Source organism: Pecten maximus, chromosome 2, assembly GCF_902652985.1.
Source record: "Pecten maximus chromosome 2, xPecMax1.1, whole genome shotgun sequence".
NCBI classification, from domain to species: Eukaryota; Metazoa; Mollusca; class Bivalvia; order Pectinida; family Pectinidae; genus Pecten; species Pecten maximus.
In genome coordinates, this window is record NC_047016.1 from 33,726,482 (window position 1) to 33,798,570 (window position 72,089).

The 72,089-nt window shown below is 37.5% G+C and overlaps 2 protein-coding genes across 3 annotated transcripts; both read left to right on the forward strand.

Moving 5' to 3' along the window:
• Window positions 1-4,130: 4,130 nt before the first annotated feature.
• Window positions 4,131-6,408, forward strand: LOC117321864. Its single transcript, XM_033876462.1, has 2 exons — window positions 4,131-4,560; window positions 4,895-6,408. Exons 1-2 carry the CDS (start codon window positions 4,132-4,134, stop codon window positions 6,095-6,097), a joined length of 1,632 nt encoding a protein of 543 aa, XP_033732353.1. The 5' UTR covers window position 4,131; the 3' UTR covers window positions 6,098-6,408.
• A 23,204-nt stretch (window positions 6,409-29,612) lies between these two features.
• LOC117341389 (proton-coupled amino acid transporter-like protein pathetic) lies at window positions 29,613-37,194 on the forward strand. 2 transcript variants are annotated; one of them, XM_033903243.1, is made up of 8 exons: window positions 29,613-29,699; window positions 30,488-30,576; window positions 31,292-31,384; window positions 31,828-31,912; window positions 32,182-32,457; window positions 33,100-33,278; window positions 35,920-36,092; window positions 36,744-37,194. In XM_033903243.1, the coding sequence occupies exons 1-8, from the start codon at window positions 29,625-29,627 to the stop codon at window positions 37,007-37,009; spliced, it is 1,236 nt and encodes a 411-aa protein (XP_033759134.1). In that variant the 5' UTR covers window positions 29,613-29,624; the 3' UTR covers window positions 37,010-37,194. The 2 variants fall into 2 exon arrangements, with proteins under 2 accessions (XP_033759134.1, XP_033759140.1); XM_033903249.1 differs by having other exon boundaries at window positions 35,920-36,053.
• The last annotated feature ends 34,895 nt before the right edge of the window (window positions 37,195-72,089 follow it).

The window sequence follows — 72,089 nt, forward strand, 5'->3', positions numbered from 1 at the left end:
TATAGGTCATGAAGGAATTTTCATCATCAGACGCTTACCTCGATCTTTACTTACACCGTACCAAGCAGGGACAGTTTTCAACTAAGCTTTATAATAAGCGTGATAATTTCAATTTTCCTATTGTTTATTTTCAAAGTGGTAACACCCCTGCATCCCTACCTATGGTTTTATATGTTCAGCTGGCTGTCTTCGACAGTATGCTTCAGTGAGTTAGCACTTTAAATCGGCAAAAGTTCCGGCCTATCACAAGGAGATTTAACACGAACATACCGCAGCCTCCCAAAACACACATACGCACTCACCACACACATACATGTCGCACGCACGGGAGGCCGTCCTTAAATGACCGTAGCTGTTAATAGGACGGTAAACAAGATAAACCAAACCAAACTAAGTTCCAGTCGATTCCATATTCAATAACTGTTGCCAAATGAAATACTATTTCCTAGTTTAAAAAAGAACATCCCGATCTCATTTGAAAACGTTCTATATCCTTGTGCGATGTAGAATCAAGTGTGTTCTGCGCTTCTGTGGCTTGTGGTTCCTTTGCCACCATCCTACTTCACATTTGAAATTGTGCCTCTCTCGGATTTGACTAGATTTGTAGGGTAAGTGTCGTCCATTAAGCAGACACTTACTATCCCGGAACACCTGACCTTATTATTCTGTATTATTTCAAGGGTCGCCATGCAAATCTTTTTGGTTTTGCTCAGATTTTATTATCATTTTATTTGATTTCAAATTACGGTTTCGTTATCATATATGTAAATGTTCTCTTGCTTCAGTACATATTGAATCATCCCTCAAAATATTATGCATGTTTATGTAAGCCAAACATCATTTTGATGTTTTTATTACACCGGAAACCTTTCAACTACTGCATATAGGTTATGTTGTATATACATGATGATCTGAATTTGCTTTCCAAGTTTCGAAATAGACTTGCTTCCTTTCTATTTTTAGAGATTTTCAAGGATTCATGCTCCTTATACCATCAAACATTGGCGTTGGCTTCCTCGGGCTTCCGTACATTGTTAAAATTCTGGGTCTGTTGGTAAATACGCAGATTTCGGTCTCTACATTCCTGGAATATGTTATGCCAAAGTCAAAGGCACAGACAAAACAAGGAGGACTAATGATTCTTTGATGTACATCAAACGAATCTCGGGTAACCATACCGTTAAATTTACTTTGGTTGTCGCTCCTCTGTAATCCTCAAACGAAATGCAAACGCTGCTTAGCGATTAGTCTGGCACCTTTCCCCTTTAGTAGAATAGGAGTTTAAACTCCATGTAGATTTTCAAGATGAATCTGTGACGAACATCTTAAATTTAAGCGTATACTTACAAATGTAGCTAAAATACACTTTAAGGATGAAAATAAATAAATTCGATGAATATACCAATTAAACGGTTTAAATGTATCTTTTTTAACTTCCGTTTTTCGATTTTGTTTTTATAAAATAAAACACTTTGTTGTCATAATTTCAGGGTGGGAGTGCTGGACTTTTTTTCCTCGGAATCTTGAACGAAGTGGGATCTTTGATTCTAGTAGAATGCGCCAAGCGCCTGTCAGAAAGGTAACATAAATCAATCTTTTTCTTAGGAATGTTAATATTTTCCCTAGCTGACCTACTCACGCTCTTGCTTCGTATTTCCAAACGTCCATGTAGACTGTTGGGCGATGACCTAACATAAACGGTATCGATAGATACAAGGCAAAGTAAAGTTGGTTATTCGTTATATGGTCGTGCCATAATTGAGGTGAGATTACACACATATATATATGCATGCGTATTCTGTAAAATCTGATACATGGTATACCAAGAACTCCTGGTCTACAATGATATTTCACGGGTTAATTCCATTGATAAGTAATTACTTTGAAACAAATCAATAGAAGGAAATGTAAATAAGATATTGTTTGATATTGTGCGATATACAGAACGTTCGAAACACGAAATATAGATGTATATATAGACAAAATATCCAATTTTAAAAAAAGATTGAGATTTTATCCCAAATTCAATTTTCCTGGTCCGGTATTAGCATTTCAATTTGAAATGTATATATCCTAGATGAAATCTCCCTAATATGAAATCTTTCGAAAGTTTGGCACCGGCATCCGGGTGTTCACTCTATGGAACCATAAAATCAGAAATTGTAAAAACTGAATTATATTTGCACAATTTTCCTAGTCCGGGAAAAAAGTAAATTAACATTTTAATTGAAATAGAGCTTTGTATTCAAATACTATATGAATTCTTCTTTTATTGATGTTTTATTGAAAACTGGGTATTTAATCCATGTGACCACAATAATAGAAATTGTAAAAATGGAATAAATTTTGCACAACTTTCCTAATCCAGAAATTTAATTAATTAACTTTTCCATTTGAAGTGACGTACTGTTGACGACTTGCATATCGCACAATATCAATTAGTATCTTATTGATTTATCCATCAATTGATTTGATTGAAATATTATTTTAGACAGGAGTTGTTGGTATACTGCAAGAGTTTATGGAATAAGCATAGTATTACATATCTGTCTATATGAGTTTAATATTAACTTTATTACTGGATTTGTATCTAATGATTTAATGATTTATCTTCAAAAATATTTTGATATCCCACATCTATGTTATTAGTTAATATCAACACACTACTCTTATTTCGCTATCACAAGTAACAAATCATTTCGTTTTAATGACTTCAATACCCTCATAATAAACAGCTGCTACGGACCTTCAATATTGTGGAAAAACAAGAACTAATTCATCAAATACATTCGGTTTGGTAGTATCCGTCAAAACAGGTCACCATTGAATAATGAATAACTGTCGAGGAAAAGTAAAGTTAGAAAGTTATTTGTTATTCCGAATAATGAATTTCGAATAACTGCCATCATGATAGGCGAAAACATTCCTCTTCACTCTGGAATATGACGATTGATATTTCGGATCTAGTTTGAATTAGAAATGAATTCATGGTGACCTATATGTTTATAGCGGGAGACGATGATGAGTCAGAATACACCTCTCCAATCAATGTTATTATTCATAAGGGAGTCCAAGAGAATATTCTGTCTACTTTTTTTTTAATTTCTAATTATTTTGGTCGCTTCCTAGGTATCAATTCTTTAGGCCTTTAGCAATACTGACAAAAGAGCTGAGTGATACAGTCTAATTTATTATCGGCTCTCATTTGATATTGATACTTGTGTCTTTTGTAAATTCTTCACAATTTTTGCTGGTACTATTACATTTCCAGACTAGTATCAAATGACAATAGTCCCCTTTCACAATACCGGTTATATAGAAGTAATCAGAGTTATCGTTCTTGATTTGAAATCAAAACGAGGCTATCAATTCCGGGTTTGATAGTCGATCAGCTGATGAAGATCCAGCTACAATTTGACAGTTCAACTTTAGTGACAGATGCTGTAATAATCTACGATCTTTGTGTGCTGGACTTGTTTAACGGTATGTACAAGGTCATTATACGTCTATTCATTGTATTTTTCTGTGATTCGACTCAACTTTCTAGAGTCTTTCGTGACGTTAGTCGACACAGGGGCTTGTGTTGTGGTATTGATGTCTTCGTTATACGACATTATATTTTACGCAACATTTTTATTCTTGAGCATTAATTTGCTACAGTGTGTCAGTGATTATTTTCCCATTAAGTTATTAACTTATTCGTGTAATATCACACAATATTGATAATTTGATATTGCATTACTTATAATTACTTACTTTAATCTAAAAATAGATAGTCTACGAGGTTTCTAATTTCGTTTTCGCCATTATATTTGTCGCTAAAGCTTGCGATGCTTCAAACAAGTTATGCGCTTCAAATGAAGTTTTCATTGAATACATTTGACAAAACGCTGGAGAAGTATTATATAATCTGAAAATAGATAAACTGTCAGAGAATTCTAAATAAACTTGGACAGTCAGTGAGTCACTGGAAACACAAGTTTGAACTGATTAACCACTTATATAATTAGGTTAGATTTCTATACAAAAATTATATAATATTGAATCATCATAAATTTATCTAAAAATAATTAAAAAGTTAATAGTTAACCCTCATTTGTATTTATGTCCATGATTTCATTACAGATCTCCATGGCTTCCAGGTCTTCAGCAAAGAAGTCTAAGGCTTGGGAAGGGCGAGGGGCAATGTGTTGTGTATTTGGTTGCTCTAATAGAACTTATACCAAGGAAAATGAACTTTCACAACATCCTTTTTTTCGCATTCCTTCTCGTGTCCTTAAATCTCCAGCACTAAAGAATAGATGGTGTTCATTAATTAAAAGACAGGATGGTCGTGATGGATTTAATTTAAAACCAACTACTGTTATCTGTGATAAACATTTCACTGCTCAGGAAATTCATATTTCTCTTGTTTCGAAGAAGTCGACCCTAAAAGAAACATCTGAGCCATCTATATTTGTATGGAAAGAGGAAAGATCCGAGAGAAAACCACCAAAGCAGCGGCTTTACTTTCCATTGCAAGAAAGTACAAGTTTAACTGAAGATGAAACAAATAATAAGGTAAATATTGTTTAATGATTAAAGTATAAAGTTACCCTATAATATCATCAATTGATTACTACATGTTATGAATAAAGCTAAATAGTATTGTGCATACATGCAAGTTTATATGAGATAGTTTTTTTTACCTTTTACTCTATATGAAATGACCTTCCAATGATAGAATCTACATGTGTAACCAAGAAAAAAACAACTAAACTAGTTAAAATTACATTATATACCTTGATAGAGTATGTTAGTATGTAATGCCAATTACATGTTCTGTTGGTCATGTTCATCTGCATTTTTTTTTCACTTATGATATACATGTATATAGTTTTCACTGTTTTTACAGGTCCTAAAACATGAATGTTCAGTCTCAATTGCCTGTCAGACAGAAGCAACTTATAATTACACATCACTTGACAAATCTTGTCAGACCAGCCAGCAGGATTTCCCCAGTTCAGTTGCTGATCATCAATATCATGAGCAGTCCGAGTCCAATTTATTGAATGAAATTTTAAAATTAAATCAACAAATATGTTGTTTAAAAGAGCGCATCGCAGAGCTTGAAAATGAAATTGAAGGTAACAAGTTTTCATTTGAAAAAATAGAGGACGATAAGGATGCTGTTCAATTTTACACTGGTTTTCCTGATGCTAAAGTGTTTAACTCTTTTTATGCATATATCTTAAAGAAAACTGAAAAATTGAACTATTGGAGAGGCCGAAATGAAGTGGATGACTCTATTCCAGCTTATCAGGAAAACAAAAGAAAACCTGGGAAAAAGCGTGCATTAACTGGAAAAGAAGAACTATTTATTGTTTTAGTGCGTTTGAAAGTTGGTTTGTTTGTAAGGGATTTGTCCGACAGGTTTCACCTTTCTCAAGGACACTTGTCCAAATTATTTACAACCTGGATAAACTTTTTGCTGTATGAACTTCAGGAGTTATTCCCCTTTCCATCCCAAAATATGACCAGACAAAACATGCCACCAGAGTTCAAGGATTATGATACAACAAGATTGATTATAGACTGTACAGAAATGTATGTAGAAGTCCCATCATCCATGGTTGCCCAGTCGCAAACATGGTCATCGTACAAGCATCATAATACTTTCAAAGTTCTAATAGGAGTGAACCCTAATGGGTGTTGTACATTTGTGTCCAATCTCTGGGGAGGACGTGTCAGTGACAAAGAGATAACTATTAAGTCTGGTGTGCTAGATTTACTTGAACCAGGTGACAATCTCATGGCAGATAGGGGTTTTGACATAGAAAACATTCTTCCCTCTGGCGTTTCCTTAAATATACCCCCTTTTCTAGGAGGACGGAGTCAGTTTACTGCTGAGGAAGTGGACAAAACAATGAAAATAGCTTCTCTGCGAATCCATGTAGAAAGAGAAATAGGGAGGATTAAAAATTATCATTTATTGGACGGTGTATTGCCACTCAGTTTAGCTCATGTTGCTGGACAAATTGTGAAAGTGTGTGCATTTTTGACCAACTTTCTCCCTCCTTTGCTTCCTCCATCACACATGAGAGTTACAAATGGCTGATACATGTAGGTGCAGGAAAAGTTTGAATTTAAAATGTAAATTAGGAATTATTCTCTCGACTTTTTATGCTATTCTGCCATTATAAATCCATATTCACTGTATATCAAAGGTGGGTCTTTAGGAAGCACTGGACACTTATTGGGTCAAATACAGTATATTATGTGGCCAGGCAGTTATAGTGTCCAACATTCCTACATAGTCTTCCAGTTCCAGTTGTGTACATTTACATATATACCTAGACCAAAACCACTGCTGATCTGTTACATAATTAAGTGATATATATGTATTAAAGAAATAAAACATGATAAACTGTCTGTACTAGTCCTTTTATTACATTTCAAAATGTTTTAAGTACAGTTTAACCTCTTTATCTTAGTATTTCAATCATGATAAGTCAGCATATTGGCTACATAACACATTTTCAAATGTAACCCATTCATCAGTTCGAGTTACATCGAGATAGAGATGTTTGACTCCTCAAGTAATCACCAAGTACTGCACAAAGAAATAGTTGTGACACATAATATTTGAGTATTCATTTTTATAAAACTGCATACTTGGTCAAGATATATATAATGGTGATTGGTCATATTAATTTGGTAACACAATGGATTTCTTATTAAAATTAATGTTTTTGTACTTGGTATAGGTATCAAGCATCAGGTAATTATAAAATGTAATGCATATGGTAATTGATGGCAATGCATTAATTTTTTCAAGCAATTGAATGTAATGTGTTATTGAAAATTCGTGGAATGGTAATTGAATTAATTACATTCAAAATGGATATATAGCCCAATTACATTTAATTACTTAATTGCATTGTACATTGTTTACTGATATTAAATAAAACAAATCAAATTCATAAATATCTAATATAAACTTCTCATATTCTCTTATCTTCTACTTTGAATGTTAAAAATCTTGAAAGGGTTTTTAATTTATTTATAGAATTTACCTGTAACTTAAGTGTTAGTTATTGCACAATGGAAGGCGATGAGAAAAATTATAATGACTTACTCACTATATGCATATGAAAGTAACATATATATATACCTGGCCAGATAATTAAAGCTAAAATTATACGGTCAAGTCTTTTACATGTACATACACATGTATGTGAAAACAATTAATTAATTCATATTGTTCCCTAGACAAAATAGTCTGTCCAGGAATTCTTTGTGTGACAGACCCAAAAATTCAATATTAAACTTAAGACTGTGTAATTATGGTCTAATCAGGAGTTTTGAACATCATGAAGTACCAAAAGACACAAGCACTGACTGCACTAGTACATTTAGTGCTTAATTATCTAAACTGCACAAATATTTTAATTCACTCTACATGTATCATATGTCACATTGTCAGATCTAAAATACAAATATTTTTTACGATTATGTTACTTTCACAAAGTAATGTGTAATTTAATTAATTACCATGTAACTGAACCCATGCTTACTAAATATATATTGAGTCAGATTGTAAAATAACACTAAGACTAAATGTTTCGGATGTACAATGTACATATTTTGGTCTCTAGCCTATGCAAGGTTAATACCTTGTTGATACTACATTTTCATGTTGCAGTAAAATGAGTTGATACACATATATATATATATATATATATCAGAAGTGATCAATGTATACGTAATGACAATAAGGCATGCAATATCAAACCACTAGCTTTGCATACTGTGTTTCACGTGTTGTGTGAGAAGTTCAGGAACAAACACTTTTGTGTAGAAGTTAAGTATTTTAGGCATGATGTGAGAATGCCAGAGGTTGGAGTCAAACTCCACACGCTCTAAAAATATTTCTTTTCCTAGCCAAACTACAAAGTCTGTCCATTCCAAGCTAGAAATAAACATCTGTCCTTGTACTTGATAAAAGTAATCATGAGTTTTTTTCAAATGAATTTTACCACAGTCATTTCTGAGATAAAACCCCTTGTGATCACAAGCTTCTTCAACTGTCATACCTGCCTTTGACACAGGACATTTAACCTCGAGTCCACCAAACTCCTGACAAACTGTATCAAATACTTTTCCATCTGGGCTAGCTCCAAGTCCCGGTATTTCACGATGAATTATAATACAACTCTTCTCTACTGTCACTGGGTTATTACTTTTCTCCATTTTATCAATATATGATTTAATTGCATTTTCTTCATTGTCACGGCCATATCGCACAGCAGGTAAATCTGTTATATTACTATACAAAATAGCACGCAGAACACTTTTTGGTTTTTGGAACATTTAGCTGCTTTTCCAAAATTGGAAGATGTGAGAACAATATCATGTAAACTACACCAAATATCTGACTTTGACTGTTTTCTTGTTTCAACTTCTATCGCAGAAATAATGTTTTCATGCAAGTTAAGATATGACACATCTTTTTCCATATATATGTCCACGGCTCTTTCCATTTTGTCAGATTCACCATCACCAATAACATTATGCATTCCCTTTTTGAAGCTAATGTAATCCATTATTTTATTTCTGTCAGTGTTATTGTAAATTGGAACAAAGGTATTTTCTGTATATACATCCACAAATTCTGACACTGGAATACTTTCCTCAGTTTCAAGTTGAATCTGGTTTTGAATGAAACAGAAAGAAACCTGAATGTGGAAAATCCTGCTCCAAATTTTCATAGAGTGTACAGAATGCATGCAAATCCTGAGTCCTGTCCTTGGGTGCACGTGGATCATAACTGGAGACAGTTAACATCTGATCATTGATGTTATCATTCCCATGCCTGTGTTTGTGGATGGTCATGTCTTTCAGGGCACTGGCTTGTACATTAAGTTTTTTTGGTACTACCCACTGGCTAAATTTTGAGGTACAGGTAAGGGGCTCTGACTCCTCATGAAAACCTTTCCTACAGAAGTCCTCAACATAGAAAAGAACACCACCAGCATGATTACATTTCCCTTCTGCATTGATACCACTCCTTTTGAAACAAAAATAAACAAAAATTAGAGCTCAGTTCATGATTATAATTTGATAAAAGAAAACTGTAGCATCCCATAAACTAACTTACCTACATGTATAAGGCTATATATTACTAGCTACCATAGTACTGTACATAAAACAAATCACTTTAAGATAGATACATATATAAATTTTGTAAATCAAATAAAATGAAACAATACAGTTTCTGAAAAAAATATATTACAACTAATTGGAATAGTTGCACATATACCATACTCATGCCCCCTAGCTGATAGTTATTTAATATAACATGTACATGTATAACGTTAAGCTTATTACATAAGAGGGCATCTAGTATACAATGTAGTAGTGTACACATGTACTTACCCTGCTGGACAATCACAAGCGCCATACTTCACATCTCCATTGGCCAAGAACACAGTGATGACGTTGTATCGGACTATTCTCATTGATGCAACGACCTTTGCCCTGATGAAAACCATACCATCATTTCGGTGTGCAATCTTGACGTCATTTACATGTCCCTCTTTGAAGAAGCCATACGCCCTCTCCTTCTTGTACGCCGTTCCTTTCATGATGGAATTGCCGAACTTCTTCGTCTGAACGACCAGATACTCATAAATCTGATGAAAATTTGTGTTTGGTAATGTCCTTAAGTCATTCTTCCACTCAACGTCGCCGGCAAATAACATAAGATCTGAGAACGTGTTGCCTATCACATCGCTACTGACAGAGTTAAAAGTCGTGCCGGTACCGGCGGTAGGATTTTCCGCCGCTTTCAGTGACTTGGAGGAGAAAATAGCAAATGATCTTGACACTAAAGTTGCCTTATTACCGTCTATGCTTGCTCTTTCATTCTTCAGCCAAGACCGCTGTTGTTTGACAGTTAATGTCTTGAAATCAGATAGGGAGTTTCGAGAGATAGTATCTTTGACGGTGGACGACGCCATCTTTGTTTACCAAACCCGGAATGTATAGCCTCGTTTTGGTTTCGATTTTTTTTTCGCGGGGAAAAATACGGTATTGTGAAACTCGACTATTGGATAACATCCGATCATGTGTTATTCAAATTACCATCGAATAGCACTCTGTAATCGTGATAAAACATCATATTGCACGCTCGTCCGAGTGTTCTGTGACAGTGCGTAAATTCAGCCATTATATTTGTCAGAAACAAAGTCCTACAATTGTATAGTATTTTGTTAAACTCTGGCGGTATTTCAACAAGAAGGAAAAAAAAGGTGTTCGAGTTTCTGGCATCTAACGATACATGGATTAATTGTTTTCATTTTCAATTGTTTCAGATTTTTTATTGACTTAAGTATATTCATGACTTATGCTCTGGTTATGCCTGATTTGATATCACTCATGAATCTATTTGGGAAAGATGTAAGTGCATACAGGGTATTTCGTTAACTCGTTTCTATTCACAAAACATATACAATATGAAGCTTACATTATATTTGTATATTTGTGCTGTAGTGAGTCGTGAACGGTTATATCCCTATCATGCCACATTTAGGCCCTATCGCGTCATAGACGATTATATCTGCGTCGTGCACCAATTTTTTGGTTATTTTTTATTTTATTATTTGGCATTTTTTTGTATTTAAATGAATAAATTATTATTTGAAGGCACTACAGATTTATGTGACTTTGTTATACAATCCTTAGTGGGATTGAAAACAAAATATACTTATTGTTTTCTGATAAGTATGTTATGAACATGTTAATGAAAGGATGTCAATTCAATAAGAGTAATAATGGGCACTTAATTACAGTAAATAAATATAAACTAGAGTTGGCATAACCAAATGCAAGTAGCACTCATCATCTTAAAAAAGAACAATGTTTATGTGCATGCAATTCTCAACACGTTAATATATGGTTGTAGAGTCTATTGGGTTTAGTAGTAATTTGAAAAGCTGTTAGGAGTATCAGTTGACATTGCATGTCTTGGTATTACGAATTCCCAAATGTATGTAAAGAAATACCATGTCATATTTTTCAAATGAGAAAGCCAAGACCATTTCTAGCCAGACTTACTGCATTACGGTTTTTACCTCTTTTATCAATCCCTATATTAACTATTGTGCTACTGTCTGGGGCAACAGTTCAAAAATGTTAAGTTGGAGCGCCTTCAGAAGAGAGCACTCAGAATTATTTTAAATGGTGATTTTAACTCTATCTAGTGACATGTTAAAATTACTTAGATTACTGCCTTTTAGCAAAAATATTTGAAACTGTCAGGCCTTTTTATGTACAAAAATACTTAACAATCTAGCTCCATAAAATTTAAAAAGCATCTCAAATATCAAAGAGCTCATACATGGAATATTTTACCAAGTGATATGAGAAACTGTACAACGCTTTATCTCTAAAGAAGGCAGCAAAGAATTTGCGTCTAAGGACAGCTCCAAAATTATGTGTTTATTATATCATAGGTGCCTTGTTGAATGTCATTATATTATTATTTTATGTGTTGAAAATGTTGTATATTCTATAATTATCTTTACCATGTGTTAGCATGCATGAATAAAGACTATTATCATTTTTATCATAATTATTATCAAATAAATTTATTCTGTCTTCTATTGATGTTGATGATAGTTACTTAACAGTAGGAAATAAAACATATTTTAGTATAACTTCACGACTGCACGACCTCACTTGTCATTACAGATTATACGTCAGTACGTCGAAATTAACGACACGGTTTCTATCGTTGCCATTTCGGTGCTGCTGTTGCCCATCTACTTGATACGATGAATGAAGCTGCTCTCATTTGTTGCAACTGTTGGCAATATTGTTCTCGTTGGTTTATTTATAATATCCTTCCAGAATATATGCCAGGACCTCCCAGATGTTAGCACCAGACCAGCTATTAAACTCAACGATTACATTGCAGTCACATCCTTTACAAATGATGTGATGTTTTCTTGCTGTGGAATTGCTATGGCAAGTTCTACGTGATAAGCATATTATACACACTATATATTGATAAAATTTAGGTCTTCATTTACCCTTTATTCGAATATTAATCAAAGTATATATATATCTATCTAAAGTCATAATCAATGGGGAAAGCGATATTGAAAAAGGCTGGACTGAGACATTTGTTCATTTTAAACAAGATCTTAACTTATCTGAATTAGTTAATCTAATATCAGCCCAATGTGTATTACGTCATCACCAGTTTATGCATGCAGTAAATCTATATTTATTAAATCATAGAATGCCATCCTCAAAAAGAAAACAAAAAAATATGAGATCAATCTTTAATGACTAAAACTCATTATTAAGAGTAACAAGATAATTCAACGAATTACAGTCCCCCACCGGGTTGTTATCTCGAGATCTTTATAGTGTAGGAGATAGAGCCGGGACAAGGTATTTGTGTAACGTAGGTCAGAGGTCAAAATATAGGTCACTGTGACCCGGTTTTGTTACGCGACACACCGCCTTCCCATAGGGAACTATACTACCAAGTACAAAGTTATAATCCTTAATAGTGTAGGAGATAGAGCCCGGACAAGCTTTTACTTAAATGTAGGTCAGAGGTCAAAATATAGCAAAATAAAGGTCACAGTGACCCAGTTTTGGTACGCGACACACCGCCTTCCCACAGGGAACCATACTACCAAGTATTAAGTTCTAGTGCTTTATAGTGTAGGAGATAGAGCCCGGACAAGCTTTTTCTTTAATGTAGGTCAGAGGTCAAAATATAGGTCACAGTGACCCGGTTTTTGTACGCGACACACCGCCTTCCCACAAGGAACCATACTACCAAGTATTAAGTTCTAGTCCTTTATAGTGTAGGAGATAGAGCCCGGACAAACTTTTACTTTAATGTAGGTCAGAGGTCAAAATATAGCAAAATAAAGGTCACAGTGACCCGGTTTTGGTACGCGACACACCGCCTTCCCACAAGGAACCATACTACCAAGTATTAAGTTCTAGTCCTTTATAGTGTAGGAGATAGAGCCCGGACAAACTTTTACTTTAATGTAGGTCAGAGGTCAAAAAATAGCAAAATATAGGTCACATTGACCCGGTTTTTGTACGCGACACACTGCCTTCCCACAGAGAACAATACTACTAAGTATTAAGTTCTAGTGCTTTATAGTGTAGGAGATAGAGCCCGGACAAGCTTTTTCTTTAATGTAGGTCAGAGGTCAAAATATAGGTCACAGTGACCCGGTTTTTGTATGCGACACACCGCCTTCCCACAGGGAACCCACACACTAAGTATGAAGTTCCAGTGTCTTATAGTATGGGAGATAGAGCCCGGACAAATAGTGTGCGGAAGGACAGACGGACGGACGGACAGACGGACGGACGGACAGACGGACAGACGGACGGACACAACGCAAACCTATAGTCCCCCCCCGGATTCCGGTGGGGGACTAATAAGCGTGAACACCAGTTCTCTATATAAAAAATATTATCCTACTCCTATATCAAAATAAGTCTAATCCGACTGAAATATCAAATGCACTCAAAAGTCACTAACGTACATTGGTTTAGAATACTTCATTATCAATGCATGTAATTCTTTTGTCATGGGTCAATGATTTAATATTGAGAAAATGGACCTAATTCAATCGTGAAAGCCGACGATGCATCAACTGAGGAACGGGAAAAGGCTATCTTTTTAGAGGCGTTTTGCAAGAGATAATCTGATTAGTCGACAGCTGTTAAACAATACTAAGTATTTGTTAACAAATCAGACTGTCCGTTTAAAAACAGCTCTAAGATAGCCTTCTTCCGTTCCACAGTCGTTGCATAGTCCGATCTTTAAGTGTTATACCTTGTTGATATAGTAGGATTAGGGGCAACTATGCATTTTTCTATAAATACTGACGCAATGTAGTATAAATTAGAAATAAGTATATCTCGGGTAAAACGGTACCAAAAAAGAGTATTGATATTAAATCGAAATTGTTTTTCCAACTCAAAACGGATAGAACGACACATACATACAAGCTGTTTCCTTGTAGATTTTGCCGGTACGAGATAAAATGAAGAATAAAAAGAATTTTGACGGATGGAATGGTCTTTTAGGACTTGCCCTGGTGATTGTGACCTGTTTCCATGTGTTTTGCGGTTTTTATGGGTATTTGAAATTCGGAGATATAACCAAAGTTAGCTACCTGTTGAACCTCCCAGGGGACAAATGGTAAGTGTTGTAAATTAGATTACGTGTTACACCTTTGACGAAACAAAATTGTAATGATAAAAATGTTTGTATGTAATTACATATTCGTTAAATTACTATCAGTTGTTATCAATCATTAAGATCCATAACGAATTCAATATACCGGTATATTATATCATATACCACCTTATATACTTAACAAGGTAACGATTTCGTTAGTAAACATAATGGTAGTTAATACTTCTGCTAAGCGCTCATCGTTTTAGGAGTGGGACAACTGGTTCGCCCGTTGTCAGTACATTATGTATAATATGACCGGGTCGGGTGTCCTGCACGGTGTCTTCGGCATTATGCTTCAGTGAAGTAGCACTATAAATCGGCAAAAGTTCCGGCCTCTCCCAAGGAGACATAACACAAACATACCACAGCCTGCTAAAACACGTATACGCGCTCACCACACGCATGCATATCGCACCGCCATCCTCAAATGACCATAGCCGTTAATAGGACGTCAAACAAATAAAACCAACCGAAACAAAGTACACATAACACCGCCAGCATATTGTTAATCATCTAGGTAATTTCTTTCAATATAGTCGTAGTATTTTTATTCTAAAAGATTATAAAAAGTTACATTTATTTTCATCTTAATGTTCAATTTCAAAATTCTGATTATCAAAGAAATGTGCTGTCGGTTCTGCAATGATGTGAAGGATTGCTACATGTACAATGTAGTTGAATTTTATGAATCTCCTCAAACTTCTATTAACAATCTTTCTCAGCAAAACCTTCATGTTACAATCACAAGTTTCTAATGCGCAGCAAAGTGATATACATATTTTCAGGCTAATCAAGTCTTTGAAGATTCTTTCGTTCCTCACCTTGTACTCCCAATACGGGATGGATGCTTTTGTGGTAGCGGATATTATATGGACACCTTTGAAGGGGAAATTCAGTAGAAAACTAGTTCGGAATCACGGTGAATACGTCTGTCGTGTAATTTTGCTAATTCTATCATGTAAGCACATGTTTGTTCTATTATTGTTCGTTTATTTCGCAGTTATAAGTACAGGGAAATTGACCACCATTTGTAAAAATTATATTATTATCGGTATGTTTTCTTGCTTGTCATGCAATCTTTACTCATTGCCATTTTTGATTGATGGGTAAAGCAAACAAAATCCATAACGAAAACTAGGTCACTACGACACTGATTTACTTAAAAAAATCCTTGAAACCAGAAATTGCAGTTTACTGTTGTTTTGTACTGGGGATGATAATTTTAGTGTGATCTTTAATTTTGTTTTATCAATTGAACATAAAAGGATGGAAATTAAGCTTTGTGTATGTTATGTTAATATATCAACGTTTATTGAAATTATATCCACGCATGCTCTTTCATGTAAATCATGTTATCAGTTTGCTTGTTTGTATTTTGAAGGTATATTTACAATTATGGTGCCAGAGTCTGAGCTGCTGATGTCGTTGACCGGATGTATTGGAGTATTATTTACAACACTTGCTGTTCCGTATATCGTTGCATTATTAACACTGTATGGCGATTTGGAACCATCAGAAATTGTGGGGAAGGTCAAGAGAAAATTGACATTCACGTTTTATGCTTTAGCACTTGTGTTTGGAATATACTCAACAATTGCTGGGATCGGAGTTGCAATATATATGATTCTTTTTCATATGGTATTGTAAATTGACTGTGGGCACGTGCGTATTTTAAGTTGTTTACCAAGTATGGACACCAAACTAATGAACAACACTAGCCGGGATATAAATATGTTTATGCCAGTCTTAACACTCTCGTCACATACTTCAAGGGAATCACACGTGACCCTTCATGTTGTCGAAGGACCTAGCAGCAAATTTATGGTAACAATGTGACGCAATACTAGTTGTTGTCCTTCGTAAGTTGAAAATGTTTTTTGAGGGTAAACGGATATGTGCATTTGGAAGTATGCCATAGACACAATCACTGACGTTCTAATGCATGCTCAACACATACAACAATATATGTGTTACCTTTATCTATAGTGACAACTTATAAAATAAATACACACTATAAGGCATTAGGTGATGTTAAATACAAAATAAACTGAGAAGGAATATTTGTTGATAGACAAAATTGGAGATTATTAATTTGATTGGTGACTATCTTTGATAATAATTATGTTCTAATCTTCCACTCGATATTATAAACGTTTGAGTGACTTTAATTTTTTTTCAGAATTTTGATCAATTCTCCTAAATCAGCAACGCTAGTCTAGTTATAAACTGGCCATCAGACCCTAATTTTTTTGTTAAGAATTGCCATGCTATATTCTAATACTAGATTATCTTCCCCCTAGTTTGGACGTACACTTCACATACATTCACGTGTACGTGGTCCATTTTCAATACACGGCATTATTGTCGAACCACATTAATTGATCACATTGTATGGTCTATGCTACTGTTCGTACAATCAAAGGGAGGTAACACTTGTTATCTAAACTAGTGAACATCGGACTTATATTAACATACACAGATTGTATCCTGCCCCTCTGCATTCGGAATCTATCGTATAAAACTTCATTCAATTACCGACATAGATTCGGTAAACGTTAGTAATTAACTTTAAAATATTGTGTCCGGTCCCTGTGCAATCGGAATCTAACGTTTCAAACTTCATTAGATTACCGACATACATTTAGCAAAATTAGTAAACAACCTACAAATATTGTGTCCGGCCCTTGTGCCATCGGAATATATCGTATCAAACTTCATTAGATTACCTACATACATTTGTAAAAAATAGTAAATCACTAATCTAGTGAGATTTTATTTTCAAATTTCTAACCGTCACGTCCTGTTTTAATTATACGTAATACCGGGTTTTGAAACGTATTTCAATTACAATGTATTAGTAAATTTTGTTTTAAATACATATAGATATGTTTGTGCTAATTAGACTTGGTATAACATGTAACGTAGGACGATATATAAATAACAACAGAAAAACAGTTTTTTTGCGTAAATTCGAGATTCATGGACACTTTTCGGGAGCCTTTTCGAGAAATGTGTTTGGCTCTGAAAAGAGCCGGTGTTAGGATTCAAGACTGCGTCTCGGTTACTCTTGACCTTCGTCTTCTGATCCAGAGACAACATCTACAATTTCGCCATACAGATCCTTCCGTAGTCCGGATATATCTTCAGCTTTTTGGTTGGCATAGTCGTAGTACTTATTCCGTAGGCCTTCGACAACCGACATTCGGAGTTTGTAGCTGTAGCAGAAGGTTCGTAGTCCGTCTCGCTTGGGTCCGAGGTAACGGTACTGCAAATCGTTTAGCTTGTAATTCAGTTTTACGATCTGTTCACAGGCTGTGCGGAATCGACGCTCACTGTCCAGCAGGGTGAAGCGTTGGTCAAGTAGGGAGCTCCTTTATATGGTCTTCATTATTTTCAGGTCAAAATACACAGCAAAATAAAACTCGAGGCACGACTTTTACATGCTGTACGTAAAGCTGACACATCACATTTTAGCCATATACATACGAGGCATATTTGCCCAAGCATAATAAACATCTCTGCCAAGAAACTGAGCCAGGAGACAGCAGCTATGTTTGTTGTTAGAAATTAAAAAGATGAATTAGGGAGACCAATAAATGTTGTAAAAGTCATTTATTATTGACTTATATGAATATCAATTTTATAACAATGTTGTTGGTATACTCCAAAAATGTAAGATCGGAGAAATCAAAATGTATAATCTAACAGCAAAGACGGGGTACTACTATTGGCATTTGTGACCTAGTTTAAAATTTGAACAAGATCATATCCTTATCCAAGGTCACGAGGCTAGTATGCAGTCTATGAAAATCGAGGTCGTAAAGTAACCTTTAGAGAGAAATGAAATGGAAAATGTAGTTGTAATTACCAAAATGGCAGTTGTACAATATATACAAAGAATTACATTAGAAAGTAATCTTCATTTGATATGCATTATAAGATTCAATGGAAAAAGAGGAAGCAGACAGTACTGACCTTCCTGATAATAATACACACGTGCAATATACTTTTTCAGTATGTACTATGTATAATGATAATCAATAAAGAGATGTTTTGAAAGAGTTATACCCCTTCCTTCGTACTCTTTTGCACATTATTGTTCATGTCTTAAGCACTGTACATGTTTCAGTGACATTTTTATGTAGGACACAGTAACTATATTTAGTAGTGTGATACTGCAAACGTGAAAAGTATATAAAATATTAATGAAATATAACAATGCAATATAGGAAAACTTTTAACCGATATTATTATTATTATAGGGCCTACTTATTGCATTGGTATTTCAAGAACAGTAAAGATTTTTTCTGAATGGTTCAAACATAGATGGGTAAAATGTTCATTCTCGATACAAAATCAGGTAAATGGAAATTGTATAAATGGGATGGAATTACATCATCACTGACATCATTGAAATAAAAATACAATTGCCATATTCTATATCAAATTAGTCTGACTAGAGTGATGCAGCTATTTTTTACCCTATGATATAATCGTAAAGCTCGAAATCGGCAGTTTTCTGTAGGCACTGGGAAAACACGAAATACCTCTCCGGTATACCAACACTCCATCTTGGATACCTGTGTTTGAGTTCCTAATCGGTTAAGATATAAGTAGTATTTGATACATCATCCTCAGCTTGTTGGGGTATAATAACAGTTCCCTAGGTGTGGCCCGTGCCTTCTCTTCTGCTTCTGTAAGTATGCCTAACGGGTATCCTCTTTTGGTCAATCTTTCTACAAGTTTTGAGCATTCTGATTCAAAGTGTGTTACCTCACTACATACAAATGTATTCTGCGTGTGCGTAGTGCTTGTGAAAGTGGTATACTGGTTTTTTGCCGCATTGGGTGACAGCTTTGGAAGTGTAAATATAGGAACGCGTTGGTTGGTTTACTGTACAGTTTGCTCCCTAAGCTGCCATTATCTTGTATGAATATTGTGGTGTCTAGAAATTCAACCTCTGTTTCACTGATATCAAAGGTAAACTTGATCGTGGCGTGGTAAGAGTTCATGGTATCACAAAAGGAGGTGAGTTCCTCTCTATTATGTGGCAAAATAAAGAAAATATCATATGTATATCTCCACCAGACTAATGGATGTTTTTGCTTGTGTTGACATTAATCTTTTTTTAATGAAGTCCATGAAGATTATGGCGTAGCTCGGAGCCATTTTAGTGCCCATCGCTATGCCTAACATTTGTATGTGTAGTGTTCTTTATCAAATCTAAAGCTGTTGTTAGTTAGTATCAATGCAATCATCCTAAGGATGATCAATGTACCAGGTTTCTCACCTTTTTCTCTTGTGTCTTATGCTAGTTTGGCTGTCCCGATTCCTTCCGAGTGAGGAATAGACGTGTACAGTGATGAGACATCCGCTGTACACAGAATACTCCCTTCAGGTAATATTCCTAATCCGTCAATCCGTTGAAAATCATTGCTATCTCTTAGATATGTGTTTTGAGGTGATAATCTACTAATTCTGATAGTTTTTCGTGCAACTGCCTACTTGTGACACTTGGTCGGCCCGGGTTTCCGGGTTTGCGTATTTTCGGAAGTGTGTAGAAGATCGGAGTTCGTCGGTTTTTAGGAGTAAGGTACTTAATCTCGTCTTCTGACAGTAGTTCCCTTTCTTTAATAAATTTGAGAAAAGTGTTGATTCTCTTAACTACATTTGGGTTTAGATCTGCACCAACTTTCTCATAATGCGTGTTGTCTTTTATTTGCCGGTGTACTTCTTTTACATAGTCCGTATTATTTTGAATCACTGTTGCGCCCCCTTTATCTGCTGGTTTAATGACGATGCTCTCATCCTCTCCAAGGGCCTTGAGAGCCGCGAGTAATAATTTGCGAATTTTGTAGTCTTGTATGTTCTCGGTGACTATATTTAAGAACGTGTCTAAAAATGGATCGTTCCCTGCCGGCGGCGTCCATGCGGACGGTCGCCTAAAGGTATTCCTAGCCATCTCGGGCGTATCTCTAAAAAAAATGTTTAATTCTTACCCTGCGGTTAAAAAAATATGTGTGTGTAAGTATTAAAATCTATTGCTTAAAAATAGATTGGGTTATTGAAATAAAAGACTGTTTTTCTCTGCAATGTGTTTGCAGAAACCATAATTGTGGATTTGTTCCATTGGCGTATTTGTTCGCCAGTTCAAGTGTGTAAAGCGTTTGTTTGCCAAAAGTAGAATTTTTGAGTGGGAGTTACTTCCCTTTGTACAATGAAGCTGGATGCTGAGAACATCTGGATGCTCGGAAGTTCGAGAAATATTTGAACATAGGGGGCGCCGTTTAACGGATGCTTCCTTTCAAATTTTCGAGACATAGGGTAAGGATGGGAAATTGAGGTAGACAAATAATATTGAAAAATTTAAGTGTATTGTGGTAATAGTTGAAAATTTTTATTGCAAGTAATTATCAAATCTATTAATTTAAGTATTGAGATGTGTTTTGTTACAAAATAAGCTTTATTGAAGGACTGATGGTACGGATTTAACATCGACATTTTTGTGTTGGCGAGCGGCCATATTAGCAAGTGGGGCTGATGAATTTTTAAATTTGCTTTTGAGCAGTACTAATTAATATTCCTGAATGAAAATTTGATTGAATAGGAAAGGTAATACGTTTAAATCTATTTTAAATTTAAAAGGATTATTTTATTCAATTTTTTGGTATACTACGACATATCATCTTGTCGTAAATTCGTTATCGAGCAGTACTTGTTAATAATTCCTGAATGTAAATTTGATTGAAAAGAAAAGGTATTAGGCCTACCTTAATATTTAACTTTTGAATTTTAAAGGACTCTTTTTATTCATTTTGTGATTTACTACGTCGAATCATCTCGTCGTGATGGGAAGGGCGAGGGCCACCGGAATACAAAAGCGGAAAACCAACCGTCCGTAAGCCAGGACACGAATGGAAAAGGATCAGAACTCGGAACCAAGGCATACTACGTGGACAAATGCCTTCCTATGGGATGTTCAGCTTCTTGCAGTATATTTGAAAAATTTTCATCATTTATACATTGGGTAGTACAATTCAGAGCAAACATTCAAACGTTAGATCATTATTTAGACGATTTCATTTTTGTGGGAAAAAAAGATACTTCACAATGTCAATTTCTGATGTCAAATTTTGCAGAAGTATGTTGAGAATTAGGAGTTCCTATAGCTGATGAAAAGACGGTTGGTCCATGTACTATTTTAGTATTCCTGGGGCTCGAGATAGACACAGAGGAGATGGTTATTAGAATCCCTTTACACAAAGCGCATGACATGCGAGAGGCCCTAGAGGGGGTATTGCAGAAGAAAAAAAGTGTCTTTAAAAGAACTTCAATCTCTGGTAGGGGTTTTGATTTTTTTCTGTAAAGCTGTGAGGGCAGGCAGGCCTTTTTTGAGAAGATGCTATGATGCTATGAGCAAAGTGTCAAAACCACATCATTTAATTAGGGTTAACAAAGACTTGAAAGAGGATCTGTCAGTATGGTTGGCATTTATAGAGGACTTTAGTGGGAAAGTATATTTTCCAGAACAGACTTGGTCTCATTCCGATGTTCTACACCTTTACACAGATAGCTCGGGGAACCCGGATTTGGGATGTGGGGCATACTTTCAAGGGGAGTGGGCTTATTTCCCCTGGCCAGAAAGTTGGGCAGACTCAGAGATGATAAGGGACATAACTCTTCTTGAATTTGTCCCTATTGTCTTGTCAATGTGCATTTGGGGGAATCAACTGTCAAACAAAATGTTACTTTTCAATGTTGATAACAGCGCAATAGTCAGTATATTAAACAAACAAACCGCACGAGACAAAAGGGTTATGAACCTGATGCGGCCATTTGTTTTCGAGCTGTTAAAATATAACATTGTCTTTAAAGCTAAGCATGTAGAGGGGGAAAATAATAGAATAGCTGATTCAATATCTCGTATGGAGTGGGAGCGTTTCCGGGCAGAGGCTCCAGAATCCGAGGATTTGCCGGCAGAGATTCCGGAGAGATTCACAACCATGATATCGAAAATGAAGTAGAAAAACTGTTGCAGGCTTCGATATCAGACAATTCCCACCAGGCGTATAAAACAGGCCTGACAGCGTTCGAAAATTTTGTAAAATTCAACAGTTAGATATTATCTGGCCACCGCCAGTAGAGCAAATTATTAGTTTCATAGGGTCCTTATCTTTTAGAGGTTTGTCCCATAACACAGCCAGGTCATATGTATCCAGTGTTGGGTATTATTGTAAGATGTTAGGAAAAGAAGATACAACACAGAACTGTATAATAGTGAAAATGCTAGAGGGTATGAAAAGACTGGGGCGAAGGGAAGACGCTAGGTTGCCTATTACTCCTATTATTCTTAGTGAAATTGTTGGAATATTGCCAGCAATATGTCATAACAATTATGAATCAACCTTATTCAGGGCAATGTATACTCTGGCCTTTTTTTCTTCTTCTTTTTTTTTAGAGTTGGTGAGTTGACTCTTTCAAAGGGAGGTAGCCCAAGTCATATCCTGGGCATACAGGATACACAGATTGATCAAGATTTTACTATTCATCTAAAATTAAGATTTTCAAAAACTGATCAGTTAGGAAAGGGCCAGACCATTATCATAAATGGGACAGGGAATCAGTAATGTCCGGTGAAAAGCCTTCAGGCGTTTTTAAAGATTAGACCACAAAGAAAGGGACACTTATTTTGCCATTTTTTGGGGGGGTTACTAGATATTGATTCTCTTCGATTCTACGGGGGGGGGTTGGACATAGTTAATGTTAATACCTGTCCTTGCTGACACAGTATTGAAGTTTTGTTGGTATCCAAACATGGTGTTTGGGTTCCTCTATCATCAAACGTGCCTCCATTGTATCTTACTCGAGGCCTGGCGGTCCCAGCTTTGGGTTGAAAAGGATTGGGTCAGAAATTGTATGGCAGGGATATGGAGGATTAGGAATAGATTTAGTAAAGAGGAAACTTAACACTCTGCGACAGGTGATGGGTGAACCAAAGTTTTTGTTCCTGCACTGTGGAGGGAATGACATAGGGAGAGTACCAGTGGCAGACAAAAAAGGTGACCGTTCTACGTTACATAACTAACACAATGCCGAGTGTGAAGATTATTTTTTCTCAAATTTTGCCTCGACTGAGTTATAGGTTTTCTGGTAATAATCGTGCAATGGAGAGGGCTAGAAAACGGATCAATAGTGCGGTAGGAAAGGAAGTCATCAGGCTAGGGGGGTTCTATTTGAAATATCCAGATATTTCCCTCAACAAAAACTTATTCCTTGATGACAAGGTACACCTGTCCGAAGTGGGGAACAGCATTTTCTTAAATATGTTACAGGTTGGGGGTTTGGGGTTGGAATATTCATAGACAATAGGGGCGACACCTTTCCACCGCAGTAGGGGTTTCAAAAGTTTTCATTAGACTAGATAGGAATTGGTCACGGCTAGTTGCTGTTGTGCGGCTTCCCCCGACCCCCACTATAGGGTGTGGCGTGGTCAAGATATGGTTATGTTCTATATCTTGACCTTTTGGCGTTCGCGCTTCGCACAACTTCAACTATAGACCTATAGTTATAATTTTCGTTAGCTTATCACCAACTTGGCCACTGTTCCCAGGGTCAAGCTTTTAGTGCACTTGATGAACTTTGTGTAGTCAAGTTTAATATCTGAAGTTGTGGACATTGTAAATATTTTAATATTGTTTGGGCTGGCCATATACATTTGTTGTCGGCAGCCAATTATTTTGTACACAGCCGTGACCAATATACGCCAATCTAAAAAAAAAAAAAAAAAAAAAATCCGTTATAAATTTGTGTTTTTGTCTTGTGTTCAATAACTCATCTAATTATGGTGCCCTGGGTGTAGGGCAAAAGTTTAAATCTTTTGACAAAACATCTAATTCAGCTTTATTTAATTTTCTGTTTGATATGTTGACGATTATATATATAAATACACTGTAATCGTGTTCTATTCTTGTTTTCTTGAACGTTTTCCGCGGGATGAATTTGCGGTGGCGTTTTTCACGCGGGTTCTCCATCCCGTATTCTCTGTGTTTTTCTCTGGTTTCTTATCCCTAGATTACTAATTTCGACTCGGGAGTAATCTCCGTGGTACTCCAGACGAGTTCCGCGATGTCCGGTGTCGTGATGGATTTGATTAATTCTTTGACCTTATCGATCTCGTTGGTCAACGTGGTGAATCGTTTTGACCAATATCTATGAAGTATTTTGGTTAGTCCCTTGACCAAACTCCATGTGACAAGCATCCCATTCGATGCTGAAATCTGTGTCAATCTCCTGTACATGTGGGCTTACATGAGCTAGTAATCCCTTAGGTACAGTTCCGTTGGTTATGCACTTATTGAGGAAGTATGTGTGACTCTGGCACTTAAATGCCTGGATGCGGAGTTTGCGCAATGCTTTGAAATGCGGGACCACCACTGCTGGTAAACTGGTTCTCACGTCCGTGGTGTCCTCCCTCTTTCGTTTGTGTTCTTGGTTAATAGATTCTGTATCTTTATGACTTTTGGGGAATTGAAACCTAAAATCATTGGGCTGGTTATTCATGCTTAGTAGTGGATGGGCGGTCCAGAAGCGGACTCAGGTTATCTTTCGGCGGATCCACTTGAGATGCAGGGGCTCTAAATCAGTGGGTCAATAATCGTAAATCATAGAGCCAACGCCGTTCGTTTCGTTGAGGTTCCGTAGGTTCCGATAGAGAAAATGGGTACATATAGAATCTGAGGATGATGTATCTTTATTATTCCGTATGTCTACCGGTTTCGTCCAGAACGTTGGGCACAACTCAAAAGATTTTGCCTTTTCTCATACCGTACAACCCACTCAACCCGCCAATAGGACGATTTCTACATAAATATCAACACATCTTGAGGCAAGGTCCGGGAACGCGAGACCTTTTTAAAAGCTAAGATGTTGGTGGCGATTACCAAGCCTAAATCAATCAGGAATGTATTAGTCAGAAGTGACATTACCCGCAATACGACGAGTTCAGGCAGCGGACCAAGTGGGAAGAACTGTCGCATATGCGAGTATATGAACCAAACCACCGACTTTGTCAGTCACACGACTAAACAAAAGTACCAAGTCAAGGGTTGCGTCACATGCCAGATTGTGTACGCAATATACCTAATCACATGCAAGGCATGCGGTATGCAGTAAGTATGACAAACGTCTACTACTATCAACACGCGTATCCGCAACCATTTGTACAGTATCATTCATAAACACCCAGACAAACCAGAGGCGAGACATTTTACGTCGCCGGGACACAATGTCCATGACGTCACAGCCACTGGGTTGTTATCCAACGTCAACAACACAAAACGTCGGATGCGAACGGAAAAGGCTGTTTTAGAATTTTGAGAACGACACAACCGGAAGGGATGGACATTCTAGCATAATTTTAATTATGGCGAATACAAAGAAGACACCTGTAATGACAGTAAAACCGAAGAGGACACCAATAAAAATACCATGCATCAGATGCGGTAAGATATACGCAAACTTAAGAAATCTACGTCGGCACGCTAGCAAGGACACATGGACCAGTAGACATGGTACAAGTGTAAAACATGCAAGCGGTCTTGAATAAAGAATAAAACAATCAAATAATGAATTATTAAACTCAAATATGTTTGACTTGTATACAGGCATGTTTCGTTTAATGAAATCTATAACAGAAAGAATGATTCATCTGTTGGATTTGATACAAAAGTTTTCCCCATCTCCAGGTGTCGTAGTACGGCTATGTCTACTACAGACACAGGGTGATAAATGGTGATACAGTGTATACATTTGTGTGTCTACTATATAAGTATTGGTTCGGCAAATGTCCAGATGAACATTTTCTAGAATATTTACCTGGTTTAATAATAAATAGAGTTAGATAGTATTTAGGCACGTGACCGTTCGTTCGAATTGGAATTGAAATATACGCCAAACAATGAAGAATAAAAAATGCACAATACTGCTTCTTTTCCCTCTTACAAAAGACATTTGGAAAATCTTAATTATTCTAAAATGCTGAATATATAAAAAGGAAAAATAGTAACTGCATAAGGTATAGAGGATATATACATGTACCACATTTATTGAACATTCTAAACATTACAAGTTCATCATGCATACAACACAATCAGCTAGCATCGTATGCCTAAGTGTCACCAAAACGCGTATTTTGTTATCTTTAACCACACAAATACCACACTGAGAGAGTGTTTTAGAAAATGTAATCATGCAACGATTATGTCTTAGAATATATCTATGACAAAGGATGGTGTAACAAGTGCGCGCCAGGGATTCATATTATGTCTGATTACATTATCAATGCTTGATACCTTTGACCTTACATGAATATATGGAATACATGGACCATACAAGCATTTGCTTTATATTTTTTGAGCGATGTTATTTAACTGCCTTGTAAAATTTCGGTAAAATTTCACCGTTTTATTCGTAGAAGTGTCTATAGTTTCATGGAAGGTTCATGATGTTATTATGTACACAGTACACATACAGATATTTATTCGATCTTATTAGAAATTTCCATATCCCATCTTTTCTTGGAAATTAATTTTTCAACGTATACAATAGTAATTCAAAATTCCTAATGTGTAGTCGATGCCATTAATCTGCACGCAACATATGTTTTCTGACTAGCGAATTCAAGTCTGAATAAAGTACATATAACTATTCGAAATGAGTGAGCAATCTGTTCCATAAATGATATAAAGTTCTCGCTGTTATGCAAAATTTGATCAGAAAATAAACCTGCATTTTCAACACCATATGTAGAGAGAAAAAAATCCGAAATGATAATGTGCGTACATTATGTTAATAAACGGTAAAGAATAAAAATAATGTTAAAAAGTCAGTTTGATATAATGAGGTGTAACATAACGCAAGTAGTAGGTAACTATATGCAGCAGTGTCATCTATGGAAAATCAATATATGAAAGCAGTTATATCATAATCCAGAGAACATCAAATCGATCAGAACAGGTAATTATTTCTGATAGAAGTTACTGTTTGGTGGTAAAGGTAGACGATCATGCAGGCAAATTTAATGGAGCTCACATCTCTCAATGAAACTGATCCACATACGTCTTACCATGATGGATTTAATCATTCTGCATTGGACAAAAACTCACAAGTTGATAGCAGTCAGGATGAGGAGACGACGAAAGCCGAAAATACCTTAACGTAAGTCACACCGTTACGTCACACTATCAAGTTCTACACCGCACTTCTTTGTATTCAACGGTCAAGGTTAAAGTAGCGCGTGGTCACGTTTAAAAACTTGTACGCATTAACCCATGGGCTCATTAACCCATCAACTGATTAGCTTATTGATGGGAATGATGTATATTTTTGCGATATTTTTGCGAGTTCCCGATGTTTTAGCGGTTGCTAGACCTACTGATATCCTCTTCTATCAAGCATTCCATCTTTTCATATACGTTTCTATTAACACGTTTAATTCCAAAGTTGTGAAAGATATTGAGAGCATTTCATTTCATATACCACTAGAACCCATAGCAAATACACTTTAGATGGAATCGAGAGAATACTAAGGTTGCTGATCGACAACATCTAGGTTGAGTTATATGGCCAGATCTACCAATAGATAATTGGCAAACCCATTGGAACAAACTGTACACCTCTGATTATATTAAACAGCTTGAAGTCCTTCAATTTCAACGATAAACATACTGATGATGTGTTATCTTTAAACAAGAATATCTTAATAGAGATGTCAAGCGAATATACCCTGTTGAAATCAGGGCCCACGAAATGTGCGAAATCTTCAAAATTAGCCGTTTACGTTGATCTATACAACGTAACCGGCAGAGACAGCTCTCAACTAAGCTGTATGATCAACGTGATTTCAATTTCTTAATTGTTAATTTTTCATTTCTACATAGCAACATTCCTGCTTTCCAAACTACGATTTTTACCTGTCCAATTCGATTCGTTATCAAAGGACTTGTTCTTAATTATTGACGACAACATGATATTATTTGAAAACATTATAATTTCTAATCCCTTGCACGATATGAAGACAAAGGTGTTATGTTGTCACCACCGTGTGATTTAATTCGAATTGGACCTATATTTGTATGACGGGTGTCTACGGTAAAGCAGTAGACGCTTTCCATCCCGGAAACCAATTATAATCATTCGTAACAGCCGGACAATTCATGGAATCGCTGAACAGTTGATTCCATTTTGGGGGGAAAGGCTGTCACGTTCAGGAAAAAACAAAATATAGTTCCACAGTAATATCGTCTTGTCATTTCGATATTATCGTTATATTTCAGTTAATTCTACCAGATTACATTCATACCTTATTGGGTATCATAGCGCACACTAAATGCGCATGGTATGCACCGGTCGGCTATGAAAAAATGTATTCCTGTGCGTCAAAGTTGATGTAAACGATATTTTCGTTGTAAGGTTATGTAACGAACACTTGGTTTGGTTTATTTTATTTTGTTTAACGTCCTATTAACATCTAAGGTCATTTAAGGACGGCCTCCCGTGCGTGCGTGCGACATGCATGCGTGTGGCGAGTGCGTAGGTGTGTTTTGGGAGGCTGCGTTATGTTCGTGTTAAGTCTCCTTGTAATAGGCCGGAACTTTTGCCGATTTATAGTGCTACCTCACTGAAGCATACTGCCGAAGACACCCAGCAGGACACCCCGCCCGGTCACATTATACTGACAACGGGCGAACCAGTCGTCCCACTCCTTGTATGCTGAGCGCTAAGCAGGAGCAGCAACTACCATTTTTAAAAGACTCTGGTATGTCTCGGCTAGGGGACAGAACCTAAAGTCTTCCTTACAGCGGCGAACGCTCAACTAAAGGCCAAAAGTGAGGCATTGTCAAGGGAGACATTAGGAAGAAAAAAGTTGTGCAGAAAGAAGAGAAAAGATAAGATCCCAAATTTAGTCGCCTCTTACGATCATGCAATGGGGGCAGCAGGTACAATGCTTACGCTCTGCAAACGAACACACACATCAGAAATATTAAAATTCTCTGTTGTTGCTCTACATATTGTTTTTACCAATTAAAATACGTAATGCATGTTTATAAAGTCTTACATAATTTTGATGTTATTATACTAAACCACCCAAGTTATATAGGCGATCTCGTTGATTCAGGAGCTAAAATACAAAGGCAAAAAGGGGTTTTGCCAGGGATTTAATTTCATCTCGCTATAACAGATGTATCGCAACAAACGATCTCGTTACATGTTGAGTGACTCTATAGCTAGGATGATCTGAATATTTTGCTAACATATTATGCTTGCTTCTTTTCTTTTTAGAGATTTTCAAGGATTTATGCTGCTCATTCCATCATACATTGGCGTTAGTTTCCTCAGTCTTCCTTACATTGTCAAGATTCTGGGTCTATGGGTAAATATGTAGCATCACAGTAACGCATGCAACATGGCAATATCCCCAGTTTTGTTTTGTTTATTTTCTGTGGGCAGTAAGTGAGGTCATCCTCAATTTCCCAGTTACGAGTTACGATCACCTAACGTTCGCCATCTGCACCCCTAGGTCATATATTTCATCACGAAATTGAATGCACAGTTTCAAGTCCCAAGATCGTCATACCGTCAACTTACTATATAGGCAGATGCTTACTTGGGCTATTCAGAGAATAACGACTTAATAATTGAGGGAAGATAAGTCTCGCTGTTGAAAAAAAATTTCCGGGAGAGATAATTGTTAATTAACGTCTGCAGTTTGATAGCAGACATAAAACTGCATAGGAAGAACATATAACTGTAGAGATATTCTAGTCACTTAGGTTCATTCTCGTTCGATGTACCCCGGGAAAATGCCATAACAAAATTAAGGCTCGGGCACCATCACCTTGTTTGATGCCATGACGGAACGAATACGAATTATGAGAAAAGAAATTATTAATAAAGGTTCAGGCCACCCCTCCCCCGACATCAATCAAGTAGATAGTCGTACTTGAGTTAAAACTCAATATACATGTAGATGTTTATAATGATTTGTGTGCACCATCTTGAATATGTGCGTACATTTACAAATGTAAAGACATACTCTTTTAGGGTAAAATAAATAAATAAATACAATGGACATACCAATCCAATGGTTTGAATGCTTATCTTATCTTCCGTTTTTCGATTTTGTTTAAGAAAAGTAACCAAAATGTGTTAATATTTTAGGGTGGGAGTGCTGGACTATTCTTATACGGAATGTTGAACGAAATGGCAGCTTTGATCCTAGTAGAATGCACCAAGCGTCTGTCAGAAAGGTGACATAAATCTTTTCGATAAACACATACACGTATTCCATTTCATATAGTGGAGTGTTAACGAAATGACAATAACTTTCTATTGCATTACTTGATTGTTATAATCATGCATCCTCGACCTACGAATCACGTGACGTTGGATGACATATGCACGCCCTTACTCCTCATTTCAAAACTTCCATAGTGGATGTAGACTGTTTACAACATGTTTATGTTAACATTTTGTAGAGTTACAGACGTGTACAGACCAATATCACATAACGGTTATCCTGATGATATTATTAAAAGAAGCATTCCCGGTACTCTGGAATATGACGATGGATGAAATATGCTTTGTCATATTCCAAAGTAAGAGGTTTTACACAAAAGTGTATCTTGTTGGAATAGGAAATGAATTCAATGTGAACTATATGTATAGCGGAATGCAATGATGAAGCAGAATTCGCCTGTCCATCAGTGTTAGTATTAATAAGGGAGTCTATATGAACATTTCCTTTGATAATATTTTACACATTCATCTAATTTCAGTTTGAACCATGACGTTGTTAAACTTTACGTAATCTATTCTCAGATAAAAAATGGGGATATCTTGTGTTTAGTTTGATCTTTAACGTATGATTGTACTGTGTCGCATTTTTAGAATCTTTTACTAAACTAATTATATCTATAAACACAAATCCTTTAAAAATGTTAATTTCCAAGTATTTTACTACAGAACTGGTGAAAGGTTAAGTGATATGGGGAAGGTCGCTGAAATAAGTATGAAGCTGGGGCCTCCATGTTTACAACCTCACGCGGGAAAATTAAGGTAAGAGACAAGTATAATAAGGAAAGACGGGGAGCAATTATTTTGTGGACATTACAGCAGAAACAAATGATACTTATATCAGACACGTGATTATTATCAAAAATATGCTTCTAACCTCTCCATATAGTTTTTCATAAAAGTATATTTATGATATTCCCATCCCATGTTTTTAATAACTTAAATGGAGCTATCACTTCTCAACCAATTTTGACACCTTTTATCCATTATGATTTTTTCAGTCGCTTACTACCTACAGTTGAGTGTAGACTAAAGGTTACACCCAAGTGCACTCCGAGTGCACTCCATTTGGACTTGGAGTGCACTCCGTTTAGACTCCAGGTAAACTTGGAGTGCACTCCAAGTGGACTCCGAGTCTACCTGGAGTCCTATAACACACCATGCCCCGGGTCTATAATTAATGTTGTTGTTTTTCTTGTTTTCAGATTTTGTGTTGACTTTAGTATACTCATGACTTATACTCTGGGTTTACCTGACTTAATATCCCTTATGAATCTCTTTGGACAGGATGTAAGTACATGCATATTTGTTACTTTGGCTGTGATATGTCCTGCTGAATGTCATGTTATATACTAAGATTAAGAATTAATTACACTTTCATAATCTTGTTATTCACCGTCATGGCACATTTTGGCTCCTAGCTAGACGTAGACGGTTAAACTTTTTTTTTTTTAATTTTGCCTCTAGCGCGTCGTAAAAATAGCTGATTGAAGCAGTAATGCTTCTTATTTGGAATACATACCAAATCTAAATGTCTTTGGTGTCCCTTGCCATTACAGATTCTTCGCCAGTACGTCGATATTAACGACACAGGTTCTATCGTTGCCATTTCGGTGCTGCTGTTGCCTATCTACCTGACACGAAGGGTGAAGCTGCTTTCATTTGTGGCGACAGCTGCCAACTTTTTTCTTGTTTGTTTATTTGCAATATCTTTCCAGTATATCTGCCAGGACCTTCCGAATGTTAGCACGAGACCGGCTATAAAACTCATCGATTACATTACATTCACATCATTTACAAATGATGCGATGTTTACATGCTGTGGAATTGCTATGGTAAGTTGCACATAATTAAGATGATATATATAATTTACTGGTAAAATTTGCATAATTAGGATCGCCTCGTGTTAACATCATTATTCACTTTTTTTGCCGATTTCGTTAATTACGGATGTCTGCAAAGAGAAGTTATGTTTTGATATTCACATAAACCTAGGTGTTTTGTTTTGTCATCAAGTAATAATTAACATGTATCTGTGTCTCAACAATACTTATTACACTGTATGTTTGTAAACTTCACTTTAATCTTATACCAGTATATGTATGTGACGTCATCAACAGCTGATGCGAGAGGTAAATTTATATACATGTACCTACATTTTAGAAGTTCATCCTAAATATGTACACCCCCCCCCCCCCCCCCACACACACACACTTACATCCACACACACATATATAAGTTAAGACAAATCAATTTCTGATAAATAAAACTCATTGTTAAGAGTAAAATTCATGTAAAACAAAAGATATAAATAAATGCTCTCTTAGCTAGGAACATGTCAAATTATGGGTCAACTAAAGTTTTGAATAAAACTTGAACTAGCTAGGAGCATATCGAGGTGCGTGTAAGCTTGGTCAGATTTACGGTACGGTCTATTTTATTTTAAAGATACAGACAAAGAAACTGTCTCGTTGTAGATTTTGCCAATCAGAAACAAAATGAAGACCAAGAAGAACTTTGACGGTTGGAATGGTGTTTTAGGACTTGCCCTGGTGATTACGACCTGTTTCCATGCTTTTTGCGGTTTTTACGGATATATGAAATTCGGAGAAATGACAAAAGTTAATTATCTGTTGAACCTTCCAGGGGACAAATGGTAAATGTTAGAAGTTTATTTACCTCATGAGAAATATTTTGTTTTGACATTTATTTATGTAATTACTTGTAGGTTTTATAGATATAAGGTGTTAATATATAGAGTCATCAATAATGAATTGAACATACAAATATATTGTACCAAAATCTAAACTTGAATAAAGTGTAATGATGTCTTTAGTACACATAACACTGCAAGTTTAAAGTTAATTGTTATTTGATGGAAATTCAATATGACTGCAGTATTTTAAATTATAATCTAGTACTTTTTAATCTTGATGAGTTGTTAACATGGGTGAGAAATCCGAAAGGTTGCTGACTTTTTGTTATTTAATTGTTCAATTTTATTTTTCTAAAGCAGATTAAAATTATCGTAATTGTCAAACTAATTAGATTTTCAATAAATGCGCAATGTTGAAAATATTGACTAAATCTTCCGTGAAGGTTATACATGATATGCTTTTGATTTTGAAATTTCCGCTATGTAAATAAAACCATGGTTCTACCATTAAAGGCTGCCCTGCAGGTAGGACCTAAGAATTGTACCTTAGTTTAAACATATTTTATTGTATAAAATATATACAATAGGATTGGCAAGTTTTCCAACTTATATCAAGCCCTTTCCATACAATATTATATAACACATACAAAATATACAAGATGACATTAACAATAAAATACTTATTTAGTGTGGAAGTGTGGATAAGGGAAGGGTAAGGATGGGGTGTAAGAAGGTGCAAGTATGTGAAAAGAATGTGACAATCTCCTTCATTTTAATTCTTTTATGAAATAATCTAAACATTTCCACTAGTAATTGAAACATCTTTTTTAAGACTGCGTGAATGATTTTTCTCGACCCAGATGGCACAAGTACACAATCCACTACTCGTAACTTTCGGCTTATCAATGTTCATCATATCCCCTGCCACGGTTTTCTTTCGCTTTGGTCTTTCCTTTCCTTCCGATATTTCCGTTTGCCAAGTGCCATATGAGTCGAGAAAGATAAAAGACGCAGACTTTGATAGAGTTAAAGGAGTTAAACAATTTCCATATATATATATGATTTTTTTTCTTTTTTTTCTCCAAAAACACAATATATCAAATATATTAGGTACTGAAGAGAGATATGTTGAAAAAAAATGGGGAGACTTGCACGAATGTAGTGATAGAGAGAGGTAGGTGGTAGAGAAAGTACAAATGTAAAATCAAAATCTATTTATATCGTGAATATATTGCTGAGTGTGCAGAAATATTTTTTCGTTGTCTGCTTTGGATAATTCATGACTGCCATGTAGAATAAGCTGTAGGTCCAGTGGGATGAAATCATTTAACTCACGGTACCACTTTATTCTCTGATCTATGTACTTGTTGCAAATAAAAAAGAAGTGAAATGCATTATCAATAGAATGTCCACAATGACAATTTGAAAATCAATTAAGTTAGCATGAAATAAGTCGTCGTTTAGAGTACTTGAATTAGTTCTTAATCTAGCATGCAAAATATTAGATTTTCTGTCACCAAACAAATAATAAGAGCTTACGAAGACAGTTTTTAAAAGCTGGGGCTGACCTACTCTGTCTTATGCCAGGGTCTAAATTATTCCAAAGTCGAATAGTAGAGGGGAAAAAAAGAACTATTAGAAAGTTGAAGTCTGAAGTTAGGTAAGGAGTAATGGTTTGCATTACGGAGGTTATATTCTAAATTTTGTGACACTAAAGGAGGTAGTAAAGCTGAAAGATAATTAGGCGTGAGGTTGGCTTGAATTTTGAAAAAAAGTTGTAGTTTTCTGTTCTTTCTTCTATTTACTAGTGGTTCGAGTCCACTTTCTGAAAATATAATGAAACCCTACTTGCATAAGATGGTAAACCTGTTATAATACGGATAGACTCTAACTGTAGTTTTTATAGATTGTCTGCGTCACCGAGGGTACATCCGTCCCAAACTTCACAACAATATTCTAGTAAAGGAAGAATATATGCTCTGTAAGTTTTGTCTAAAGTTCGTCTATTTAACAAATACTTCAGTTGAATTGTACCTGCTGCCCCCATTGCATGATCGTAAGAGGCGACTAAATTTTGTATCTTATCTTTTCTCTTCTTTCTTAACTTTCTTCTTCCTAATGTCTCCCTTGACAATACCTCACTTTTGGCCTTTAGTTGAGCGTTCGCCGCTGTGAGGAAATCTTTTGGTTCTGTCCGCTAGCCGAGACATACATGTACCAGAGTCTTTGAAAATGGTAGTTGTTACTCCTGCTTAGCGCTCAGCATAATTGGAGTCGGACGACTGGTTAGCCCGTTGTCAGTATAATGTGACCGGGTGGGGTGTCCTGCTGGGTGTCTTCGGCAGTATGCTTCAGTGACGTAGCACTATAAATCGGCAAAAGTTCCGACCTATCACAAGGAGACTTAACACAAACATACCGCAGCCTCCCAAAACACACATACGCACTCACCACACGCATGCATGTCGCACGCACGGGAGGCCGTCCTTAAATGACCTTAGCTGTTAATAGGACGTTAAACAAAATAAACCAAACCAAACTACCATTAAAGGCGCTCACTAACAACAAAACAATCTACCATTGTGTTTGCTGTGAAAGAATATTATATTACATTCTACATTGTACGTATCTGTAATTCTAGTCTTTACAAGTCTTTGAAGATTCTTTCGTTCCTCACCTTGTACTCCGCACACGGGATGGCTGTTTTTGTGGTAGTGGAAATCATATGGACACCTTTGAAGGGGAAATTCAGTGGAGAACAGGTTCAGAACTACGGTGAATACATATGTCGTGTTGTTTTGCTAATTATCGTATGTAAGTATATCATTGAAATAAAAACACATATTTTTACATGACCTACATATCACTATTGGAAACACGTCCAGTTTAGTTTTCTTTTAATATTCAAGTAGATTTGCTTTGTTTTAATAACACACGGTGCTTTAACTCACTTTTTCGTCCGATAACAGCCATTTGTACAGATATGTCTTCTAAATCTAATTTCTCCCAAATAGCGTATATCATAATTATAATGATATAACTATAGGTACTATTTATTTTCCTTATTTGTCATACAAACTATATATATTTACTTTTATAGATTGATGAAGATAGCAAAGAATATACAAAACGTATGTCACTACGACACTGACCTACTTTTTAAGTTCATAAAACTGGTTTCGTGGCTGTAAGAAGAAATTGAATAATACCTGAAGCTATTGTTGATACAATAATGCAATTGTTTAAATAAAAACGACAGTTATTTCGAAAATATATGAGTATATGTTTTGTTTGTTTTATCAAAATCTGAAATATAAAATGATGGAAATGAAGTATTGTTTATGTATGTAATCAATAACTGTTATTGTATCTTTCTGTAGCAGTGTTCATCTATCCACGTTTATTAGAATGATATGTCATCCCTTTTAAAGTCCATCGTATTAAGAGTATTTTTGTATTTTGAAGGTACATTTACAATTTTGGTGCCAGAGTTTGAGCTGCTGATGTCTTTGACTGGATGTGTTGGAGTTTTATTTACAACACTTGCTGTTCCGTATATTGTTGCGTTATTAACATTGTATGGCGATTTGGAACCATCAGAAATTGTGGAAAAAGTCAAAAGGAAATCGACACTCACATTTTGTGTATTAGCGCTTGTGTTTGGGATCTACTCAACGGTTGCAGGGATTGGGGTTTCAGTATATATGACAATTGTTCATATTGTATTGTAAGTGGCTTATGCATATTTGCTGTGTTAGTTAGACACTGAAGGTTAAGCACATATGTATCCACAGGTGTACTAAGTATATGATGACAATGTAACCGGTTCGAATCCCGAAGAGTATTTTTGTTTGCATTTTTACATTTGATATTTTCAGTTCAACATTTAGTTAATAACATACTTCTGCCAACTTGACTATTCGTTTTTATTACTGACATATTGGACAACGTGCAATGAGAAACCCCAATGACGCAGAACATTCGGTTTAAAAACAACTATTTAATATTTGATTATAAGTTTCATCAGCTTATTAAACAACAACCGCTTTATAATTGATTTTTCCCCCTTTATTTTAGCTGTATGTATAGGCACATTGAGTGTGTGACACAGTGGCCAGACTCTATAGACTTGATTAGACTGTATATTTTGTAAGGCCTTCCACTGTTCGCTGTTGGTCGCCAAAATCGATAGTTTGTTATTTTGTTATTAATTCGAATACAATATGCAATATCGCATTGGGCAGACCACTTTGCAGCCAATTTATTCCACAACTTGTGCGCTATGTACTCGTTGCACCGAAACATCAATAAACAGGTTGACACACCTATAAACAAACAGGTAGCCTACTTTGAATATTCCACGGAAAGATCAACGCGACAGGCCATTCTTGTCGGACTATACCAGTACTTCCTTCTTTTTGTAAACATGCAAAGGTAGGGGGAAATAGAGGGAGACTACTGCATTCGTAGAACCCGTTAAAAGGAAGTTTTTAATTGAAATAACACTATTAAATTGAAGAAACAAATCTTGTTTCTTCAATTCAATAGTGTTATCTTTTCATTTGGTGCTTAGAATATTATGTACCAAGAAAGGCACCATTTTGAGCTATGTTTAGTGACGGCTTACAACCTCAATATTGTTGACACAAGCAAATTCAAATGTCCTTAGTCACTACTCAAGGGGATAAAAGTGATTAACGTCGATGAAGTTGAATTAGTTAAATTCAAGCAGCATAAGTTATAGTCCAATTGTAAATAAATATATATAATCACAAAGATTCCCAGTACAGGGTGAAGTATTTTCAGGTACCCCGGTACAGAGCATCAAAGAGTGCAGGAACCAAGGTACAGGATTTACCGAAGATAGTCAATAAGTCAAGGCGTGTTGTGCTAAAAAGAGACTTGGCTACACTGTATAACTGTATAAATACCTAATAACATTAAGTAGTGGAGCGTATCAGTCGCTTCGTCATCTGGGAGTCTAGACAGTTCATCTGCATCTATGTTGGACTTCCCAGGGCGATACAACATGTCGAAGTCAAAGGCGGCCAATGCAGATACCCACCGATGTCCTGTGGCGTCAAGCTTCGCTGAAGTCAGAACGTTGGTAAGAGGGTTGTTATCGGTGTAGACCTTGAACCTTTGTTCATAAAGGTAGTCGTTAAACTTCTCCGTGACTGCCCACTTCAGAGCGAGGAATTCAAGTTTGTGCGCCGGATAGTTCTCGGATTTACTCAATCCACGGCTGGCATAGCTGATCGACTCGTTCCCCGTCCTGTCGTTGGTACAACACAGCACCTAGTCCTCTTCCACACGCGCCTGTATGTAGCTCGAAAGGTATACTATTTTGAGCATAACCCAGGATCGGTGGTGACGCCAAAAGCTCCTTAACCCTCTAGTGCCCAACCCCTGAAAAACTTTGTTGAAAATTATCATTTCAGTATTTATTGTCAAATTACAGTTAAATTAGATGATTGGTATGTTTTTTTTCCGATTTTTTTTTTTATTAAAGTTGATTTTTAGGAATGTTCCATTGTTGCAAATATGCAACATCGGGCATTAGTGGATCTTGTTGCATATATGCACATGGTTCCCTAAGAAATGTAAACTACAACCACTTGTTCAAATTTCTTTTTGATTTAATAATAAACTTTTAACACAAGAATTTAAAAAACTTGTACTGGATTTGAGACACCAGTGAAAAGTTTATGGATCAGTGAAAAATTTGGACGGGTTTCTCCGAGGAATGCACGATATTATCAAGGAAACGTTCCTTAATAAGAAACTGCAAGAAGCAGTTTCTGTCTTTGTTAAAACAAAGATAGACATTGCATTCCATGCATTTAACATGGGTTATTCCTTCGCAGCCATTTACTTTGCACCTATTTCTCTTCATCTCCCATGTAGGAAAATGGCTATGATGATCACGTCGGACACCATTAATTGTCTTCGTGCACTGACGCACATTGATTGATGATTTGCTAACTGATAGAGGCGAAAGAGCTGGACATTCAACTTTTGATTTTAGCATCACAAGGGCATCTGCAACCTCTGAGCAAAACACTGATAGCTTCAATGCCTTTTGAACCAGAACCAACTATTTACCACAGCGATCATGATGGTATGCCAGAAAATGTACATATAGCACCGTCTGGACTTGATCTTCTGCTTATATAGGGGCATCAGACTGTCAAGAAGATCCACTCCCATAAAAGGTGTTGTAACGCTCGATAATAGCAGGCCGTGATATTTCTACATGAGCATGTTCATTTTTGTCCCATCGTTTGACTCTCCCTACAGGCTCAACGACCACGCAAGTTGAAATGCAATCAACTGTCTTGTCAAACCATCTTACCAGAGCAATCTTGTTTTCACCGTCAACTTTCATGTCTGTTGATCCTCTTCCTTCTTTTTTGAGTTCTTTCTCTGATTTCATCTCTCAGTGGTTAAGTCTGTTTGACCTGATTGTACCGACAAAAGAGCAAATGACGAGAAAAAGTTATCTGCACATACTTTATAATTTTGTCCGCTCGGAAGTGATTCTGTCATTTGAAGTTCAACATCTCCACCTGCTCCTAAGGAATGTTCAGCCGCCTTCTTACCCGATTTTCCTTGATATATGTCGAAATCCCACAGAATACCCGAGACCAGCCCCCCCCCCCCCCCCCTCCCATTTTAAAACCCCATGGATTAGGCTTGCCTCGGATGTATTGTTTGATACTTCGACTTCCCTTTGAGTGTTGATTTCTACTCCTTTTTGTATGGAGTACATGTTTGTTTGCTGTTCCATGTTGTCATTTTTTTCAGTTATAAGCCTTCGGAAATATGTATATGGAGAACTGACCTGACCATCCGCTGGAGGCTCTTCTTCTTTGCCCATGAAGGAAGTGTCGGGAACATCAAATGGGACCTTCTTCCATATTTTAGCTTGAGGTTTCTGAGATTTCTGTGTTGTTAACACATCACGGAGGTCTGGATCAGCATCTAAATCCTTCTGTGATATAGGTTGAAGTTGAGCCAAAGGAATGTTCTCGTCATCAGACTCATTGTTCGCTAAATTTTGACGTATTTTAGCCAGTGGGACATCATCTTCAGACTCTGATGATGAGTCGTCAGCGCGGTGTCTTGGGACTCGAAATCAAACTCCTCATCCGATGATTCATCAAACTCCACATCACTTCCATCATATATGTAATTCATGACATTTCTCACAGCCCGTCCAGGCTGTTTTCCGGTCGCCATATCTGAAATAAATCGAATACAAATACTGTAAATCCGAATATAATCATTTAATAATTCCTTATAGATCATGTAATTGTACAATATGATGATTAATTATTCAAAAGTATGAAAACACAAGCCGTAACTCACTATTGTCTAATAAAAAAAAAATAAAAAAATTAATGTCAGAGTTATCTCCCTTATTTTTTCACTTAATGCCCATTGTTGCATATTTGCAACACCAAAATAAAATGCTTTGAACGTAGGATTTGGCAATGTAAGACATAAAAATAATCTCCTTATAAGAAAATAGAAGTTTATGATACATGATATTGTATTTTTAAATATGGTACTCACCTTTTTCACAGAAACGCGCCACCAAACTTTAGTAAAAAACAATCACATGGTAGACATGGCGGCAGCCATCTTTGATATGACGTCAAATGGCCTTATGTAGGGCTAGCTAAATACGAAACTATTTTTTTGTATCTTTATTGTAATATAACATACTTAACTCTATTTTAACATTTTGTTGCAAATATGCAACCGCGGGCACTAGAGGGTTAAACCTTTGAAAGGCTGTTTCTTGCTCTGCATTCCAGTGCCATGGTAACTTCTCTGATACCTTTCCTCGTCGCTTCTTGACGCATGCAGGCAGTATGTCGTTCAAGGGCTTGGTTATCCTAGAAAAGAACGTACATACTGAGGATTAACGGGAGTAGGCCAGTCTCGTATCTTCTCAACCTTTGATGGGTCTGGAGCAATACCCTTCGCCGATACCAGGTGTTCAAGGTAGATTACTTGAACTTGCATTTCTTCGGCGAAAGTGTCAGACCATTTCTATCAAGCGCTGTAGGACCTTCTCGAGACGTCGTAAATGCTCTTCGTATGTGTTGGAAAATATTATAAAATCATCCAAGTAAATCAGGCATATGTTGAGATGTATGTCCCCAAGGCACTCCTGCATCAAACGCTGATAAGTATGTGGCCGTTGCGATCGACAACCCGAACGGCATCCTATTGAACTCGAATTCCAAGTGGGCCCACAGTAAAGGCAGTACGCTGTTTGTGCGACTTCTCTATCTCCACTTGGTGATACCCCGATTTAATGTCTAGGACAGTGAAATAGTTGGAATTGGCTAAGCAATCCAGGATCTCCTCAATACGTGGCAAAGCGTAAGGGTCTTTAATGGTCCTCTTGTTTAATTCTCTAAAGTCAACACACATCCTAAGTGCTTCATCTTTCTTACGAACTAACACTATTGATGATGCCCAAGGACTGTGATGGACGGATAATCCCAGCTTCCCACAACTGATGAAGGTTATTCCGTACCTCCTCATACATGGATGGCGGTATCCGTCTATGTCGTTGCTTTAGTGGGTTGGCGTCGCTGAGCTCGATCTGATGCTTGACGGCTACACAAAAATCCAATGTCATCACCGTGATGTGAAAATACATCTTCAAACTTTCCAAGTACAGCCTTCAATTGGTCTGTCTGAATCTGCGTGGTGGATGTTGTTCCAATATCCATCTGTTCAATAATATCCTCAAATTGACAACGAACATCTTCAGGACTGATCTCACAAAGCAGGGCTCTGGGTGCTATCACCATTATGCGACAAGACATGTTGGATAGTTTTATACTCAAAAGTCCTGTTCCCTAAGTTCAGCTGTGAGGTCTAAATCTTTCGATGTGATGCAATCCTTTGCAGACTGTAATATAGCACATGTTGAATGGTATGGCATATCCTTGTCAACATAAGCTTTCACAGTGACCTGACTGTTTGGACAAACCGTTATCGCTTTATCTTCCCCACATCTCATAATTTCAAGACGGAAATTGTTCTTCACTTAATCATTCTCTCTAAGGGATATGCACCGAAATGCAAGATACCAGGGTGTAAAGAGGGTGTAAAGAGGTTAGCTTCATGTAGATATCTGACACCGTATTTCTGCCTTCAGTCCTCCAGTCCTCCAGTAATACTGGAAGAACATTGGTTCCAAGTAGTAGTGGTACCCTGGCGTTGTACTGGCTGTCTTGTTTGTTTGTTTGTTTGTGTTTTACGGCCCATCGACAACTAGGGTCATTTAGGGCCAAACAATATACTAACAAGTTTTATTCTTAAAGTTAAAATCAGATAAAATTTGTCATTTTTAAAAGCATCCGTATTGTATATTTAGATAATAATGATAAAAAAGTTGGTTAAAAATGGTAAAATATATACATGTACGAATAGATTATATGAAGTAATATGTACGAATAGATTATGTGAACTTTGTTATAAATAGAACGTCAAAGACAGTAACGTCAAAGACATCAAAGTCTATAAAATAGATCGATTTCTTTCAAGTAGCTAAATATTGTTTTCGAGTCCACGGAACTGAAAAGGCTGTCTGGTACCACAAGTACAATTGAAAAAATAGGCGCCAATGTAACAGAGCGCATGATTAATTAAATATAAATCACTGCCTCCGCTAGGGATCGATTGGTACGGTATAGTTTATTAAGTTTAACGTCCTATTAACAGCTAAGGTCATTTAAGGATGACCTCCCGTGCGTGCGATATGCAGGGTTTTTGCCAGCTATTTTGGGAAAGGGTCCCTGAACAAAAATTGGGAAAATATCATCGGCATTTTCCACAAATTGGGAAAATACCATCGGTGTTTCATCAAATTTGGGAATATATTATAAAATTGGAAAAATATATGAATTATACAAGCTTAGCTGTTTCTTTTCATAATATTTGTACAAATGAATACAAGTCAGCATCTCTTTTCAGGATATTTGTTTTAATCAATCAGAGAATGTTTAATTTTCTGTCTTTAGTGTGCTTAAACTCATTAACAAGCTTGTCAAGAGGGAAATCAGTCAGGTTGGAGATCGTTTGAAGCAGCTGCCTGACTTTCAGATCGGGAATTACCAGTATTTCGTTTGAAAAAACCTCGTAACTTTCATTAAATCTTTCGAATCTTTGAGCAAAATCTTCTTTGCGTAATATTTGGAATTGTGTGACATCGTCCCGAGTCCAGTACTTGATTTGACCTCGGTAAATAGAACGAGTCAATGTACGTAAACGCTTTGCATTAAACTCCCATTTAAATGGGCGATTCAAACGCAGATATGATATGACTTCAATAAGACTATCCAAGCGCATGCGCGAATCGCAAAACCAACAACAACACGATGACTCACGGTAACATTTTAACGTTGACAAAATAATGACTGGAAGCTCGTATAAATCCAAATTTTTTAGGTTGTCTTATCTTAACAGCGATTGGGGAAATACAGACCGGAATTGGGAAAATATAGACCGAAATTGGGAAAATACATGCCAATTTTCAATTGGGAATGGGTCCGTGTACCGGACCCAAAATATGCCTGGCAAAAACCCTGATATGCATGTTTGTGGTGAGTGCGTATGTGTTTTGCGAGGCTGCGGTATGTTCGTGTTAAGTCTCCTTGTGATAGGCCGGAACTTTTGCCGATTTATAGTGCTACCTCACTGAAGCATACTGTCGAAGACACCCAGCAGCACACCCCACCCGGTCACATTATACTGACAACGGGCGAACCAGTCGTCCCACTCCAAATATGCTGAGCGCTAAGCAGGAATAGCAACTACCATTTTTAAAGACAATCTACAATTTGTGTTCATATTGTTTGAAATGTCTCGGCTAGGGGACAGAACCCAAAGCCTTCCTCTAAGGGGCGAACGCTCATCTGAAGGCAAAAAGTGAGGCATTGTCAAGGGAGACATTAGGAAGAAGAAAGTTTGTAAGAAAGAAGAGAAAAGATCAGATCCCAAATTCAGTCGCCTCTTACGATCATGCAAGGGGGGCAGCAGGTACAATTCTTACGCCCTAGTTGCAGGGCAGGCTAGGGATCGAACCCGGGACCTCTGGCTTATTAGCCTTACGCTCAACCAATCGAGCTAAAGAGATCTCTCTAGCCGGGCGGTATATTGCGGCTAGTATTTACCAGGGTTACATAAGGTGACTCGGTTACACTGTATCACGGTAAAGGGACCAACCAACCAATTGTTTTTCCATAGACTTTAGTGGTAACGTTTTGGAGTATATCATTAAAATTCTTGAATTCAGTATGGTGATAGGGTCTCATATAACGCATAATAAAACGAGACCCAGGGGCCTTAATGGTCATCTGACTCTAAATTAAAACCCTTATATTATTGTAGTATGTATTCTCACTAGCAAGTATATAGTGGCACTGTTGGCCATGGTGGCTATCTTGGATTTCTGACCGACCCAATAAATAACAACACTTGGTCTGGACCATCTAAGGATAATATCTGGTAAGTTAGAGCTGAATCCCATCGGTGGAATTTGAGAAGAAGGTTAAATAGGTGTTGTTCAGGAAAACCATGATTGCGCAATCACGTTACAAAATGGCCGCCATTGCTGCCATGTCAAAGATTTTACGAGGCCGAAAAAATAACACTTTGTTGGCCCTCCTTCCTTAACATCCTCACCAATTTCCAGCTCAATGGCACCCGTGGAACTGGAGAAGAAGTTTAAAGGTGTTTTTCAAGATGGCTGCCATGGTGGCCATCTTTGATTTCTGACCGACCCGATAATAACAACACTTGGTAAGGACCATCTCAGGATCATTTCTGGTAAGTTAGAGCTGAATCCCACCGGTGGAATTTGAGAAGAAGTTTGAAATAGGTGTTGTTCAGGAAAACCATGATTGCGCAATCATGTTACAAAATGGCCGCCATTGCTGCCATGTCAAAGTTTTTACGAGGCCAAAAAAATAACAATTTGTTGGCTCGCCTTCCTCGACATCCTCACCCATTTCCAGCTCAATGGCACCAATGGAACTGGAGAAGAAGTTTAAAATGTGTTTTTCAAGATGGCGGCTATGGCGGCCATCTTGGATTTCGGACCGACCCGAAAAATAACAACACTTGGTCGGGATCATATCAGGATCATCTCAGGCAAGTTTCAGCTCAATAGCACTGGTGGAACTTGAGAAAAAGATTAAAATGTGTTTTTCAAGATGGCGGCCATCTTGGATTTCGGACCGACCCGAAAAATAACAACACTTGGTCGGGATCATCTCGGGATCATATCTGGCAAGTTTCAGCCCAACAGCACTGGTGGAGCTTGAGAGGAAGTTAAAAATGTGTTTTCAAAATGGCGGCTATGGCGGCCATCTTGGATTTCGGACCGACCCGAAAAATATCAACACTTGGTCAGGACCATCTCAGGATCATTTCTGGCAAGTTTCAGCTTAATCCCACTGGTGGAACTTGAGAAGAAGATTGAAATGTGAAAAGTTTACGGACGGCGCACGGCGGACGACGACGGACGAAGCACGATGGCTATAGGTCATCGTGACCCTTCGGGTCAGATGACCTAATAAAGTTTGGTCGTTCAGCTCAAACTTTTCCAGGGTAGCCATTTTGAAATTGGATGAATTTCGCAGTAAAATTTATAAGAAATCTGAAATATTTACCTGTTAATTATTTTATTACCTGAACTTTTGGGGGGAAAATCAATCGGACTTCTTATCAATTTATATCAACATTTCCTAAGTATTTGTTACCTATCGGGCTACATATCTATTTTGTGACTTCATAACATACTAGCCAATCAGTGGCTGCAAGACATTTTATCCCTGGGTCAACTTTCTATACATAGGGGATGCTTCAAAAGTATATTTTTTTTCAATTGGCTGGTTGTTCCCAAAAGGATGACTCGGTTATACTGTGTCTCGGTAAAAGGTGACTCGGTTATACTGTATCACGGTCAGGGATGACTCGGTTATACAGTGTGTGTCCCGGTAAAGGGTCACTCGGTTACACTGTATCCCGGTATATGGTGACTCGGTTATGCTAGCTTATAAACAGTGACATAGATAAACCGTGTCGCGGTAAAATTAACGTGGTCATAGAGTGTTGTGGTAAAAAGTGACCTTGTCAAGGATTGGTTTGGTTTATTTTGTTTAACGTCCTATTAAGAGCTAAGGTCATTTAAGGACGGCTTCCCGTGCGTGCGACATGCATGCGTGTGGCGGTTGGTTTCGTTTATTTTGTTTAACGTCCTATTAACAGCCAAGGTCATTTAAGGACGGAAGGTGTCCTGGTAACTCGATTACACTGTTCCACGGTGAACACTAGCCTTGTTACTCATCGGGTTTGCAGCAGTTGTACCAAATAGTTACGGTATCACAGGTTTGGTTTGGTTTGGTTTTGTTTATTTAGTTTAACGTCCTATTAACAGCTAAGGTCATTTAAGAACGTCATCCAGTGTGTGCGACATGCATGCGTGTGGTGAGTACGTATGCGTGTTTTGGGAGGCTGTGGTATGTTCGGGTTAAGTCTCCTTGTGATAGGCCGGAACTTTTGCCGATTTATAGCGCTACCTCATTGAAGCATACTGCCGAAGACACCCAGCAGCACACCCCATCCGGTCACATTATACTGACAACGGGCGAACCAGTCGTCCCACTCCTAATTTGCTGAGCGCTAAGCAGGAGCAGCAACTACCATTTTTAAAGACAATCTACAATTTGTGTTCATATTGTTTCTCCTCGTGATCGATGATTTTGAGTTAGAATTACGGTTTCGCTATTATGTCGTTATTTTCATATGCTTCTCTACATAGAGATTCGTCCATTCAAATACACATGGATGTTGATAAAGTCGTACATATTTTTAATGTTTTATAACAAACGCTACTGGAAGTGTGTTTGAAAACTGTATAAGTTACATGCACATGGGCAATCAAGTTGTTTCATGTTTGGTTTGGTTTGGTTTATTTTGTTTAACGTCCTATTAACAGCTAAGGTCATTTAAGGACGGCTTCCCGTGCGTGCGACATGCATGCGTGTGGCGGTTGGTTTCGTTTATTTTGTTTAACGTCCTATTAACAGCCAAGGTCATTTAAGTACGGCCTCCCGTGCGTGCGACATGCATGCGTGTGGTGAGTGCGTATGTGTGTTTTGGGAGGCTGCGGTATGTTCGTGTTATGTCTCCTTGTGATAGGGTCCCTGCAGGTAGGGCGTAAGAATTGTATCTGCTGCCCACATTGCATGATCGTCAGAGGCGACTAAATTTGAGATCTTATCTTTTCTCTTTCTAAACAACTTTCTTCTTAAGACATACAAAAGTCTTTAAAAATGGTAGTTGCTGTTCCTGCTTAGCGCTCAGCATATCAGGAGTGGGACGACTTGTTCGCCCGTTGTCAGTATCATGTGACCGGGTGGGGTGTCCTGCTGGGTGCCTAGTGTTTGGCTGCTTAATTATCTTACACCGAGTGTTGAGATTCCCCTGTCTCACTTCCATGGGGGTGAATGATTATTTTTCTCTTAACCTACTTACCCTCTTATGTAACATCAATGCAAGGAAATGTTGACGTGACAACTGCGAATATCTCTGTCCAGGGTAAGAAAATTAGTTGTCTGCCTTCAGTTATGTCATGACATGCTACAGATGTAAATTCAACGTAACCAAAGAAGTATCGAAGATTTGGTTTGGTTTTATTTGTTTAACGTCCTATCAACAAATGCGAAAAGCATGCGTGTGTTTTGGGAGGCTGCGGCATGATTGTGTGAAGTCTCCTTGTGGTAAGCGGGACACCCCACCTGGTTACATCATACTGACAATGGGCGAACCATTCGTCCCACTCCTAATATGCTGAGCGCTCAGCAGAGATAGCAATGCCATTTTTAAAGACTGCCATGGGACAGAACCAAAAACCTTCCTCACAGGGGCGAATATGGCGCGGGAAGGATGTCATAATTAAATATTTTTGCCTAGGCAAACAATTTTCTGCCTAAGCAAAAATAATTTTGCCTAGACAAAATTCGATTTCTGCCTAGGCAATAATCGAAAAAAAATTTTTTTATTACGAATATTGCCTAGGTAGAAATATTTTTGCCTAAGCAATAGTCGATTTTTGCCAAGGCAAAAATATTTAATTGACATCCTTCTCGTGCCATAGGCGAACGCTCAACTAAAAGGCAAAAGTGAGACATTGTCAAGGGAGACATTAGGAAGAAGAAAGTTGTTAAGAAAGAAGAGAAAGATAAGATCCCAAATTTTGTCGCCTGATACGATCATGTAATGGGGGCAGCAGTTACAATACACTAGTTTCACACCACCGTTCTAAACAAGAGTACAGGAGAGTTCCGATTCGAAAACGAGGCGAACGGTGTTGACAATAACGACGGCAAAACTGTTTGGGTTGAATTGCAACTTCGTGACACCAATATCGAAAGTAAATCGAAAGTTCCCGACCTGAAAAATATATTGCGGTATAATCAAAAAAGTACTACCGGAAATAATAATATGCTTGTGTCCGTTTCATCGCTTTGAAATCCCGGTTAGAAAGCGCCAATGTCGGTGATAATATGATATTGACAGTTTAAGTTTTGATCCACTCTTGACGTCGATTATGACGCGTTGTAGGCCCCATTCCAGTGCTAAAAGCACATGTACAGGTGCCCGACTCGTTAAAATAATCACATTTATATGTACTCTTATATGTTAAGTAATAGATACATAATGGGTACGAGTTATGTATCTGATATATCACACGAGTGCGTAGGACGAGTGTGATATATGCGATACGTCACGAGTCATTGTATCTGTTTTATCCAATGACCGCCGAGGTTTTGTCACCCACGTGCCTAGGGGTGGAGCTATAAAATTGATCAAAACCTTTCACTGATATGTTTCCCGCTAATTTCTGACACGTTTCATTCTGTCACAGTAGCCCATTCATTTCTAGTGATACTGTCAACCGTGGCGGATCATGTACTGATCATTGATGTCGATGTGTTTACCGACCTCGACCAAGTATGAGTAGGAACTGGAAGATAGTGACACTGTTTGTTTGTTTGTTTGTTTGTTTATGTTTTACGGCCCATCGACAACTAGGGGCATTTAGGGCCAAACAATATACTAACATGTTTTATTTTGTAAGTTAAAATCAGATAAAATTTGTCATTTTTTAAAAGCATCCGTATTGTATATTTAGATCCTTATGATAAAAAAGTTGGTTAAAAATGGTAAAATATGTATATGTACGAATAGATTATGTGAACTTTGTTATATAAATAGACAGTAACGTAAAAGACATCAAAGTCTATAAAATAGATCGATTTCTTTCAAGTAGCTAAATATTGTTTTCGAATCCACGGAACTGAAAAGGGTTTTCATATCCGGGACTCGAAAGTATTTATCACGAATGTGCTTGAAATCGGAACATTCTATTAAAAAATGCTCCACTGTGAATTGAGCATCACATGCATAACACACCGGTGGATCCTCTCGTTTCAAAAGGAACGAATGAGTAGGATATGTGTGCCCGGTACGGAGCCGAGAGAGGACTATTTCCTCTCTACGATCCTTCCGACTTGGTTTTGATGTTTTAAGTTTTGGTTGTACTTTAAAAAGTTTGTTGCTCGTCTCGAGAGACCAGCGTTGCTGCCATTTACTCTGAATGGCAGAACTAATTATAGGTTTGAAATCTGTATATGGTATTTTAATATTTGTTTGTTGCAGATTTAGAGCAAGTTTTGCTTGGCGGTCAACAAGTTCGTTGCCTTTAATTCCGACATGGCTCGGAATCCAAAATAGTGTTATTTTGCATTTTTTTTAAGATACGAGATATTCGTAAAACAAGGTTTTGTATGAGTATATTCTTTGGATCTCGTGATTGTAAATTCTGAAGGACAGATAGAGAGTCGGAACAAATGATTGCCTTTCTAATGCGTTGTTCTTCGATATGGTCGAGGGCCAAATCGATGGCACATGCTTCCGCAGAGAAGATAGAGGCACCATCTGGTAAGCGGATTGAAGAGCAGTGGTGATCGGAATAGCATGCTGCGGAGACCTTTACTCCATCTTTTGAGCCATCAGTGTAGATCTGAACGTGATCGGGAAAATCTTTAATGTATTCCCGAAAGGAGGATTTGTGTTCTTCGGGTAATGCACTCGATTTTGCCCTCACGTGTAGAGTAAGGTTAATATCAGGTGTTTCGACAAGCCATGACGGTACATCCGATACGGTGTATTCGCCTATGTTGTCTAAGCTTATGTTAAGTTCATGAAGAAAATTCGAAATTCTAATGCCAAATGTTGGTAAGAGTTTTTGGTTTTGAGTAAATATGTTTTGGTATTGCGGATTGACAAGGTCAAAAGCCGGATTTTTCGGGTTGGATTTCAATTGGGCGGCATATTGAAGAGAAAGTTTTTTCCTTCTGTCATTTAAAGATGGTTCATTTGCCTCTACATACAGGCTCTGCACTGGTGTTGTTCGGAAAGCACCAAGTGCTAGACGTAATCCTTGATTATGGATAGGATCCAACATTTGCAGGTAAGAATTCCGTGCCGATCCATAAACGATGGACCCATAGTCGAGTTTTGATCGAATAAGTGCCCTATAAAGGCGCAAGAGCATTTCACGGTCCGCACCCCAGTCGGTGTGGGATAGTACGCGTAAAATATTCATTGCCTTTGAGCACTTATCCTTTAGGTGTTTAATATATGGAACAAAGGAGAGTTTTGAATCGAAAATTAGTCCGAGGAATTTGGTTTGTTCTACAACTGGAATTTTGCTTCCATTTAATGTTAGATCGGGATTATTATGTGGCTTTCGTTTTTGGCAGAAGTGCATGCAGACAGTTTTTGATCTGGAAAATTTGAAGCCATTTTCATCTGCCCATGTTTGTAGTTTGCCCAAACATTGTTGAAGTTGTCGTTCTATCGTGTGCATGTTCTTCGACCTATAGCAGATCAAGAAGTCATCAACAAATAGAGACCCTTCAGTTGACTTACCGAGACATTTAGTTATACTGTTGATTTTCAGACCGAAAAGAGTTGCGGAAAGGATCCCGCCCTGAGGGACTCCCATTTCCTGTTTAGCTGTTTCAGAATACGTTGAGCCAACGCGAACCTTAAAATATCTGTCAGATATGTAGTTTGAAATGAATTTAGGGAGATTCCCACGTACACCAATTTCATGCAAGTCTTTCATAATACCATATTGCCATGTAGTATCGTATGCTTTCTCCAGATCAAAGAACACAGCAACAAGATGTTCCTTCTTTGCGAAAGCTTCTCGAATAAAGGTTTCTAATCTGACCAGGTGGTCTACTGTTCCTCTGCGGTTTCTGAATCCGCTTTGGAGTGGACTCAAAATATTATTGGATTCAAGGAACCAAACTAGTATATTGTTTATCATCCGTTCAAGTGTTTTACAGATGCAGCTTGTTAGAGAGATAGGGCGATAATTATTTGGTTCATTGGCGTCCTTACCAGGTTTTGGAATTGGAATAACTGTAGATTCCTTCCAAGACTCGGGGATCTTACCGGAAGCGAATACTTGATTAAAAATATATAAGAGACATCGTGATGATGATTCTGGTAAATGTTTCAGGAATTGATACGGAATTTCATCTGGCCCAGCTGCTGAACCGGTCGATCTTTTTAGCGATTCAAGCAACTCCTGGAGATCAAAAGGCTTGTTGTAACTCTCTGTGTTGGATGATTTGAAGTTAAGACGTTTCTTTTCTTTGTCTTTTTTGAAAGTTTGGAATTTTTTGGAGTGATTTTTGGCGGATGAGTTATGGGCTATATTTTTAGCAAATGCATTTGCAATTTCAGATGTAGAAGAGAAAATTTGGCTATTGTTGATAAGATGGGATGCTGGAGCCGTTTTTCGTTTTCCACTTATTTTTCGTATCTGATCCCATATCTTTTTTGATGATGTGTTTGAAGATATTTTAGAAATGTATTCCTTCCAGCTATTCTTTTTGTCGGACTTAATAGATCGCCGAGCCTTCGCCCTCCAAATTTTAAAATTATTGTAATTTTCAGTTGTAGGGGAAGTCAGGAATCGTCTTAGAGCTGCCTTTCGGCCGGATCTATTGATAAAAGATTCTTCAGATAGTGACACTGTAGCTACTGACATTGGATTATTTGATACCAAGAAATTAACTCAACCAATTGTTGTAAATAAACTGAATGGTAATGTGAAAATGTGACATGTGAAAGACTGAAGGATTCGAGGGAAATTACACAAACCGCTCCGGAAAGAGGACCTGCGCTACTTCCCTTTACCAAGCAGGTAAGTATTAAATCATATTGTTTGAACAAATTGTGAAATGAAATATTTTTCGTAAATTTCGACGGTCACGATGTCGCGAATATTTCAAAGTCCATGCAATTGTTTAAATGCATCGATGAATCGGTTAATCCGTATATTTATCCACTCGTCCCGTTATCATTTTCATCACTATTTTGTTTATAAGTTTTTTGTGCAACGAAAATGTATGGTTACATTTGGCGTAATCTGTATAACCATTTTTTTTAAATGACTGAAATTTTATATGTAATCATGAATGCGGTTTTTTTTACTGATCTGTTAAAATATACTGAACAGGGTTTTATATTCTGTTTCGTCAGGTTTTGATGAACAACTCATTATGGACAGGACGGAACATCGCAGCAAGGCTGTACGTGCATACAAGGTGAAGAAAGAAGACAACAAAGAACATTTCTAAACGGCCCTCATATTTCATTAAATTTTGTTAAAATGTATTTCCTGTCTTTGTTCATTTGTCACGCCCACATTTGAAATTGGCCCCGCCTCAAGACTGAGGCATGGACCAATCAGAAATGCCATGTGATATTTCAGATATCACATATGTGATATTTGAAATATCACACATAGTATGCAATATAACGCCAACAAAAGATCAAAGAAAAATCGAGGCGTCTTATATGTTAATATTTCATAAAACGAATCAGACACCTGTGGCTAAAGGTAAATCGTGGACAGACACGGAGGGTAAAGCGGGGATTACCTCTTCTTACGGACTGGAAGAAGATTGAGAATCTGAGGGGAAAATAGAGACCTTTACAAGAAATACCAACATGGATATTTATTTATAATCATTTCATTTGAAACAACTTTCTAAGCAGTTAATTTAGTTAAATGAAGTTATTTCTAAATAAACACACCCGAGTGCTTAAATAGTTAGGCCACTGCTCATGGTTTAAACAGAAACATATATGGCTCTGGCTTGAATAGTACATATATTCTGCCCATTATCAAAAAGCCTTGCTGAAGATAAATTTCGGTGATTCATGACTTCATGTGTAGTACCGAGGCCTCTTGTAATGACAAACTATAGCGAAAATATTTTTTAAATATTATATACAATTAATACAATGTGTTGTATTTTGAATTGTTTAACTACATATATGTTATATGGTATATGTAATATTATTTCTAATTTAAGGTAAAAAGTACTGCAGCCAAGGTTTATTAAAACGAGGAAGAGTTTTTCATGTCAACACTAATATAATAACTTTTTAGGTCATCTGACCCGAAGGGTCAGGCTGACCTATAGTCATCATGTTTCGTCCGTCGTCGTGCGCCGTTCGCTGTGCGCCGTCCGCCGTTCGCCGTGCGTAAACTTTTCACATTTCAAACTTCTTCTCAAGTTCCACCAGTGGGATTGAGCTGAAACTTGCCTGAAATGATGCTGGGATGGTCCCGACCAAGTGTTGTTATTTTTCGGGTCGGTCTGAAATCCAAGATGGCCGCCACAGCCGCCATTTTGAAAACACATTTGAAACTTCTTCTCGAGTTCCACCAGTGCTATTGAGCTGAAACTTGCCTGAAATGATACTGAGATGATCCCAAACAAGTGTTGTTATTTTTCAGGTCGGTCAGATATTCAAGATGGCCGCCATGGCAGCCATCTTGAAAAACACATTTTAAACTTCTTCTCCAGTTCCACTGGTGCCATTGAGTTGGAAATTGTTGAGGATGTTAAGGAGGGAGAGCCAACAAAGTGTTGTTATTTTTCGGCTTCGTAAAAACTTTGACATGGCAGCCACGTCGGCCATTTTGTAACATGATTGCGCAATCACGGTTCTTCTGAACAACACCTATTTGAAACTTCTCAAATTCCACCAGTGGGATTCAGTTCTTACTTACCAAAAATGATCCTGAGATGGTCCTGACCAAGTGTTGTTATTTTTCAGGTCGGTCAGAAATCCAAGATGGCCGCCATGGCAGCCATCTTGAAAAACACATTTTAACTTCTTCTCCAGTTCCACTGGTACCATTGAGCTGGAAATTGGTGAGGATGTTAAGGAAGGAGAGGCAACAAAGTGTTGTTATTTTTCGGCCCCCGTAAAAACTTCGACATGGCAGCCATGGTGGCTATTTTGTAACATGATTGCGCAATCATGGTTCTTCCTTAACTACACCTATTTAAAACTTCTCAAATTCCACCAGTGTGATTCTGCTCTTACTTACCAGAAATGATCCTGAGATGGTCCTGGCCAAGTGTTGTTATTTATCGGGGCAGTCAGAAATCCAAGATGGCCACCATGGCAGCCATATTGAAAAACACATTTTAAACTTCTTCCCCAGTTCCACTGGTGCCATTGAGCTGGAAATTGGTGTGGATGTTAAGGAAGGAGAGCCAACAAAGTGTTTTTATTTTTCGGCCTCGTAAAAACTTTGACATGGCAGCCACAGCGGCCATTTTGTAACATGACTGTGCAATCATGGTTCTTCTTTAACAACACCTATTTAAAACTTCTTCTCAAAGTCCATCAGTGGGATTTAGCTCTAACTTACCAGAAATGATCCCGAGATGGTCTTGACCAAGTGTTGTTATTTTTCAGGTCGGTAAGAAATCCAAGACGGCCGCCATGGCCAACAGTGCTACTCGCTACAGAGAATGCATACTACAATAGTATAAGGGTCTTTAATTTTGAGTCAGATGACCGTTAAGGCCCATGGTTTGGTTTGGTGTAAAACAACATTTTAATTACCCGGTACATCAAATTTTCCAAAGTTAGTATTGTATATTGTTAAATTATAATGCACAATTATATATATTATTAATTAATACCATAATTTCTTAAAATAAAAATCTTGTAATTTTAAAATGACAAAATTTCAAAACGTGTTGTGGGGACCATTAAGATAATTACATAATTATACCCACATCTTTTAGTACATTTCTAGCTTTAGGTACTCTTAACCTTAATGATGTTTTCAAAGTGAGGTGCATGAATGACCAAAAACATCAATTAAAATTTGAAATTTTTTATTTTCTTAGATGAGCAAACAAATACAGTGTATTATCAAAATTTTGCAATTCAAGATAGCTATAAGAAATGCCCTAATAATTTCCCAAAATATATTATGTTACTATAAAATGCTTGGGAAACAGTACATTGTTTAATGTACCATATATGCAAAGAACATCATCTTTACGATTCATTTCATGTTCATTGCATGTTCATTGATAGTTACCTGTACAAACGAAATAGTATACACTCCAGGTAATGGAGAGTTACTTATTCTCTGTTATAAATATCATCTGTACCCAGTACCTGGATGAACCAAAGGTGGTAAAAAATTTGTTAAGTATGAAATGAATATAAATTTCGGGTTTGATACACGTTTCAAACTTTAAGGTATAATACCATCAAGAATGTGAAAGTTTCCTTTCAACATGAATTCTTACACAAGCTATTTTCATTGTGTCCTCTACCTCCTTGGCTGTGAGCCGTTTCCTATTTGTTTGAAAGGTAGACTATTCAGAATTACACCTTTGGTAAGAATATCTTGGATTTCAAACCCTCAATCACACATAACATTATCACCTGATTCTAACAATGTTAGAACACCACTGTCTTTTGTTATTTGTTTGTCTGACACTCTACCTCCCCACAAATCAGAAAGAAATGTAATTACTCCATTTGACTTGTGCCAACAAGAACCTATAGGATGACCATGTCTGTGATTGAGCAATCATAGAAGAAGGAACCCTGGACATAAATTTCAGTACAATCTTAAGATAATTCGCGTTAAAGGATAATAAACAAAACTATCAGGCAGATTTTTTCTTACGAGGTCTTGTGATGGAAATGGAAACATCATTGGAAGATCGGATATCAAAAAATCATCCATGTAGTAAATATTTTAGAAAACTGAGACTGCGATATACCAAATCTATATGCAATGTCGCGAACAAAAAGTCAAACTTTCAGTCCAACTAGAATCTTAAAAAAATCCTCCTCAATTGAAAGTTTTCTTGTTGGACGTTGTTTTTCATTTTGTCTAGCATCATTATTTGGACCAATGTTTTCACCTTTACCTCACCAATAACATAGTTTTCTCTGCTTTTGGAGACAAAGTATTTTAATATGCACTCAAACACAGAACAGTTAATAAATACTGTATAAAAAGGAATAATTTTGGGTCATTTTTATTTTTAGCTCACCTGGACCGAAGGTCCGGTGAGCTTATGTCATGGCGCGGCGTCTGTCGTCCGTCGTCCGTCAACATTTGCTTCAAATCGCTACTAGTCAAAAAGTTCTTATTGGATTTTGACCAAATTTAGTCAGAAACATTCTTGGCAGAAGGGGATCAGATTTTGCATAAATGGTGACTCTGACCCCCAAGGGGCCTGAGGGGCGGGGCCCAATAGGGGAAATTGAGGCAATTCCTTTAAATCGCTACTAGTCATAAAGTTATGATTGGATTTGAACCAAATTTGGTCAGAAACATTCTATGGGGAAGGGGAACAGATTTTGCATAAATGGTGACTCTGACCACCAAGGGGCCAAAGGGGCGGGGCCTAATGGGGAAATAGAGGTAATTCCTTTAAATCGCTACTAGTCATAAAGTTATGAATGGATTTTAATCCAATTTGGTCAGAAACATCCTTTGGTGAAGGGGAACAGATTTTGCATAAATGGTTACTCTGACCCCCAAGGGGCCAAAGGGGCGGGGCCTAATAGGGAAATAGAGGTAATTTCTTCAAATCGCTACTAGTCATAAAGTTATCAATGGATTTGAACCCAATTTGGTCAGAAACATTCTTGGGGGAAGGGGAACAGATTTTGCATAAATGGTGACTCTGACCCCCGAGGAGCCAAAGGGGCGGGTCCCAATAGGAGAAATAGAAGTAATTCCTTTAAATCGCTACTTGTCATAAAGTTATGAATGGATTTGAACCCAATTTGGTCAGAAACATTCTTGGGGGAAGGGAAACAGATTTTGCATAAATGGTGACTCTGACCCCCAAGGGGCCTGAGGGGCGGGGCCCAATAGGGGAAATTGAGGCAATTCCTTAAAATCGCTACTTGTCATAAAGTTATGAATGGATTTGAACCCAATTTAGTCAGAAACATCCTCCAGGGAAGGGGAACAGATTTTGGATAAATGGTTACTCTGGCCCCTAAGGGGCCAAAGGGGCGGGGCCCCATATGGGAAATAGAGGTAATACCTTTAAATCGCTACTAGTCATACATTTATGAATGGATTTGAACCCAATTTAGTAAGAAACATTCTTGGGGGAAGGGGAACAGATTTTGCATAAATGGTGACTCTGACCCCCAAGGGGCCAAAGGGGCGGGGCCTAATGGGGAAATAGAGGTAATTCCTTTAAATCGCTACTTGTCATAAAGTTATGAATGGATTTGAACCCAATTTAGTAAGAAACATTCTTGGGGGAAGGGGAACAGATTTTGCATAAATGGTGACTCTGACCCTCAAGGGGCCAAAGGGGCGGGGCCTAATGGGGAAATAGAGGTAATTCCTTTAAATCGCTACTTGTCATAAAGTTATGAATTGATTTGAACCCAATTTAGTCAGAAACATCCTCCAGGGAAGGGGAACAGATTTTGGATAAATGGTTACTCTGACCCCCAAGGGGCCAAAGGGGCGGCGCCCCATATGGGAAATAGAGGTAATTCCTATAAATCGCTACTAGTTCTTGGGGGAAGGGGAACAGATTTTGCATAAATGGTGACTCTACCCCCCCCCCCCCCCCCCCCCGAGGGGCAAAAGGAGTGGGGCCCCATATGGGAAATAGAGGTAATTCCTTTAAATCACTACTAGTCATAAAGTTATAAATGCATGTTGTAAACTCAGAGAGTCTGGACTTCATTATTTCTTTAAAGCAGTTGGGATACCCACGCTATAACCAATAGCATTGTTTGAGGTTAACAAACAAAAGGAATTGAACATGAACATTATTTTGAAATTTGGTCAAATCCAACCAGGTGAGCGATACAGGCCCCATGAGCCTCTTGTTTTTAACGGAAAAAACCATTCCCTTTATATTCATTCAATCGATCTTCCATATCATTTATTTGTGTTGACAGTTTTCCAATTTCTATCTGTAGATTTTCAATTCCATTCTCGCCATCATCTCGGCAGGAAAACTGTAAATGTGGTCAAGAATGCAGTCGCTACAGTGGTTATGATCACAGAAATTTATCACATCACCATCATCTGTCTGGCAGCCTACATCACTAGTGCCTGGACCTGCTTGAATTCCAATTGCCTAAAACAAAATAAATATAGTTTGCATTAATTCATTACACATTTAATTTTCGTATCCTTAAAACTAAAAGATCGAAACTCCATATATATTAGGTAAATTACATTTAGTTTTACAGCATTTATCTCTCGAGCTCCCTACTGGAAATTTAGGAGCGATGAGGCACAGTGGTAGCGAGTGTGACTTGTAACCCGACCAGAGGACCTGGGTTCAAGCCCCAGCCGGGGCAAGTCACTTCACTCTTCATTGCCATGTGGTACTAGTGCTGGGCATGTGAATGTGAAGTGCTATATCGGCTGCTTGGCTGTATACTCCCCAGAAATATGAGAAATCTTCTGTTTGGTGCAAATGGACCAATGATTACAAGTTAGAACTGGTCTAATGGTTGTGATAAATGGTATATAAAAGTTTTACATTATTATTATTACTATTATTCAAGCTAGTTTAGATCTCTATGGATCCCTAATTAAAAACTTACCACACCACATACATGTAGTTCAGAAACATCCACAACCGATTCCAGTGGTAGTCTCATTCAGGGTTGTTGACCTCTTCAATGGACTTTTTCTAGGAGTACATGTATGTACAGTCATGCATGAGAAGACTTTTGGTGACTGGTCAGGTTTTAATGTCCAGTTTTTACTTACAAGTACAATGGAAATGTGCTCCTTCAAACAGTAGTTGAATTCATATATTTATCAAAGAATACCAGCGTAGCTTTAATTTCCTGTGTTCCAAAACCTCTTTCAGTCTCTGAAAAAAATGTATTCCTGTGCTAGTTCCATCTTTCTTGAAGGCAAAGTTGTCGCATCCATAAACAGAACACTGCTTCCCATTGGATTTTAGCATATCTGTGGATATTGATTATTGAAAATATTTATGAATATGTTAATGCATAGATCTTAAAATTTACACAGGTTGGAATGAGAAAAATGGAAACGACCTATATCAATTGGCATTTTATAAAAATGTTATAATAAATAGTTAAAATGGCTCGGGATACACGCAGTCCGGAAAACCGTCGTTCTGTATAGCAGATAAAAAAGGTTACTTAAGTATTGTCAGGGATATACATAGAGGAATTAGCAACTCTACTAGTTTTGAGACTGACATAGGAAGAGTTTTGTATTTGTGCACTGAGCCGTGGAGGTGTGATTACCACTATATCGCTACTACTATACCAGCAATTAGGTAAATTGGATAATTTCATCAAAGGTCCGATAATTTATGTAAAATTAAGTAAACTTTTCAAAATAGGTTACTATTAATCTTGGTCACAAGCAATGTAAATGTATTCCATTTTTAATTGATTCAATAGTGAAAAAATTGGATAAGTTCGTTTGGAAAATTTTCTAAAATAAATTATATTTAATGCAAATTTTAATAACTTTATGAAAAAATATGTTTCAGAGACTTAATCAGTGCACATGGAATTTATTCAACTTTTTACTGGTTCAAAATTGAAAGGAGTTGACGAGAGGAACAATAATGTAAGAATGAGGTCACAATTGTTGCAGTGGTTTTGTTGTTCACTCGATGTCATCTCGCCATACGTCGTTATTTGCCTATTTGAATATAGATATACCAATAGAGACAGGCTACCGATCCCTGTATGTACGTTCTTGGTATCGTACTCGTAGATACGTCTACTAACAAGACAATTGTCGTTAACCCACAAACAACAGTAAATAATGTGATTGCCCTACTCCTAAAAGACCGATAGAAACATTAAACATCTGCAAAAACAACCCCGCCCCCTCTGACAACACGCACATTGTATCGTTTTTGTTTTGTTATTTACCTTCTGATGTTAAACTGAAAACCTTTGATTTTAATGCATTGATTAATAATGAATTTATTCTATTTGTCCAAATTGAGCGATATTCTTCACGTAAATACTCTTACCTGCCAAAGCCGGTACGGCGAATCTTAGACTCGATCTTATCAACAAACAAGTCAACACCGGCCGCCTCGTTTTTGATCGAAACGCGAAAGAGTTCTACCAAAGGGCTGCCATGCAGGTAGGGCGTAAGAATTGTACCTGCCGCCCCCATTGCATGATCGTAAGAGGCGACTAAATTTGGGATCTTATCTTTTCTCTTCTTTCTTAACAACTTTCTTCTTCCTAACGTCTTCCCTTGACAATGCCCAACTTTTGGCCTTTGGTTGATTTGGTTTGGTTTATTTTGTTTAACGTCCTATTAACAGCTAAGGTCATTTAAGGACGGCCTCCCGTGCGTGCCCCTGTGAAGAAGGCTTTGGGTTCTGTCGCCTGACCGTGACATACCAGAGTCTTTAAAAATGGTAGTTGCTACTCCTGCTCAGCGCTCAGCATACAAGGAGTGGGACGACTGGTTCGCCCGTTGTCAGTATAATGTGACCGGGTGAGGTGTCCTGCTGGGTGTCTTCGGCAGTATGCTTCAGTGAGGTAGCACTATAAATCGGCAAAAGTTTCGGCCTATCACAAGGAGACTTAACACGAACATACTGCAGCCTCCCAAAACACACATACGCACTTACTACACACATGCGTGTTGCACGCAAGGGAGCCCGTCCTTAAATGACCTTCGCTGTTAATAGGACGTTAAGCAAAATAAACCAAACCAAACCAAACTACCAACGGGAGGTAACAAAACATACAGCGTGAAAAGGGTGTATTCCTAGGCCCTACCTGCAGGGTAGGTGCAAGTGGGAAATATTCTTCAATGTTTCATAAAGAATACGGAGTAAAAGTCATGCTTTTAATTATCATGCTGCCAATATGTTGCCTTTTTTTTTAAAAAATAAATTATTAATATATACATTAGAGAAGATATCTAATTACATTTCATTTAATTTGATATAGCCCGTTAGTCAAACCAATTAAACTTTCGTGTGGGTGTATGATTACTAGATATTACAGACGAGTTGATGTTCAAATAGGCAAATAAGATTATATTTAACAGACTTGAACTATCTACTTAAAATCGAAATATGTGTGTTCTATAGCAAACATACTTAAACAATGCTAAACCTCCGACAGAGTGTAATACATTGTAATTATTTTGACAATAATTGACATTTAGTCCATACATTATGTATATGTTACAGTATGCCTATTTAGGGGCCGCGGTGGCCGAAATGTTAAGGTGTCCCAACGCTTTAACACTAGCCCTCCACCTCTGGGTTGCGAGTTCGAAACCTACATGGGGCAGTTGCCAGGTACTGACCGTAGGCCGGTGATTTTTCTCCTGGTACTCCGGCTTTCCTCCACCTCCAAACCCTGGCACGTCCTTGAATGACCCTGGCTATTAATAGGACGTTAAATAAAAACAAACAAAAGTATGCCTTTTCAAGACCTACACATAAAAAAATTATGACGTTAAAAATGTTCGTAATGAAGGCAAGAAGTTTTGAATATCTCTTTCTATGAAAGAGACCAATATTCGGGGTTTTCCCTGTCATTTTGTTTTAGGGGGCCCCAGGGACTCAACTTTAAAATTGGGAGTCCCAGCAGAAATTCAGGAGTCCCATTTTTTAACTTTGTGAAATCGTCATGAGTACTGAGTAATAGATATTGTAAAATTTTTTTTGTTAAGCAGTAACTAACAAACAGTAAAATTTAAATCTGCATTGAATTTAATTCTTCTTTCTTTTATTCAAAATGGATAATTATATCTGAAAACACATCACAAATCATTTCATTATCAGAGGAAACTTTCATCCAACTGTATGTATCCAGCCACTTCGGCAAAAAGTTTCGTTTTTTACTTGAAGACGGACTTTCATTCACCACATCATCAGATTATCATATGCTGCAATTTATTTGTTGACGTTACAGCCACCCAAGAAACTTCCGATCGTTCGCTGCATGGTTACAAACCTTGTCTACATCATAGTTGTTTAGACGCTTCGATTAGCCGAACGTAAGACTTTTACCATTTCAAACTCGCGGAAGACTCGGATTTACCCTGATCATAAATGACCTATACATAGCTATTACCAGGCCTAGATTTGTAAAAACATCGATTGATACAAAAGAGAAATGAACACGGCACAATACCGACAAAAAGTAATTTTTTAGTGATGTGGTTATGTAGTTTAATTAGACGTTTGTCTATTTATTATTGCGTCCCACGGACGCAAATACAATTTTTTTGAGAGTTCTTCGTGAATTTTTTTTACGTCCGGGAAAACCATGAACATTATAATCCCCTTCGTATAGACGTGATCCTGACCGCAGTGCATTCAGGGCGAGATTCACATACAGAAGAAAACAAATACTGTAGTACTGCCTATTGTTTATTATAATACCGAGGTTTAAATGATAATCACGGTCCTCTGCATACTGCCACCCACGGACTGAAAAGCTATCCTAGCGTTACCCTCTTCAGCCCCATTTCGCTGGATTGATACAAACGTGATTTTGCGATAAGTTTAAGCAGGTGAGCGACTGAAAGTCAATCTACAATCAATACATACAACGAAAATCTTAACCATTGATTCAAACGCTTCATATACTTATATTTGTTAGTAACAACAGACAGAACATTACACTAAGTACGTGTGTACGTTACACACTTGTCTCTCCAAATGAAATGTGCCACTTCCACATGTGTTTTGATTCTATTGTCGTTTTTGATATATTTTATTCCACCTGTCGATGCAATCTCTTTTTTTTTATTAACGTTTAATTCTATCTTTTCGGAGAGGCCGTGGCCTTCTTCTAACTGCAATCGTTATTACTCTTTTGTATTTCTGCTTTTGGCGCTTGCGCAATCAGCGTGTTATTCAATATGGAGGCGAGCGAAATTGAATTTCTTCGGACGCAATAACCCCCCACCCTAATTTTAAAGATGCATACGAAGATGACGATATCCGAGGGTGGTTAAAATGTACAATTTATCGGAGGTGTGTCATCTTTAGTCTAGTAAATGTAGATGTTTGGATTGTCAAAAATCATTCCTACTTTTTACGAGTTTACCCATCAATTGTCCGAGATTTGTAAAATGATTCTACAAAATGTTGGAAAAGATATTTTTTATATTTCAAAAGAAATTGTTCAGTGGAGCTACTGCACTTTCAGTTCTGAATATATTTTCAATTTTATATGAAATGGTATGAAAACCTTTGCAGTCAAACTGAAGTTTAACTTTAAAATAGAGATACAAGATTACTGCTGTGGCGGCCAATTTAGTAATCTTTTGGACCCAAAACCCTAACATTTGGTCCGGACCATGTACGGATATTTTCTAGGATAAGTTTCATTTTAATCCCTTTCGTAGAACAGGATGTAAAATTTAATATAGATTTTTAAGATGATTTTAAATATGACGATGGATCTATCGGATTGTTCATAAAAGCTGCCCTGCAGGTAGGGCGTATGAATTGTACCTCCTGCCCCATTACATGATCGTAAGAAACTTGGGATCGTATCTTTTCGCTTCTTTCTTAACAACTTTCTTCTTCCTAATGTCTCCCTTGGCAATGCCTCACTTTTGGCCTTTAGTTGAGCATTCGCTGCTGTGAGGAAGGTTTTGGGTTCTGGCCCCTGGCCGAGACATATCAGTCTTAAATAATGATAGTTGCTACTCCTGCTTAGCACTCAGGATATTTGGAGTGGAACGACTGGTTCGCCCGTTGTCAGTATAATGTGACCGGGTGGAGTGTCCTGCTGGGTGTCTTCGGCAGTATGCTTCAGTGAGGTAGCACTATAAATTGGCAAACAAGAGATCCCAGAGGGATCTTGGCGCCCACCATTGAATGTTCTTTATAGGTTCCATGTCAGATTGATCTTTTCTCTTCTTTTCTCTTCTTCTAAGTCTTACTAATCTGTGTAAACTCAGAAGAAACCTCTAGTACTTTTCAAACAAGGGAAACCTATATATAAAATTTAAGATTTAGGCACCAAGGGGAACCTATATATATGGAATTTGAGAAAGATTCCTTCAGTGCTTTCTGAGAAATAGTGATAACAAACTTCAATTGTCAAAATCCAAGATGGCTGCTTGTCGGCCATGTTGTTTTCCGATTGGTCTCAAAATGCAATATGCATAACTAGGCACCTGGGGGAACCTACATATGAAATTTCAGGAAGATCCCTTCATTAGTTTCTTAGTAATAGTGATAACCAGTTTCAATTTTCGAAATCCAAGATGGCTGCCTGTCGGCCGTGTTGTTTTCTGATTGGTCTCAAAATGCAATATGCATAACTAGGCACCAAGGGGAACCTACATATGAAATTTGAGAAAGATCCAATCAAAACTTTCTCAGAAATAGCGATAACAAACTTCTATGGTCAAAATCCAAGATGGCTGCCTGTCGGCCATGTTGTTTTCCGATCAGTCCCAAAATGCGATATGCATTACTAGGCACCAAGGGGAACCTACATATGAAATTTGAGAAAGATCCCTTCAGTACTTTCTCAGAAATGGCAATAACAAACTTTAATGGTCAAAATCCAAGATGGCTGCCTGTCGGCCATGTTGTTTTCCGATTGGTCTCAAAATGCTATATGCATAACTAAGCACCAAGGGAACCTACATAACAAATATGAAAAAGATCCCTTTAGTACTTTCACAGAAATAGCGATAACAAACTTCAATTGTCAAAATCCAAGATGGCTGCCTGTCGGCCATGTTGTTTTCAAATCGGTCTCAAAATGCAATATGCATAACTAGGCACCAAGGGGAACCTACATATGAAATTTGAGAAAGATCCCTTCTGTGCTTTTTGAGAAATAGCGATAACAATCTTCAATTGTCAAAATCCAAGATGGCTGCCTGTCGGCCATGTTGTTTTCCGATTGGTCTCAAAATGCAATATGCATAACTAGGCACCAAGGGGAACCTACCTATGAAATTTGAGAAAGATCCCTTCAGTACTTTCTTAGAAATAGCGATAACAAACTTCAATGGTCAAAATCCAAGATGGCTGCCCGTCGGCCATGTTGTTTTCCGATCGGTCCCAAAATGCAATATGCATAACTAGGCACCAAGGGAAACCTACATATAAAATTTGAGAAAGATCCCTTCAGTACTTTCTCAGAAATAGCGATAACAAACTTCAATGGTCAAAATCCAAGATGGCTGCCCGTCGGCCATGTTGTTTTCCGATCGGTCCCAAAATGCAATATGCATAACTAGGCACCAAGGGAAACCCACATATGAAATTTGAGAAAGATCCCTTCAGTACTTTCTTAGAAATAGCGATAACAAACTTCAATTGTCAAAATCCAAGATGGCTGCCTGTCGGCCATGTTGTTTTCTGATCGGTCCTAAAATGCAATATGCATAACTAGGCACCAAGGGGAACCTACATATGAAATTTGAGAAAGATCCCTTCAGTACTTTCTGAGGATTAGCGATAACAAGAATTGTTTACGGACGGACGGACGGACGGAGGGAGGGAGGGAGGGACGGACGACGGACCACGGACGGAGGGCGATTTGAATAGCCCACCATCTGATGATGGTGGGCTAAAAATCCGGCCTATCACAAGGAGACTTCACACGAACATACGCAGCCCCCAAAACAGTCTACCCGCGTGATTATATATATTTACAATTGGACTATAACTTATGCCGCTGAACTCAAACTAATTCAGCTTTATCGACGTTTATTTCCTTGCGTGGTGATTAAGGGCTTTTGTATTTGCTCATGTCGACAATATTGAGTTTGTAAGCCGCCACTTAAGCATAGCCTAAAACTGGGCTAGTCTTAGTACACAATATTTAAACACCATATGAAAATGACAACACTTATTGATTGGTTTGGTTTGGTTTATTTTGTTTAACGTCCTATTAACAGCTAAGGTCATTTAAGGACGGCCTCCCGTGCGTGCAACATACATGCGTGTGGTGAGTGCGTATGTGTGTTTTGAAAGGCTGCGGTATGTTCGTGTTAAGTCTCCTTGTGATAGGCCGGAACTTTTGCCGATTTATTACCTCACTGAAGCATACTGCCGAAGACAACCAGCAGCACACCTCACCCGGTCACATTATACCGACAACGGGCGAACCAGTCGTCCCACTCCAAATATGCCGAGCGCTAAGCAGGAGTAAAAAAGGTCATATGTTACTATAGCAAAATGTTCAGTAGGCCTGAAAGAAAATATTGTGTGACACATAGAGAGCTACTGGCAATAGTAAGTTCCATAAAACAGTTTCACCATTATTTATATCGGCAGGATTTCTTGGTCAGGAGTGACCATGGTACCCTTACTTAGTTGATCAATTTAAAAGCATTCTGAAGCATACTGCTGAAGGACAAATGGCTAAATGGTTTGAGTTTTTATCAGCCTACCAATTTAAAAATGAGTAGAGCAGGGAAAGCTCATGGCAATGCTGATGCCTTATCTAGGAGACTTGTTTAGAGAAAAATGGTAGTCTTTGTACCAAAGCAGAACAAATGGTTATACCAAAATCCCTGAAAGAATTTGTGATGAAACAATTACATGATAGTTTGACTGGTGGTTCCTTTAGGGAGTAAGAAAACACTCCCTAAAAAATGAGAAAGATACTTCTGGAATAAAATGTCCAGAGATGTAAAACAATGGGTGAAAAGCTGTGACAAATGTGCAGCTCGGAAATCACTATGTAAATGGCCAAACGCTCCATTACACACTTCTAGTGTTGGTCTTCCAATGGAGAGATGGGCCATAGATGTATTGGGGCCGTTACCTTTGAGTAACAAAGGACATTCATATATCCTAGTAGTGGCAGATTATTTCACTAAATGGGTTGAGGCAATACCCATGCATAATCAAAAAGCTACTACAGTTGCACAAACATTCATTGATAGAATTGTAACCATTTTTGGTGTACCTATGGAACTTCACTCTGATCAAGGTACCATCTTTGAATCAGATGTATTCCAAGAAATGTGTAGAATCTTGGGAATAGACAAAACTCGGACCACACCATACAGGCCAGTCTGATGGCATGATTGAACGAGCCAACAGAACAATAGGAAACATGCTCTCCGCATTTGTGACAGAGAACCTAAGAGACTGCGTCGAACACATTAACCTACTCATGATGTCTTACAGGTCATCTTCCCATGAATCCACCGTGGTATCTCCTTGTGAAATGGTGTTTGGTCGAAATACAAAGTTCCAGTTGATCTTATTCTAGGGCGGGTTGAACCTGAAATGAACACATGTACTGATTATACAACTAAACTCCGGAAGATTATTGACAAAGTTCATCAATTTGCACGAGATAAGATTACACGATCTACATACAAAATGAAACATGAACATGACCGACACTCGCAGTTAAACCAATTCAAAAGGGGTGATCCAATTTGGCGATATAATCCTAAAAAAAGTGGCATTGGGTCCAAATTAAGGTGTTCTTGGGAAGGACCATTTGTGGTAGTCCAGAGAATAAATGATGTAGTGTACAAAATTCAAAAATCCTTAAGGTCCAACTCAAAGATGGTTCATCACAATTATCTAAAAGCATATGAAGGCAATAACCCACCTACTTGGTTGAATTAGATAGTCCATAATTATGTACATATTCATTTATTCATGTTTCTTACTAAGATCCTATTTGTTATGTTACAGACGATGTACGTTAGATATCAGTGCGCAGACTTTGGGAAAAGGTCATTTTGTGAGCGACATCCATTCTCCGTTCACAGTGGTTTTGTCCATCAGCATAGAGGGTGTAAGGCCACTGTATCTCGCAAGGATGCTAAACATCCCAACTGAGAACAGAATGACATCATTTGCAAAAAGGAGTATGATGACTTACACATTCGAGGAAAAAAAGGAGTATGAGGAGTTCATGAAAGGAAGGAGCAACAAGTAAAAAGGACCAGTCACCATGTAAGGATGTGACCAGGAGAAAAAAACAGCACCGTTGAAACCCTACAATAAAAAGAGGGAAATAAAAACAGCTACAGAGGAGATCGAGAGGCCAAAAGTGAATCAAACAGGGTTTGGTTTGGTTTATTTTTTTTAACGTCCTATTAACAGCAAATGTCATTTAAGGACGGCCTCCCGTGCGTGCGACATGCATGCGTGTGGTGAGTGCGTATGTGTGTTTTGGGAGGCTGCGGTATGTTCGTGTTAAGTCTCCTTATGATAGGCCGGAACTTTTGCCGATTTTTAGTGCTACCTCACTGAAGCATACTGCCGAAGACACCCAGCAGCACACCCCACCCCACCCGGTCACATTATACTGACAACGGGCGAACCAGTATGCATGTCGCACGCACGGGAGGCCGTCCTTAAATGACCTTAGCTGTTAATAGGACGTTAAACAAACCAAACCAAACCAAACCAAACGTCCCACTCCTAATATGCTGCGCGCTAAGCAAGGAGCAGCAACCACCATTTTTAAAGACTCTGGTTTATCTCGGCTAGGGGACAGGGCCCAAAGCCTTCCTCACAGGGGCGAACGCTCAACTAAAGGCCAACAGTGAGGCATTGTCAAGGGAGACATTAGGAAGAAGAAAGTTGTTCAGAAAGAAGAGAAAAGATAAGATCCCAAATTTTGTCGCCTCTTACTATCATGCAATAGGGGCAGCAGGTACAATTCTTACGCCCTACCTGCAGGGCAAAACCAAACAGGGGATGCTTCCCAAAAGGGAACAGGCGCACCAGTTTCTGGTAAACCAAATGGGATTGCATTTATCCTCATCTTCATCCTCCTCATCAAGTGATACTCAACCTGGAAAGGAATTTGTACCATCAATTAACAATCTAGGAGAATGTATATCGGTAGAATCCGAATATCATGCGACAACAATAGCAGACGGACCTATTTATATACCAGGTACAGGATTCAAGGGAACAGATACAAGTGTTGAGGACAAATTGAAGTTGAATGTAATTAGGGAGCAACAAAATACCAGAATAATTCTGAACATTGGTGGTGAGCGATATGACTGTGCCACTACCACATAACAGAATGATGTCTCTGGATTGCTAGCGAGAGTAATCAGCAAAACATTAGGAGTAAAGCCATATGACAACAAATACTTATTCACATATTTCATTGACCGGGATGGGCAGCATTTTAAATACATCTTAAACTATTTACGGAATATTAACAGGGCAAACTTTGGACGCACCTTGGGAGATAATCCTATCTTTTTATATCAACTTTTTTCTGAGGCAGAGTTCTTTGAGTTGGAAGGTTTGGTTTGGTTTGGTTTATTTTGTTTAACATCCTATTAACATCTAAGGTCATTTAAGGACGGCCTCCCGTGCGTGCGACATGCATGCGTGTGGTGAGTGCGTATGTGTGTTTTGGGAGGCTGCGGTATGTTCGTGTTAAGTCTCCTTGTCATAGGCCGGAACTTTTGCCGATTTAAAGTGCTATCTCACTGAAGCATACTGCCGAAGACACCCAGCAGGAAGGTCTGGTCGAGATTGTCATAACCAGATTAGGGCTGTGAGCTGTGAACTGTGAACAGAAATAAGTATAAATGGATAAGTGATAATGAATTATTATCAATATGTGTAGAGTAATTTGTATATTCATGTATTGTTAACATTATAGATGAAGACTGAAATTTAATGAAATAGAAGTTAATTAAGAACCATGTTTTATTTACTTGATGCATATTAGAATTGAAAAGAGTGCAGTGATAAGTTACATCTATTCTATAAATGTAGATATTGCTACTTGTATTAGTATATATATTACTATTGGATTTAATTGTTGATATGACATACAAGTAATACATAAATAATGAAATTCTAATTTTAATTCTCTGTTATTTTTAGCTGATGCATGGAATATGAGAGTAAACAATGGCTGGAGATACCTTTTGACAAATTGTTTGAAACTTACCTAACAATGGTTTGTTGATGAAATACCGGATGTCGATTGGTTCAAACACTTATGTGCATGCAGTGCACGAGCTCCGTTCCAGTTGATTGAACATATGCATAGCTTTCAAAAATTTCTCAGTGGATGTTCAATAAATCCAGTCTCTGTATCCAGCATCTGATGAAGTATAACGTTAGTCATACATAATTTTAATGTGTGATTTAAATTCAAATTAACTTTATATCCCGACTCAAGTTCTTTATGGAAAAGTGCTAGGCTAGAACCGAATCCCAATATATGCAACCCAAATAATAACTTACTGGTACAGAACCCAAAACCTTCCTCTCAGCGGCGAACTCTCAACTAAATGCCAAAAGTGAGGCATTGTCAAGGGAGACGTTAGGAAGAAGAAAGTTGTTAAGAAAGAGAAAAGATAAGATCCTAAATTTAGTCGCCTCTTACGATCATGCAATGGGGGCAGCAGGTACAATTCTTACGCCCTACCTGCAGGGCAGTATCTCCTAAGGACAAATGGGAATTTAATCTGCAATTGCCCGATCGCCAGCTGTCAATCAAACCGCTTGGTACCGCCCCTTTTGCACGTAACTTTAACCGCCAATGTTGATGCTCCGACAATTTTGAAAGCGTGCGCACAGGCGTGATTAGTCAACACAGACGGGAAAACTTCTGCATATGATATAGATCTACTGAAAATGGTAAAACGTTGTTGGGAAATATGCAACACTGACAGTCGTCATTCTGAGTGAATCCTGAGTGATCAGCGGGAGGTGTTTCATTCATACCATTTCCCAAACCTGCAAGATCACTGGAAAAATGTCTGCATTGGATTCGGTTAGAATCTATGTGGTCGGCCAAGAGAACAGCTGAACGTAGACGTCCTGAAAGAAAGTGCTAAAGGGAAACACTTTTATGTGTGTTCAAAGGTAAGAATTCAATGAAAGTGATCATAAAAAAACATGTGATGCATGTCATGTACAGTGTATTGTAACATATCGCCAAGTAACGGATTTTTCCTGGTATTACGAATTCGGGTATAACAACAAACGTAGTCTAGGCTTTGTTTACAGTACAAACTGTGTGGCACTGTAACTGTCGACACGTAAATAATAACACTCGAAAATCATTGCAAATATTGGAAGGGAAGTTTACTGCCCTTTACATATTTATTTATTTTATATAGTCTAGATATGTAATTCATTATATTCACAAAAAAACAACAAAACAAAAAACACAATATAGGCCTAGATCTAATAGAAAAAAATTGTTACGGGATGCTCACTCTCCATAAACATATCTGTGTACAGAATTTCATATAGATCTAGATATCATACAATAGTATGATCAAAAAATGTTTTGATAAGGGATGCTCACTGTCACATTATCTGCATATCTGATATTGTATAAACAAAAACATACCACTATCAAACCTAATATACCTACATTGTT

What these genes read in the sequence shown, in the direction of transcription:
- LOC117321864 (XM_033876462.1), top strand. Translation starts at nt 4,132, where the DNA reads ATGGCTTCCAGGTCTTCAGCAAAGAAGTCTAAGGCTTGGGAAGGGCGA. An exon ending in AAGATGAAACAAATAATAAG is followed by an intron (nt 4,561 to 4,894) that starts GTAAATATTGTT and finishes CTGTTTTTACAG; the next exon opens with GTCCTAAAACATGAATGTTC.
- LOC117341389 (XM_033903243.1), top strand. Translation starts at nt 29,625, where the DNA reads ATGCTGCTCATTCCATCATACATTGGCGTTAGTTTCCTCAGTCTTCCT. An exon ending in AACCTTCCAGGGGACAAATG is followed by an intron (nt 33,279 to 35,919) that starts GTAAATGTTAGA and finishes CTGTAATTCTAG; the next exon opens with TCTTTACAAGTCTTTGAAGA. An exon ending in TGTTTTGCTAATTATCGTAT is followed by an intron (nt 36,093 to 36,743) that starts GTAAGTATATCA and finishes TGTATTTTGAAG; the next exon opens with GTACATTTACAATTTTGGTG.